Source organism: Gadus macrocephalus, chromosome 1, assembly GCF_031168955.1.
Source record: "Gadus macrocephalus chromosome 1, ASM3116895v1".
In the NCBI taxonomy this organism is placed as follows: Eukaryota; Metazoa; Chordata; class Actinopteri; order Gadiformes; family Gadidae; genus Gadus; species Gadus macrocephalus.
The window spans coordinates 3265658-3330426 of record NC_082382.1 but is presented as its reverse complement, the minus strand read 5'-3'; the positions used below and the strand labels follow the sequence as shown (position 1 = coordinate 3330426).

The 64769-nt window shown below is 43.2% G+C and overlaps 3 protein-coding genes and 2 long non-coding RNA genes across 8 annotated transcripts; all 5 read right to left on the bottom strand.

The window, feature by feature from the left end:
- Positions 1–4690: 4690 nt before the first annotated feature.
- ppil1 (peptidylprolyl isomerase (cyclophilin)-like 1) lies at positions 4691–27541 on the bottom strand. The gene is made up of 4 exons (XM_060063184.1): positions 27334–27541; positions 26827–26981; positions 5194–5262; positions 4691–4962 (listed from the first exon to the last, which is right to left on the bottom strand). The coding sequence occupies exons 1-4, from the start codon at positions 27387–27389 to the stop codon at positions 4742–4744; spliced, it is 501 nt and encodes a 166-aa protein (XP_059919167.1). The 5' UTR covers positions 27390–27541; the 3' UTR covers positions 4691–4741.
- LOC132466093 (uncharacterized) lies at positions 9433–12840 on the bottom strand. Its single transcript, XM_060063137.1, has 2 exons — positions 10698–12840; positions 9433–10202 (listed from the first exon to the last, which is right to left on the bottom strand). Exons 1-2 carry the CDS (start codon positions 11236–11238, stop codon positions 9754–9756), a joined length of 990 nt encoding a protein of 329 aa, XP_059919120.1. The 5' UTR covers positions 11239–12840; the 3' UTR covers positions 9433–9753.
- A 4525-nt stretch (positions 27542–32066) lies between the features above and the next one.
- On the bottom strand, positions 32067–33149 carry LOC132465814 (uncharacterized). The gene is made up of 2 exons (XR_009527694.1): positions 32866–33149; positions 32067–32390 (listed from the first exon to the last, which is right to left on the bottom strand). It is a non-coding gene; the product is annotated as an uncharacterized LOC132465814 (long non-coding RNA).
- A 14665-nt stretch (positions 33150–47814) lies between these two features.
- Positions 47815–49112, bottom strand: LOC132466143 (uncharacterized). Its single transcript, XR_009527755.1, has 2 exons — positions 48978–49112; positions 47815–48877 (listed from the first exon to the last, which is right to left on the bottom strand). It is a non-coding gene; the product is annotated as an uncharacterized LOC132466143 (long non-coding RNA).
- A 71-nt stretch (positions 49113–49183) lies between these two features.
- On the bottom strand, positions 49184–53063 carry LOC132466044 (uncharacterized). 4 transcript variants are annotated; one of them, XM_060063066.1, is made up of 10 exons: positions 52539–53059; positions 52004–52145; positions 51619–51838; positions 51393–51519; positions 50799–51097; positions 50552–50642; positions 50213–50329; positions 50055–50130; positions 49891–49979; positions 49185–49322 (listed from the first exon to the last, which is right to left on the bottom strand). In XM_060063066.1, exons 1-10 carry the CDS (start codon positions 52887–52889, stop codon positions 49266–49268), a joined length of 1569 nt encoding a protein of 522 aa, XP_059919049.1. In that variant the 5' UTR covers positions 52890–53059; the 3' UTR covers positions 49185–49265. The 4 variants fall into 4 exon arrangements, 3 of the variants coding, with proteins under 3 accessions (XP_059919065.1, XP_059919049.1, XP_059919056.1); XM_060063082.1 differs by having other exon boundaries at positions 49184–49322; positions 52004–53060; XM_060063073.1 differs by lacking the exon at positions 49185–49322 and having other exon boundaries at positions 49822–49979.
- Between the last annotated feature and the right edge of the window lie 11706 nt (positions 53064–64769).

Below are 64769 nucleotides of genomic sequence, written 5' to 3'. Positions count from 1 at the left end.
TAGCACTTCAAGAAAAAACATAAATAATCAATTAAACTAAATAAATAACTTCAACTACAAAAGTATAGCAAGTATTGTTAAAACTTGTATATATTTGTGAATGGGATTATTCATGTGTGGGTTTATATATGCAATAGCTCATAATTATGCAAAATATCCAATAATACAAACATTTTATTTTGAGTTACATTATTTCAATGCATTCATTGCTTAGAATTCAATGGGTTTTTATTTTCAAAATCCGATGGCACAGATTTACTTCCATAAGCGATGCACAACACTGCTTAGAGGGCTCAAAATTAACACTCGCCAAACTGGGTAAAGTAGTCTTAAGTTATTGAGTCCACCCGCCACTTTGGCTGGACGCATCTTGTCCTTCAGCTGCAGAGAGCCGAGAGCAGTCAACAGTAGCCTATAGACACATTTTGAAATAAGCCATGGAAGAACTACTCCAAAAACATTCACAACAACCTATTTAATTTATCCTAAATTGTAGAAATATGTATACTAATTAATTGAATAGGCTGTGCTCAATGTATAAAGTTTGGTGTTAATTAAAAGGAAATGTTCTAAAAATGTTTATCATTATTAGAATAATTATGTGTATAGATAAACAATATACAGATATAGATATTAATATTATTGTTCTATGGGGGGGGAAACAATTCTGAATCAGCGAAAGTTGCTATTGGCAGGTTAGGCTCTTGTCTAAATAAGTGCAGCCCTATTCATTTTTTCTACAATTATTACTGCACTCAAGGATATAATAATGATTTTGAATCTCAAATGAGACCAAGATGACATGCTCAAAGGTAATTAGAGTGAAATGCAAGGGTTAAGGTTACGCAAGTTTTCGATCACACTGTGTGCTACAAAATTTATTTTTATGCTACTGAATTTTTGTGCTTGCTGGCACCAGTGCTACCACTTAAAAAAAAATAAGCGAACAGCCCTGGATATGCATTCATAGTTCTTCCTTAATGTATTTACTGTTTTTATATTCTTGCTTTTAACAGGATGAGTTGGATGACACTGCACAGGTCTGGAACACAGACACAATCAGGCCATCGAAAAACCTTAACGTCCCCAGCGGTCGGCCGAACGTGATGTTTGCATTACCTGAACTCTATGGGACAAGAGACTTCCTTTCCCCAATTGAAGATGGTGATTTTCAACTGTGCAAAAATGAATGTATCTTTCGCCAGACCAAACCGTGTGATCCAGATCTATATGAACTATGCAACATCTTTATGGCTGATTCCAATCTCACTCTAGCAACAGATCCATATCAGGCAGTGAATTTGTACATGCATCCTCAGAGAGGCCATCAGGGCATGTGTGTAGGTCAGACGTATTTAGTTGCGTCTTGTGTTGAGCTTCGAAGTGGCAGGATTTTTTGGTCACATAAGTAATTCACCTTGCTGTCCTTTTCCTTTATAAGTTTCCTTTAAAGTCATAACTCAACATCTCCAGCTTTTGGCAAATGTTATATTCCTTTAAACGATAGTTTAGAAACACAGAAATGGGGGGGGCTTTATAGACAAAGCCTGTAAAAAGTAAATCAATTGTGTATCAATTTCAGAACTTTACTTTAACAAATGTATCACTTTTTTCAGTTAGAATTGTATTTAACAAAAAAGGTAACTGGCTTAAGTAACTAAATGTGAATACTTATTCTGAGTCTTTCATGATAGAATATCATTGGATTTCAAATGATGGGACCAAAAAAATTGATGTATCTATCGAACTCTGAACTTCTGATGGCCAATCAGTAGAAATATTGACATGTTAACGACAGAAAAGCATTTTGAAATTATCTGTGCATTTACAACCTGTAGTTTCAAATACTGAGAGAGGGGTTAAAAAACGACAACACACGCTATTCATGTTTTTATTGAGACTGGCAAAAAATGTATGACTGTAACTATATTGCTATCCCGTATGTGGAAACAAAAAATTGCCAAACAAGTTTGGTGCCGTTTCCTGATATTTTCAGGCCATATTTTTCAATGGCCACATTAGCTAGATGAAAAACTTATTGAATTAATAATTGTACTTGTTCAAGAACAATTGACTTAATTGTTCTTGTAATCAGACTAGTATTGCTTTTCATACCATGACAAGTTCCTGAAGTCTTCTTCTTATGTCACATGATGTTGCTGTAGTGTCAAGATGTCAATATGATTGTATACAGCAGGGGGTGCGGTCGTCCTGCCGGTTCAAGTAGGATGACCTGAAACCTGCATAAAATCAGCTGTCTTGACACCACAGCAACATCATGTGACATTTAGAAGAAGACTGCAGGAACATTAACAATCAAAACATGTCAGGGTATGAAAAGTAATACTAGTTGTATAATATGTACACTATCTAATATCTATCTACACTAGTAGTTTCGTCGTCTGAGACGTCTCGCTAGCCTTCGTGACACTCCTCTGGGATCGAGCTCTTTCAAAAACAACCGCACATCCTCTTTCCTCACACGCAGTCCATGCTCCCTGCATTAAGCGTGCATCCATCGGTACCCGTGAAGCTGTCCAGAGTACTGCAGTTGGTCGCCAATAAAATCCACCAGGACCGACAGGTCAGAGTAGCCTACGCCTTGCGGCGAGAGTGTCCCCTATCTCGCAGTATCCTCTTCAGATGTCTCTCACTTATGTGGAAGGCGTGCCTACTGGCAAGTATTGATTTGATGTCCGAATATTTTAAGCCAAGTTCAAAATAAACGATGATCTCCCAAGCTTCATCTTTGCGGTCGTTAGTTTTTCCTCTGACCCGGAAGATAAATTCTGACCCGGAAGTTGGTTTGCGATATCTCGCAAACCAAATTATTATTTTTCTCTCTGCTTTTATTTATTTATTTTTCAACCAAAATATTTTTTTTCCTCCATGTCCCTTAGGGGGCTCCGTACCATTACTGCTGCTGTTGCAGTTGGACATGGCTAAATCTGTTTTGCCTTCCCGCGTGAGTCAGGTATCCAACGAGAATGACGCGCCCACTCGTTTGACCGCGATCTAGCATCTAGGATCGATTGCTCTTTCTTGGGTCCCCGGATGTTAACACTGAATTTCGTACATTGAATTTTGATGGTGACTTTGGCGGACTGAATTTTGGGACGTTGAAAATATTTGAGTTGAATATTTTAACGTTGAATTTTTTGACATTGAAAAATAAAGGTGAATATGATATATTGAAAATGTAAAGAGTTAAATTCAGAGGCAAAAAATTCAGATAGGTTATTTCAATGCATAAATATTCAGTGCTTATAATTCAATGTGTTTTTATTTTCAACACCCGATGGCACAGATTTACTTCCATACACCTACCATAACCTCCAAGTGCAGCTGAGCCGAACGTGTCACATCTTCGTGCAGTGAGGCCGTGATTCCTCCGAGACTCCTCCCCTCCGTAAAATTTCTGTCCGGTATGTCCGTAATAGAGTGGCGAAGTCACGCCTCTTCCGGTAGAGCTCATGGGACCTATGAGATCGAAAAATATGAATGGGTGTCAATGGAGAGAAGAGAATTATTTTCTGGTCCCAGTCTTTATATGCCATGGATTACACATATGTTGTTTGTGGATTTAAAGGATAATTTTTCATGCAAAGAGTTCGACCGTTTATTGTGCAATTGTTCAGATAAAGGCTGTAGAGAAAACACAACGAGAAAGACTACACGGCTCGTATGTGACGTCACGCTCCCTGGGACTGGCGTGGAGAAGACCGACAATCTTCCCATCGGCCTAACTGAAACTCTGCACGTGCCCCGACATATAGTGGTTTTCACCTCTTTCGATGCTTTTATCCTCCCCATGGAAAAAGTGGTGAAGTGGAGCAGAGTGAACGCCATCTCTGTGCCGAGTTCCAAGTGCGAGTGTGGTGACGTTTATCATATGCGTCGAGAGCAGCGAAGAGCTGTAGTTCACAAAGCGGCCTCACATAAAACCTAAAATTATCAAACATCTTCACGAAAATGTTTAGTTTTCTTTGCATGAAAAATTATCATTTAAATCCACAAACAACATATGTGTAATCCAGGGCATATAAAGACTGGGACCAGAAAATAATTATTTTCTCTCCATTGACACCCATTCATATTTTTCGATCTCATAGGTCCCATGAGCTCTACCGGAAGGGGCGTGACTTCGCCACTCTATATACTGTAGCGACCCTGGGACAGTTAAATAGTTTGTGTGTTATGTGTTACATTATATTTTGTTGTCCGTTATGCCAGTTGTTCTATGTGCATGTATTGTAATGTTATTCTTGTCAATCAGCGTGGGGGGCGAATCATTAGGTCAGCTGGGGGAGGGCCTTGGAAGAACAGGAGGGTGGGGGCCTGCACGCGAGTGAGACCGTGTTGCCGGGGTAACCGGGGTTTGTTTGGGTCCGGTTTTTCAGCTGTTGGTTACAATGTTGTTACAACGTTACGGGTTCCAGTGACCTGGTTTTTGGTCCATTAAAACTACCTTCAATTAAAGGCACCCAGTGCAACTTTCGAGGCTTAAAAATAAACATTCAATTTCTAGTCTTTTTTACACGTAGTAAGTTTCAATAACTCCATACCATTACATACCGACATTTAAGCAGCAAAGATGAGACGTCGTTGTGTGGTGAGAACTGATACAAAATCGATAACAACAACAATGAGGAAATACACCCCTTTGTCTGGCCATGGATCCACTCACACGTAAACAAAAACATTTATTACAGTATTTTTAAAATGTAGAAAACGAGGTCAATCAATCGGTGACGAAGGCCCTCAGGATCTTGATGTCGTCGGCGGGCCGGTCCTGGGTGTTGGTCTCCACCATTCCGATGCGGTTCACCACGCCCATTCCTTGGCGCACTCGGCCAAAGATTGTGTGTTTTCCATCCAACCACTGAGTCTCTCCGAGTGTGAGGAAGAATTGGCTGCCGTTTGTGTTGGGGCCTGCATTCGCCATCGCCAGAATACCCGCCCCTTTAAGGTCGTGCATGATATATAGTTTAGTCAGTCTCAAACATAAACACAGAACTCATGCATTATGTGAAAACGGAACGTGCATATTGTTTTAAAACAGCAACATGCAACAGGTGGTGATGCAGAGAAACCTCGATCAATTCCCATCCACGAGAGCCACTTCCTTCAATGTATGAATATATTAAACATAACAGAATACGACGAGCGTCAGAACCAATGAGAAGTGATTACCTGAGAACTTGAGTTCCGAGTGGATCTCATCTTCAAACTGTTTCCCAAAGATAGAGGCACCCCCCCGACCTAAAGAGAGAAACAAGGTTTTGTTAACAGAGCTAGCCTCTGGAGAAAGACTCCAAGTGTTATATCACAGCAATACAGGCATGTTGAATGGATCTAGTTTCCTAATGGCCCCACAAAAAAATAAAAGCTTCATGTCTTTGACCCACTTCCAAATGATACCTTGAAAAGTTCAGAAAAACAAGCATGTGAAAAGGAATCCTATCGAATTAGTCAGTAAAATCCATTTTAACCTCATGATTATTATCCTACAATCAACCAACCAATAAGCCTTCAATTATTTACTTCACCCAGATCTGGGTGAAGTATTACTGTAGAAATAAGGGTACGGTTGTACAAACCACTGATTATACAATATTGTGACAATTCAAAATGAACAACCACTGCCCACACCGTACCAACAAAAAAAAAAAAGAATAAAGAATATAAACATCGGTTTTACAAAAATACAAATACACCTGGAAAGACTGAAAGCTTTTATTACATTTTAATTTATAAGTACTTATAAATGAAGTACAAAAGAGTACAATTCTTAGACTCGGTCCCTCAACAGCCACATAGCAGCAACAATACAAGATAAAGTAATTAAAGATAATTATTAGTGCCGTCAGTTAAACGCGTTATTAACGGCGTTAACGCAAACCAATTTTAACGGCGTTAATATCAGACCTGCAAACTCCTCAGAAGAAAAAAGGTGACAGTGTCACGGGGGGATTTTCTTTTTATTGTAATATACAAATGACACTAGTCTGAGCGTGACTTAACAAAACTCAGCATACTTTCTCAAAAATCAATGTCAAAACATCCTTGAGGCTTATAAAAAATATTTTATTTACAACTGTCATAATTTTTTTATTATTATTATTTGTACTTATTATTGAAGAGACAAAAAACAATTATTATTCTGTGAAGTTGATGAATTGTCACTTTTAGGTTTTCTACCCAGTTACCAAAAAAAGAAACACTTGGAATAGTATGCGCTGTGGCAAGCACATGGTTTGCATGTGTTACTTCGAAGGCAAAAAAAATCTAAAATACAAGAAAACACAAAAACCTACATTCAACCAGTGGGGTATGGCCCCTGACTCTCTGAGGAGGTAGGTACCTCCAGGTACCCCCTCCATGCCAGGGCGCCCTGAATTTATGTTTATTAACAGCTCCTCCACCGGGGTCAAGACAATTTGAGGGCCAGATCCAGTCTACCGACTGTCTGCCTTTTCACGATTGGCTTAAAAAAATTGCTTACTCAAATTTATACCAATACGATGGTGGGAAAAGCTTACCAGTTTGTATGTGTTTTATACTTCATTTTTATACTTGATCCGCTGAAGCCATCGGAGTACATATTTTTTTTAGAAGAAAGGGGTTATGTGGTAGGATCTTTAAGAATGCTTAACTGGGATATTTATATATTCATGGCTCAAATATTAACGATCATGCTTTTGACGTGTAACTAACGCATTTACGCGGTCAGCGATCCGCTGCCAGGCTTTGGTTCTCCGGGTTGCAGAGGCTTTAGCGTTCCCTTTTCTTGTGATAATGTCCTTCTCCTCGTCATAGCTCCCCAGGAGAACCTGAAGTTCCATTTCATTGAAATAAGCGGCCCGTTTCGCCATTTCGATCAGGGTTTCCATGATCCATACGTCTTTTTAGGTTTGGCGGTGACGCGCACAACCCTGTGTTAACCAACCCCCAGTTGGTTGAACTAATGCATAACCGCTGCTGTGGAACCGAAAACTCTGGGTTAGTCGGCACTGGGTAAATCAACCTAGAGTTCAGCGTTAACTCAGTGTTTGTTAAACCTCCGTTCGTGGAACACCCCTCTAGACGAGTGTTTCGCAAGCTCTCTTGCGTTGTTTGGCCGCATGCATGTGCATGCGCGGTAGCCAGGCGACCGCCTCATCCAATGGCGAGCTCAGTTGGCGCTGTGTGCTTCAAGATTCCGATTGGCCCAGAGAAATGTCAATTATAAGAAAGATTCTGAAGCAAGTGCTGAGATTCCGATTGGCCCAGAGAAATGTCAATTATAAGAATGATCCAATAATTGTTCGCAATTTTTTTTGTATCGTCCTGTTTTAATCAGCATATGCCAATGTTGTTATCAATAAAAAAACATTTGCACAAGGCAAGCCGATGCACTTCTCCATGTTGATAAGAGCATTAAAATGAAAAAATTAATGGGACAAAGAAATCAAGGGATATTTAGCATAGAAAAAAGAATTGCGATTAATCGTGATTAATCTTGAGTTAACTATAACATTAATGCGATTAAATATTTTAATCGCTTGACAGCACTAATAATTATGTATATATATATATATATATATATATATATATATATCTGCGAGCAGCTATACCAAATATAACGTTTTTCACATAAATAGGACGGACCTTAGCTACGACTTGGCAACGGGAGGTATTTTAGTCAGCTGAGCTATGAACCAGAGAGCTAACGTTATGGATTGTACATATTTATAATTTGAAATTCGTCCCAGCCTTTATACCACAGATACTCTAGGGCATAGCTGTCAATCTCAAGGCCCGCGGGCCTAATCCGGCCCGCGGTGTAATTTATACACCGGCGAAGTCACGCCGGTGGTAGACATTAGATAATATCTAATGTCTACCAGAACTGGCCCGCCGGTTTATCGCATTTCAGCGTTAAAACTGCAAGTCCCACAATGCACTGCCGCTGCGCTGGTATACGTCAATCGAGGCCCGCAAGCGTGAGCCCATCCCCCACTACCTGTAGCCCTCTAGTCTAGAATGTTTACTGCAGCAGCATCATACTGTTTATCACCTAGTAGCCTAGGTTTTTTAGCAAACTTGTTAGCTACCTGATGCTTCCCCCAAAAAAAAAAAAAAAATACATGTTCACCGATATGAAGGGCAAACCCATCTGTCTTGTGTGCGGGGCAGATGTGGCTGTCACGAAAGAGTACAATTTAAGACGGCACTATGCAACGAGACATCAAGACAAGTACAAGGATATGAACATTCAGCAGAAGCTACAGAAGGTAGTGGAGTTGAAACGAAGTTTGGTGTCACAGCCGACTGTTTGTTAAAGCCAAAATACAAAGTGATGCTGCTGTAAAGGCTAGTTTCATTGTGGCTGACGAGATTGCTAAATCCGCCAGGCCCTTTACCGAGGGAGAATTTCTAAAAAACTGCTTGTTAAAAGTTTGCGATGTCGTGTGCCCAGATAAAAGACAAGCATTTTTAAACGTCAGTCTGAGCAGAAACACCGTTGCTGATCGTGTATGTGAGCTCTTCACCAATTTACAACAACAGCTGACGGAAAAGGGAAAACATTTCATCGCATACTCCCTCGCTGTGGATGAGAGCACCGACACATCAGATACGGCCCAGCTGGCAATCTTCATCCGTGGAGTTGACTCGAGCCTGCGCGTTACAGAGGAACTTTTAGGACTGAAATCAATGCATGGCACAACTACCGGGAAGGATCTCTTTGATGAGGTGTGCAAATGTGTGAATGAAATGGGTCTGCCTTGGGATAAACTTGTGGGACTAACAACGGATGGGGCGCCTGCGATGTGCGGTCTAAAGAATGGATTGGTGGGCAGGATTCGGGAGAAGATGCTGGAGGTGAACGGCGCAGGTGAGCTGACAGCGTATCACTGCATCATACACCAGGAATCGTTGTGTGGCAAAGCTTTGAAAATGGATCACGTAATGAGAACTGTAACACAAGCAGTTAATTTCATTAGAGCCAAAGGTTTAAATCACCGTCAATTCAAGTCCTTTCTGGTGGAGATTGGTTCGGAATATGGTGATGTGGTCTATCACACAGAGGTGCGGTGGCTAAGCCGGGGGAGGGTGCTGAACAGATGTTTCGAGTTGCGTGAGGAAATATGTCAGTTCATGGAAAGCAAAGGGAAAGACACAACAGAGCTCCGGGACAAAGGGTTTTGGTGTGAATGGGCGTTTCTGTGTGACATTACGAGCCATCAATGCGCTCAACCTGCAGCTTCAAGGACGGGATCATGTGATCCAGTGTTTCCGCTAGAAGAAATTGGTGCCGGTCATATGACCGGGAAGGTTTCATTTTACCGGTCAAATTGGAAAAAAATCGGTCGGATATAATGTCCGTGTTTATTGCACTTAAAAAAATTGATAGGCAGGCTATATAAAGAATAAAATCATCAAGGCATGTCGATTTATAGCCTGGTGTTTTTAATTAAAAGGTTGGCAGGTGACAGAACAATTAAACATTGCATTTTAAAGTGCAGACGAACAAAAATTATTTAGGTCTATAATGCAAGGCAAGGCATAAATAATAATAGCCTAAAACAATACAAAGTAGGCTACCTACAGTAAAACAAACTGGCGCGTAACATTATAAAATGCAGACTGTAATGAAAATAATTACGCTACAGTGTAACAAGAGACCGGAGTATTTTAAAGTGGATAAGAAACAGTGAATTGCCGGCCGCGACTTGAACTAGGCAGCAAAAAATAAATAAAAAATATATTTTACTTCTTTCGATATTTGGCAGCTGTGAAGCGTGCCGCTGCTGAATTAAAGTCAAATGTATCTAGTGTGTCTCTGCTGCTTGCAATGCGCATAAGCCTTGTGACTCTTCCTTCCCCAAGGCGGCTTCGCTGAGCAGTCTTTATGCGGTTCTGCAGGGAGAAGCCTCTCTCCGCTGGCACACTGGAGACGGGGATAACACAGGCTACCTTTGCCAGTTTGACCCACTCTGGGAAGATTTCCGCGTAATCTCTTATGAGCATCTCGCAGGCCGATGAAAAATGCAAGCCCCCGTAACTGCGGAGGGCTGTCATCATTGGGATGGCATCTCGCTTCGCGCTTGCGGCATCGATGAATGTGGTGGCTGTGGCCGAATCGTCCTCGCTTGCAATTTCTTGGCCAAAATGACCCAGCATGGTTTGGATGGCTGGTTCTGCATACTCCCGAAGTGCTGAGGGAACGGAGGGACAATCAGACTGTGCTTTTTATTTTTAGCCAATAAACAACTAATTATTCCTTGGTTATTCCTCTGTGTCTCCAACGTTCATGTAACACTGTACACATCAGTTTTGTTAGGCCTACATTAGCCTACTGTCTCGCTTTTCATTATTGTCTGTCAGCAGCCTATTATGGCAACACGGACGATTTTTACCACAATTTTGACGGTTACAGCATGGCCTAAAGAACCCATTAAACTCACAACATTTGCGTATCAGACTAGAATTTAGCGGAGGCCTATAGCTCTCGAGTGCCCTTATAATTTGCATTATGGCTCTTATTAGGCTATTGTTAGGCCTGTATTATTAGTAGTAGGCCTATTGGTCCTATTATTATTATTGACCAGAATATGCGAGCATTGGTCATTTAAAAATAATATTCTATTTAACTTAGGCTATATGTTTTACATCATACGTAATCAAATAGGCTAGCCTATAGGCCTACTTACCAGCTGTCTGTGGGTATCGGGAGGGATTAAGAAGGACGTCGAAGCAGTTAAGCAGATCCAGGGAATCGTCAGGGAAACGGGCGTGTAAAGCATCGATCAGGTGTTGAATGTATCTTGTTCGGGCATTTTTGAAGGCTTGAACGGACCGGTCGCCTGCATGGGTCACTTGAATGCCTTTGTACATGCCTTCTTGGAAATCCGTTTGGTACCTCTGTTCTTCTGGACCGGGTGCATCTCGTAGATGTGTGAGGGCCGAGACGGATGCTTGAACCATTGGTCGGATTGTGGCCAGATTTACATCCTCTTTCTGGAAAACCAAATTCAGTTTGGTCATCACGGGGAGAACATCAGCCAGTGTGTGCATCAAGGCGATGAAGCTGTATGGCTGGATTTGTCCCAGGAGGCCTTGGGCTTGGGCATTTCCTCCCACAGCTTCTTCATTTAGCTCCATCACCAAAGCAGGCCAGTTCTTTTTAATACTCTCCACTGCCCTATGCAATGACAGCCAGCGGACCGCGCATGGCTGCTTCAGACTCGTCATGTCCTCTTCGCTCAGAGTTGCTGTTAATTGACGGAGGCGATTGGTCCTGCTAGCTGAGTGTTTGTAGAATGAGTACACAGTGGAAATTGTGCGCTTGTAGGCTCCTACTCGGTCCACAGCTTTAGCGGCATCTATCGCGGCCAGCGCAGTACGATGGGCAACACAGTGCACCTGGATGGAAAACGCACTATTTTTTCAGGAGAGCGCCAACTCCAGCATGCCTCCCCATCATTACGCTGGCTCCATCCGAGCCCAGTCCGATTACGCGGGACAGCTCCACATTCCTGCCGCGGAGAATCTCCGCTACTTTATCAAAAATACACTGTGCCGTCCCGGAGTGTACGTCGTAGTTTCCCACAAAGCACGTCTCCACTCTTCCACTCACTTGCAATTTTACATACAGTATCAACTTTTTGTCAACCGTTATGTTGACGGTCTCGTCAATTATGATCCCGATGTAATCACTGGCTCGTATTTTCTCATCCAATCCCTTCAACACCACATCCTCGAGAGCCATTTCCATGTCACAGATGGATTCGCTGTGCCGGTAAAGCCCCTCAGATGTGGTGAAATCCGGGGCCTGAACTGCTCTCAGAAGTTCTGTCATCCCCACATACTGATGACCCGGGATGTCGTGTTTGGCCATGTGAAACACAACTTTCATCTGCGAGCACAACTTTTTTTTGGAGGAGTCGGTGGCTTTCTCACATTGGCCTTTCATGGCCATTTGTAGCTGTTTTAGGTTGGCAGCCGAAATGTGATCATTGCACTGACTGTGCTCTGTTAAACTTGAGAATCGCATATTTGCGGACCCCCGAGTGAAGCCATTCTTCCTCCCTGATTTTTCGCACTGAGCGCAAAACAGCCTCTCCTCATCCTCTACAATATCGCACCTCACCCAGGGGAACTTCTCTTTCCAGTCCGGCCTGAACGCCCGCGTTTTCCCTCCTCTTTTCTGCTGGAGCCACGGGCACAGCAGCCGCCTCTTCTGACACAGGTGGAGGTGTGTGTGTGACGTCAGACCCGCCGCTGCTGCTACTTGATTTGAAGAAGTGGGTGATCATATTTTGATTCGCCATGTTTAATAGATACCGGTAGCCTACTCCGCAACAAAGCTTGCCAACGGCTTTCGCTAGATTGCCGCCGTTTAGTTCATAAACCTACGGTATTCTATAGCGATCAATTTGAGCGTGTGCACGAAATGTAACAACTTAGGCCTATTTATTTTATCACACAGGCTACGCTACAATCAAAACCCTCATTGTTTTACATGAATTGGCTAAACAAATGACCACTGTAGCATATTTAAACACAATTCAAATTAACACATTCAAAAGTATTTCGGCTCAATTTAAAAGGTTGAATCTCCTCGTGACTGAATGCGCTTTTTTCTGATGTTACGGCTCTCAGCTGTGCCAGAGCGTTCACAGTTGCTATGGAAACCACCTAGCGTCGCAGCGCGTTGCAGCCAGTGTGAACGGCCCAGTTTTAGAACGTCGCAGCCCGTCTCGTCGCAAGGAGTTGCAAGCCGTTGCAAGGTGAATCTTTGGTCTGAACTGGGCTTTATTTCCAATCGGTCATTCTGACCGGAGACATTTGGAATTTTCGGTCCTCCTCATTTTTTTCTGGTCAAAGACCGGTAATTACCGGTCAACGGGAACTCAGATGTGATCACTGACATGCACGCTGCGGTGAAGGTGTTTCAAACCAAGCTGCGCCTGTGGGAGATACAAATACTGCGAGAAAACCTGGGCCATTTCCCGTGCTGCCAAACTATGAAAGAGCAGGTCTCTGTGTTCCCAAGTGCACAATTTGCTGAAAAGCTCGGCCTACTTAGTGCCGACTTCACACGCCGATTTGCCGACTTTGAAGCCCAAAAGAGTAGGTTTGAACTGCTCAGTTCACGTGGAAAGCGCACTAATCAACCTCCAAATGGAGCTGATCGAACTCCAATGTAGCAACACACTCAGGTCGAAGTATGACTGTTGGTGCTGCACAGTTTCCACGTTTCATCCCTGACACAATGCCCCAGCTGCGTGCTCAAGTTGCTCAAATGCTCTCTATGTTTGGTAGCACATACCTATGTGAACAAATTTTCTCTGTAATGAAGTTGAACAAAACATCACACAGGAGTTGTCTCACTGATGAACACCTTCACTCAATCCTGAGGATTTCCTCAGCTCAGAGCCTGACCCCAAACATTGAGGAATTTGCGTCGAAGAGGAGATGTCAAGTATCTGGTTCAGGCACCAGGGCAAATCACAGTGTAGTAAACTGAGCTTTAATGTAGCATAGGTTTCATTTTTGCACTATTGTATATGTTTGGATTTTAACTGGAGGCATGTGAAATTAGTCTTCTTTATTGTATTTTGAAATTTGATTTGAGTTAGATTCCTTGTTTCAGATTACACATCTATTTATATGTGTAAAACTAAGGCTGAGTTCATGTTTAGGCCTACAAATAAATAAATCTTAATGATTGGATTTTCAATGAGAGCGGCATGAGAATTAGTGTCTTCTTTATTTTATTTTGAAAATCGATCTGAGACTCCTTGTTTCAGATAACATGTGTAAAACTAAGGCTGAGTTCATGTTTAGGCCAACAAATAAATAAATCTTATTGTTTGGATTTTCAATTTGAGAGGCATGAGTAGTGTCTTTATTTTATTTTGAAATTTGATCTGAGTTAGACTCCTTGTTTCAGATTATATATGTGTAAAACTAAGGCTGAGTTCATGTTTAGGCCTACACATGAATAGATCTTATTGCAATAGCTAATAAGCCTAAGCTTTAGGACACTTTCAGATTCAATATGGGTAAAACTTAAGTTCATAATAAATATTGAACATGTCCGGCCCTCGACCCATTTTTTTATTTCGGCCCACTGGGTATTTGAGTTTGACACGCCTGCTCTAGGGTCTATTCATAATTTGCAGTCACGCAACTACCGTGGCTGCCTGAGGGGGAACGGACGCCGACAAAATGGCGATGAACAGCAGCCAGCCAGGGGAATTGGAGCCTTGCAGATATCCAATACTACAATCAATCAACTATTAAGACCATAAATGTTCAAATTAGATAACAATAAAAGATAAACATACTCGTAACTTAAGATCCATACACAGCACCCACTGATGTGTTAATTGCTTTGAAGTTGGCAACGTCTCGACCAGACGTGGAGTTGAGATATTTACATTTATCTTATTGCGAATCCCTCACCTTATACCGCACAAAAAGTGAAAGCCTACAAAAGTACGGATGGCTAACTTTTTTTCAAGAGTGGGTTGATTAACAACGTTGTCGTATGGGAGGTGAAAAACAGGAATATCTTCATAATCAATGCAAAGTTCAGTGAGCTACCATCTAGCTACCCGCAAAACGATCAACAAATAGCTTTTTTCTGAATCAAATAACTTTTAAGTAGCTCTTTTATTGACCAAGTAATGCGGTAGCGTCCACACAAGTTACATTTTCTCAAGCATTTCTGAAGTTCCTGTGCAGCGGAGCTTTTTGCTGCACTCTGAAATAAAACTGCTTAGGATCGTTTAGTGACGCCTCCGCTAGTGTTGCCAGATTGGGCCAGATTTCCCGCCCAACCTGGTAACACGGGCTATCCCCAAATATTAAGGATCATGCTTTTGACGTGTAACTAACGCATTTACGCGGTCAACGATCCGCTGCCAGGCTTTGGTTCTCCGGGTTGCAGAGGCTTTAGCATTCCCTTTTCTTGTGATAATGTCCTTCTCCTCGTCATAGCTCTCCAGGAGAACCTGAAGTTCCATTTCATTAGAATATTTCGATCAGGGTTTCCATGATCCATACATCACGTCTTCTTAGGTTTGGCGTGGACGCGCACAACCCTGTGTTAACCAACCCCAAGTTGATTGAACTAATGCATAACCGCTGCTGTGGAACCGAAAACTCTGGGTTAGTCGGCACAGGGTAAATCAACCTAGCGTTCAGCGTTAACTCAGTGTTTGTTAAACCTCCGTTCGTGGAACACCCCTCTGGACAAGTGTTTCGCAAGCTCTCTTGCGTTGTTTGGCCGGATGCGCGGTAGCCAGGCGACCGTCTCATCCAATGGCGAGCTCAGTTGGCGCTGTGTGCTTCAAGATTCCGATTGGCCCAGAGAAATGTCAATTATAAGAATGATCCAATAATTTTTTCGCAATTCTGGACCCCCCCCCCCCCCCCCCCCCCCCCCCAAAAAACAAAACTCTCCGGTTCTACACGATTCACGTGAATGACCAAATTGACCAAGAAAACGGCGATTGTCGCCGAAAAGCGACAAGTTTGCAGCTTTGCATTGTACTTCAGTTTTATCAACAGCCTGTTAGCTTAGCTTCAGACGCTGTGGATGTTAGTTTCTGCTGGTGAAGTCCTACCCACTGGCACTGCTCTGATAGGTCTGTAGCGTCAGTGGGTCCCACCCCCTATAGGGGGGTGGGACTAGTGCTTGTAGTCTTACGAGAATCCTCCCCTCTTACACTTCCTATTTACTTCTACGCAAAAATCGTCATATTGCGTCATCTTAAACAGGAAGTGTTGGAGATCGATACGGATCAGCGATACGTGCTCAGCCCAATCCTCTACACCCTGTTCACTCATGACTGTCGCCTCCCACATAGACAACACCATCCTGAAGTTTGCGGACGACACCGCAGTGATAGGACGCATCACGGGCGGGGACGAAGCCGCCTACAGGAGGGAGGTGGCCAGTCTGGTGTCATGGTGTGAGGACAATAACCTCACCCTCAACAAGGACAAGACCAAAGAGATGATAGTGGACTTGAGGAAGAAAAGGAGTCCTCATCGGCCACTGTTCATCGGGGAGCTTGAAGTAGAGAGGGTGAGCAGCTTCAAGTACCTCGGCGTCCACATCAGCGACGACCTCACTTGGACACTCAACACCACACAGCTGGTTAAGAAATCCCAACAGCGGCTGTACTTCCTGAGGAGGCTGAGGAAGTTTGGCATGTCGCCTGAGATCCTCAGAAACTTCTATAGCTGCATTGTTGAGAGCATCTTGACCGGCTGTATCACCGTCTGGTACAGCAGCACTTCCGCTTTGGACCGCAGACGACTGCAGAGAGTGGTAAAGACTGCAGAGAGGATCATCAGAACCCCACTGCCCTCTCTGCAGAGCATCTACCACTGCAGAGTCCACAGGAGAGCTGCCACCATACTCAAGGACCCCACCCACCCCCAGCATGGACTGTTTACACTTCTACCCTCAGGACGGAGGTATAGAAGTATGAAGTCCAAAACTTCAAGACTAAAGAACTCTTTCTTCCCCACTGCCCTCAGACTCCTTAACAACAGATAGGAGTCTGTTGTTAAGGAGTATTCTACCTCAGGACTGCCGCAGCTGTTTACATTTTGCTCACGCACTTTGGCTTTCTTGGATTTGCACCATTCCGTTTTATTTATTTATTTATTTATTTATTTTTAGTTATTTATTTATTTATTTATTTATTTATTCATTTATTTTAACTTAAATATATTATTTGTTCCATCTATCTTGTAAAACAAATCTTGGCATTCAGTCTGTGGAAACAAAGGAAGAATTTCATTGCACAACTGAGAACGTCTCATTTATGCATATGACAATCAACACTTTGAATTGAATTGAATCACTCCAGTCTCTCCAGAAAATAAGGTAATGATGCACAACCATTCAAAAATATGAGTGGGTTTCTAACGATACAAAGCTTAATGGAAATGGGTGAAGTTTCCCTTTAAAGGAAGCAGGATTATTACCTAATTGTTCACTTTATTTTGTTTTTACACATTTGAAGATTTTATTTAAAGTCACATTTGTCTTGTTATCTTTATTGTTGTTGTTGGTCCGAAAATGATCCGACCCGTGACTCAAAAACCGTGACACGATCCGAACCATGAGTTTTGTGATCCGGTTGGACCCCTACTTTATACCACAGATACTATAGGGTCTATAGCAGCCGTTCTCAATCTGTGGTATGTGTACCACTGGTGGTACGCGAGCGCCCTCTAGTGGTACGCAGAGTAGGGCTGGGCGATATGGGCGAAAATGAATATCTTGATATTTTTTTACTATATCTCGATACACGATATATATCTCGATATATTTTGAATCTCCTCTAGAGCACATCATAAATGCTAGATTCAACCATGTCTGGCATAATGTTACGCCAGTAATAATTCTAGTATTCCTGAAATATAAGTCTGCATGTAGATTACATGAAACATATTGTTTAAACTCATTAGTGCTTTGTATTGGAACAATTTAGAACTTGCACATAAGAAAAGGAGAATCACAGCAAGTTAGAATTACCAACACAGCATTTATTCAAACCGTTAATTATTTATTAACTGTTTGCATAATAATTATTATATATACACTGCCAGACGACGGATCCAATGCTATTCTTTTTCAAAACCAAATCCTCAGTTTCCATACTTTTTTCTCTCTCTCGCTGTTCTCACTCACCGGTCGGAGGTACACACACCTACAGCAGCGCGCCGTCCAGACTACGTCACACACGCGCGTCCATGAGAATCTCGCGGACTCGCAACCGGCGGGGGGAGTGAGTGTGTTTGTGCCATTGCATGTCTTTACCTTTTGTGGAAGAGGGAGAGACGTCGGAGGCGCACAGAGCTTTTGGCCGTGATATTATACAATTAAATTATATTAAATACTATTATATATAGAGCTCCGGGAGTCGCAAACGGCAACAATCACTTTCTCCTCCATGCTGCAGTTCAACCCGGACTGCACTGCACTGAGTTTGACGGTTGAACGCTGATTGGCTGTCATCACGAGAAATTAAAATACATTTCAACGCGAGCGAATTTGTCGCGCCACAAATCCACGTGAACGCGCTCGCCTGTGCACGGCGATAGTGTGGCGCGACAAATCAAAACTTGTTGCCGCTTTTCTCTCGCGAAGAATTCGCCCGATACGCGTCTACATTCACTTTATATGGGATTTTGTCGCCCCGTCGCGTTTGGTGTGAACGCACAATGAGTATGCCGGCGGCGGCAAAAATAAACAGATTACGTGCCAATTTGTATTCGATGTTCGCGACAGGGGCATTTTATACATCTCGCGATACATCGCATATATTCGATATATCGCCCAGCCCTGACGCAGAGTATGAAAGATTTTTTGAAGGCAAGGCAACTTTATTTATAAAGCACTTTTCATACACAAGGCAGACTCAAAGTGCTTCATCTATAAACATTGTCATACAATTAAATAAAATAATAGATAAGTAGAAGAAAAACATATGCAAAGAAATGGGTAAAATAGAAAGTTAAAAAGGCATTTTAGTATTAAAATAGAAAATAAAGGCAAAGTTAAAAAAAGGTTTTTAGAAAGTGCAATGTATTTAAGATTTAGCAGAAAGCTATAGCAAACATAAAAAGTCTTCAGTCTTGTTTTAAAGGTGCTCAGAGTTGGGGCAAGTCTTAAATCCTCTGGGAGTTTATTCCAGCTATTTGTTGCATAGTAACTAAATCCTGCTTTCCCATGTTTTGTGTTTACTCTGGGGATAATTAACAGATTGGTCTCAGAGCTTCTTAGTGGTCTAGAAGGCTAATGTAGTGGAAGCATATCAGTTAAATAATTTGGGCCTAAACCATGTAGGGATTTATAGGTTAGCAACATGATTTTAAAATCAATTCTGACCTACAGGAAGCCAATGTAACAATTTCAGAATTGGTGTAATATGATCAAATTTTTTGGTCTTTGTTAGAACTCTAGCAGCAGCATTCTGAACAAGCTGAAGCTTCCTCAGAGTTTGTTTTGGGAGACCTGTAAGGAGACCATTGCAGTAATCAAGCTTACTATTGATAAAGGCATGTACAAGTTTTTGTAAGTCTTCGGTGGACATGAGCCCTCCAAGTCTTGCTACATTTTTAAGGTGATAATATGCCGATTTTGTAACTGATTTGATGTGACTGTCGAAATGTAAATCTGAATCCATGATAACCCCTAGATTTCTAGCTTTGATTGAGGTTTTCAGGGACAGAGAGTGAAGGTGTTGGGTTACTTTCCGCCTTTCCGTTTTAGAACCAAATACAATTATCTCTGTTTTGTCCTCATTTAGTTGAACGAAATTTCGGCACATCCATTCTTTCACTTGCTCAATGCACTGGCACAGCAGATCTATGGGCCGATAGACATTTGGTGATAGCGATACATAGATTTGCGTGTCATCAGCATAGCAATGATGGTCCATATTGTTATTTTGCATGATTTGCCCTAGTGGGAGCATGTAGATGTTGAATAAAGAGGGTCCTAAGATCGAACCTTGTGGGACTCCACATGTCACGTTGGTTGATTCTGATACAAAGTCGCCAATGGAAACAAAGTAGTTCCTATTTTGTAGGTAGGACCTGAACCAATTTAAGACGGTGCCTGAAAGCCCCACCCAGTTTTCTAACCTGCCCAGAAGTAATGTATGGTCTACAGTAGGGCTGGGCGATATGGGCCAAAATGAATATCTCGATATTTTTTTTACTATATCTCGATACACGATATATATCTCGATATATTTTGAATCTCCTCTAGAGCACATCATAAATGCTCGATTCAAACATGTCTGGCATACGTCAGTAATAATTCTAGTATTCCTGAAATATAAGTCTGCATGTAGATTACATGAAACAACATATTGTTTAAACTCATTAGTGCTTCCTATTGGAACAATTTAGAACTTGCACATATGACAAGGAAAATCACAGCAAGTTAGATTTACCAACACAGCATTTATTCAAACCGTTAATTATTTATTAACTGTTTGCATAATAATTATTATATATATACACTGCCAGACGACGGATCCAATGCTATTCTTTTTCAAAACCAAATCCTCAGTTTCCATCCTTTTTTCTCTCTCTCGCTGTTCTCACTCACCCGTCGGAGGTACACACACCTACAGCAGCGCGCCGTCCAGACTACGTCACACACGCGCGTCCATGAGAATCTCGCGGACTCGCAACGGGCGGGGGGAGTGAGTGTGTTTGTGCCATTGCATGTCTTTACCTTTTGTGGAAGAGGGAGAGACGTCGGAGGACCCAACGCAGTCTATTCATAATATTGCAATGACCACGGAAGAGGCAGTAAATGAAGTATTGATTAGACAGAGATTTATTAGATGGGCCTAACTAATAAACCGTTGGATCACACAAGACCGGAAACCATAGCAGCGCCGTTAAACAAACCCCGAGAAGCCCAATCCCTATGAGCTCCCCACACTACGGTCATCCGGAGGCGCACAGAGCTTTTGGCCGTGATATTATACAATTATATTGTATCATATACTATTATATATAGAGCTCCGGGAGTCGCAAACGGCAACAATCACTTTCTCCTCCATGCTCGAGCGAATCCAATGGACTTCACTGCACTGAGTTTGACGGTTGAACGCTGATTGGCTGTTTACGTTACACATGTCACTCAGTGGCCACGCTGTTGAACGCTGATTGGCTGTCATCACGAGAAATTAAAATACATTTCAACTCGAGTGAATTTGTCGCGCCACAAATCCTCGTGAACGCGCTCGCCTGTGCACGGCGAAAGTGTGGGGAGACAAATCAAAACTTGTTGCCGGTTTTCTCTCACGAAGAATTCGCCCGATTCGCGTCTACGTTCACTTTATATGGGATTTTGTCGCACCGTTGCGTTTGTTGTGAACACACAACAAGTATGCCGGCGGCGGCAAAAATAAACAGATTACGTGCCAATTTGTATTCGATGTTTGCGACAGGGGCATTTTATACATCCCCTGGAGAACATCTCGCCATCCATCGCATATATTCGATATATCGCCCAGCCCTAGTCTACAGTGTCGAATGCAGCACTGAGGTCAAGTAGCATTAGTATTGAGGTTTTGCCAGAGTCTGTGTTAAGACGGATGTCGTTTACAACTTTAATAAGGGCGGTCTCAGTGCTGTGCAGGGGTCGAAATCCTGATTGGAAGGTGTCATAGCAACCAGTTGATGCCAGGAAGTGATTAAGTTGCTGGAGGACAACTTTCTCAATGATTTTACTTATGAAGGGTAGATTTGATATTGGTCTGTAGTTGTTAATAATAGAGGCATCTAGGCTCCGCTTTTTTAAAAGGGGTTTAATAACTGCAGTTTTCAAAGCTTTTGGGAAATTGCCTGACTGGAGAGAGTTGTTAACTATCTGCAATATGTCTACTGCTAGGCAGTCGAAAACATTCTTAAAGAGGTTGGTAGTAGGGATGGGCGTGAGGAATCGATTACTCGAGTACTACTCGTTACAAATGAACTCGGTTTGATGGACACAAACTCGAGTTAAAGTTTTCTGAAGCAAATGTATACATTTTCTGTTTGGCGCCACTGGCGCGCACCTTGCCGTGTGAACCACGAATAATTTTAATTCAACAAGTTAAGAGATGGTGGTTAGAACAAAACAAAGCAATGTCTGGAAAAAAAATCTGAAATAGGAGATCATAAGGTTTAATGTAAATTATGTCATGCCAAATTGAGCTATCAAAGTACTACAAGTACTATGCGGCAACATATGCTCCTAAAACACAGCGGTGAGTTCGGGAAAGCAGACCCGCAGCAACCAAGTGTGTCGGCTATTTTCACCGTCGCAAAACGCAGCTGTAATCCCGGCCGTGGAGAGAAAATCACAACGCTGATTACATCAATGATCATGAGATGCTGCCTCTGAGTTTTGTGGATCAGAAGGGGTTCCGTGATCTCATGGCCTTTATAGAGCCTGAATACACGGTGCCATCGCGGCGCACCATCACTGCTCGAGTGGAGAAAATGTACGCGGAGAAAAGGGAGCAGTTAAAGGCCGACCTGGTGACAGCCAGACGCGTGGACTTCCCTCACAACTGAGTCCTGTGTTACAGTTACCTGTCACTGTGTGGGAGATGACCGGGACCTGAAGACAGCGGTGCTGGAGACTCCTAGCTCGGATGAGAGACACACAGCAGAGAACATCGCTGCTCATCTCCGAGCTAAATACTAGCGATGCCAACGAGCTAGAAGCGTATTTCAATGAGCCATGCATCCGTCCACATCAAAACCCCATGGACTGGTGGAAGTCAAACGGGGATCGGTACAAAAAACTGAGCGTTCTGGCAAAGCAGCAGCTGCTTATCCCCGCCACCTCCGTGCCAGCGGAGCGAGTGCTCTCCGCCGCGGGACTGATAGTTAACAGAATGCGCTCTCGTCTGTCTCCAGAGCACGTCGATATGCTGTTTTTTCTCACAAAGAATTGATTTCGGTTTTCGCATAATGTTTCATTCTTTTTTTTAAACCGTTACAGGCCTTTGTTCGACGATAAATTGTTCGACGAAAATGTATTTGTTTTTGGTAAGGATGTGTTTTGAACGTTAATAATAAGTAATGAAATAATTAATAATAGGTTATTAATAAATAATGAATAGACTGATGACTGACTGATTGAGAATAAGCATTAGGCTACATGTTTGGTTGGTAATATTGCCGTTAGGGTTAGGGTTAGCGTTAGGGTTAACCAAAAAAATAAAATAGATAAACGAGTACTCGATTGATCCTCGAGGAATTCCTTCGATCACTCGAGTTTGGAATTTATTACTCGTGCCCATCCCTAGTTGGTAGGTATAGTATCAAGGCAACAGGTGGATGTCTTTAGTTGTGACAGTTTCCACAAGATTTTGAGAGTCTATAACATTAAAGCATGCCATCCGTGCCACGTTATTTTTGCCAGAACAGGGTGGTAGTCCAATATTTTTGTTTGAAGTGGAGATATTGATGGCGCGTCTGATACCTTCAATTTTATCAATATAAAAAGCTGCAAACTCATTGCATTTCTGCGTGCAATGGAGATCAGGTGGAATTTCTGTTTGGGGGTTGGTCAGTCTGTCAACAGTTGCAAATAGGGTTTTTGCATTATTAGTTTTGGTTTTAATGATATTGGAGAAAAATGTTTCTCTAGCATTTTTTAAGTCTAAATTGTAGGCACGGAGGCTCTCTTTATAGATATCATGGTGAATATGAAGTTTTGTTTTACGCCAGATGCGTTCAACCTTCCTGCATTCTTTTTTCTGTGCTGTTACAGAAGCAGCTTTTCTCCAGGGTGCCTTTTGCTTTCCAGAAATCGTTTTAACCTTATAAGGTGCAATGACATCTATCTATCTAGTTTTCTACAAGATCATCAGCAGAACAAAAAAAAGTACATTAGAATCTTCATTGATATACCGTTTTTTGACTGTTTGATTTTGTCTGTATGTCGGGAATAAAAGATATGTTAAAGAAAACACAAAAGTGGTCAGACAAGGAAGGATTAGTCACAGAGAGATCAGAAACATTGAGGCCCTTTGTGATAACCAGGTCTAGAGTGTGCCCCTTACAATGAGTAGCCTCTTTCACATGTTGAGACAGTTCAAATGTTTCCAAAATGGTAAAAAGTTTTTTTGCACACTTGTCATTCAAATCATCAGTATGAAAATTGAAGTCACCAGTTATAACTAGACTGTCGAATTCTGTGGAGATGCTAGACAATAATTCTGTGAAGTCATCGAAAAAATTTGCAGAATATGTGGGTGACCTGTAAATAATTAATAGGAGAACTCTGGGGGAGCATTTCAATACAGCACTAAGGTATTCGAACGATGGAAAATCACCAAATAACATCTGTTTCCCCTGAAATACATTTTTAAATATAGCAGCAACCCCTCCACCTCTTTTTCCAGATCTACATGCATCAAAAAAGTTATAGTTGGGAGGAGCTGTCTCTATCAGAACGGTTGCACTGTTAATTTGTTCCAGCCATGTTTCAGTTAAAAAAATAAAATCCAGTTTAGAAGTGGTAATAAAATCATTAACTAAAAATGATTTGTTATTAAGAGACCTCACATTAAGTAGAGCCATCCTGATGGTGTTGTTGATAGGCTTTAAGGTTGTTTTTGGTTTGGAGGCAATAGATATGAGATTTGTGAGGTTAGCAGTGTGTCTAAGTCTCCCTTTGTTTACTCTCTTAGTGGTTACAGCATGAATGTGAAAGTTGCCCTGCTTTGACGTAGGGAACCTTGGGTTCAGCAGATTATGTGAAACTTTCTTTATACTGTGTCTACGGCTGAACCCTTTTTTGTCTCAGTAATACTCAGGACAACTATCAGTACAGGGGGGGGGGGGGCTGGGGCGCCATCCTCTTGGGTGTTATCAGCCTGTGGCCAAAGCAATTTTTTGAAGTTGAAGCAACCGTTAAAAAAAAAGATTGCATGTACCCATCATATGCAATGATCTTAAACCTGCATTGACTAACTGCTGTGACGATGAGTAGGGGAAGCAACAATTTTGCAAAATCGTCCTGTGACGAGACGTTGAAGTCTGCCTTCAGAGGCCAGACATTTCTGGAGTTTTAGATGCAGCGACGCAGCGAATATCCTGCGCTTTCAGACAAGGCTGTGCGCTTTCTCATTCCATTTGCGACCAGGCTTCTCTTGGTCGCAAATAAGAGCGATGACTACTGTCATCGCTCTTATTTTATCCCCAAAAACGCAGCTGATCGGACGCATCACACGATTCGGAGGCATGCATCACATTTAAGGATTTTAAAAACTGATTCTTATTCTTTTTTTTCAAAAATGCATGCGGCAGAGAAGGGAGACTAGCGTTGCTCACGGGTTGGAATGAAAGGGAGAAAAGGGGACAGAGTTGCCTGCGGAAGCGATGTCTGAGATGCAGAGACTGCTTCACGCTACCAGTGTCTGTTTCGTACGGTGTGGAATTAGAGCTCGTGGAGGCACTATTCCGCAAGTACGCCTGCGTGCTTGCGCAATAGCATGCTGCCCGAGAATGCAGTATCGCTGTCAAATCTGTCCCTGGGAAAAGTAACGTTGCTTGCGCCGAATTGAAAAAGGAAACCGCTATAATGAAATAGCGGTAATATTTCCACATTAATTGATAAAATAACAGGGGATGGGAAGGGGGGATGGCTGTTTCAGAAGGGGGATGATTTTGATCATTTTAATTCCAAAGGGGGATGCCATCCCCCCTCAACTTGTGTGCTGGAAGCAGGTTGGATACTGAACCAAGTCTGAGGCTAAAGCTAACCTCAATCGACCCAGACATCACACCCCTCTCACTAAGCATGATAGGCCTAATTTTCAATGTGTGCCTGAGTACATTCTCCTTCAAACCTAAACATAGTTTATATTCTGACCTTATGGCACTTACTGCAGTATTTTTTAATACTGAATACGTTGTTTTTCTATGATACACTTGTTCTTACTCATGATAGTTTGATTAGTGTTTTCGCAGTACACATGATTTCTCTCTTTGCTGTGCATGATTGTTTATAACAGGATTGTTTGACTCCAGTATTTAAATATTCATGTTCAATTCTTTGAATGTTTTGATGCAGTACAATTTACCTCACATGATTGGTTGACTGCAGTTGTTAAAATTAATATTCAGTGCTGTGAATGCTTTAATGCAGTATACTTGTTAATAACCTCACTAGATTGACTGGTATGTTATATGCCAGATGATATCCCCATTTGCTGGGTAGCCCTATTGAAGCAGTTGTTCAATTGTTATTATTATCCTGTTGCAAGTGTTTAAATACAATACATGAGTTATAGACAGTTGGTTGCTTCAGTCAAGTAAAGTTATGTGAATAATAAATCGTATTATTAATATTAATGCCTTCTGTGTAAACTCTATGTAGGTATAGGCCTACGCACTTTATTTTAATTCCGGTGGTACTTGGAGAGCCAAATCATTTCTAAGGTGGTACTCATGGTAAAAAGTTTGAGAACCATTGGTCTATAGCATATAAACGCGTTTTCTGATTACAGTTTAATGTAACAGTAAGCTGACAACATCGCTAATTAACACCGCAACTGCAAATTAACCACACGGATATAACCAAGGCAACCAGTCAGACAAATGTTCTTTTTGCGATCATTCTTTAAACATCGATTCCTCCAGCCAGAGGTCCGAAGATTTGCATTTCCCCATTATTGTCTTTCAAATGACATTGAAATAACAGAAGCGAACTCGCAAAATGGTTTGGCCGCAAGCCAGCCGGGTATATCCAGTTTGTTTCAGCGCACGCACCACCTAACATCATTGATATCGCTCAGGTCCAGGTCTCAGCGGATTTGAGTTCAAGGAGGAACTTTTTTTTAATTCCATGGAAATGCATGTTAAACTCCAATAATTGTTCTTACACAACTTGTTTATTCCGAGCTATCGACAGCATAACAATCCAGCATCACCACAAACGGCTGGCAATGACGAATGCCCCATGCAAATGCAATGTAAGCCATTTGGGCTGTTAGCGTTGCTCCGGGCAAGTTCTAATACTGGATGATCAACAAAAAAAAGAAGATCTGTTTTCATGCCGGAAAAGACCCTGGGCTCCATTTTCGCCAGAATTACACTTTAAGTGTAGTGTAAAGTAAATCATTTGATCCGCTTAATTTACCTGTAGGTATTGGTTAGTGCATGGTAAGCTCACCTGTCCCGGTGGGGTCTGCCCCCTGTAGGTATTAATTAGTGCATGGTAAGCTCACCTGTCCCAGTGGGGTCTCCCCCCTGTAGGTATTAGTTAGTGCATGGTAAGCTCACCTGTCCCGGTGGGATCTCCCCCCTGCACCATGAAGTCCTTGATGATCCGGTGGAAACGGGTGTTGCTGTAGTACCCCCTCTTGGCCAGCTCGGCGAAGTTCTTGCAGGTTTTCGGAGCATGCTTCCAATACAGCTCCAGCACTATGGCGCCCATTCTGAAAGACAAGAAAAGAAAAAAAAAAAACCTTACCTCACCGGAGAGCCAACATAATAACGCACGGCAAACTGGGGAACCAAAAACGGCATCCTTTCTTAAACTGTATCCCGGGCTTGCTATTTCAAATAAAGCAAGACTCGCAGGAAGGAACCAATGGGGTACAGATCCCATTTAATCACAAACCTTAAGACGAGCATCACAGTGGCTGAGTGATTGGTAGAGCTATCCTCCCACCAAACCAAGGAGGGTTTAATTCTTATTTAGAAGTAAGTTATTAATAAATATGAACACTGCGTCGCTATGACTATAATGCTAATAAGGTAAGCATCCATCGGACCAACAGGACGTACGTGGTCTCTATGGTGACGGTGGGGGGCCGCCATGTGTCTGATGGGATCCCGGACATCTCAGCCTCCAGCTTGTCCGAAGGGACTTCTGATTAAACTTTTTTCGGAAAGAGGGCTTCTGACGAACACGTTTATTCCAGAAGCTATCCCAGCCGGCCAGCAGTAGCTTGATGTTTTGCTTCTTCTGTTAGTTCAACAACGGAAACTAGTCCTCATGACTGCCATCTGGTGGACAAACAATGTAAAACCATGACATGACTGCCATCTAGTGGACAAACAATGTTAAACCATTACATGACTGTAGACAAATAATATATAACCAGTACGATTGGCTGCCATCAAGTGGATAAACAATGTAAAGCCATCACAAGACGGATATCTAGTGGACAAAACATATAAAACCATAACATGCGTTACAGGGTTGATTCCAGGGTCACACCTTTCGGGTGCTTGCTTGCAGTGCTTTGCAAAAGTGTTCAATCCTCCTGCTAAAATCTCCACCAGATGATAGACACCATCTACACAAAAATACTAAATAAAAAAAGGAAAAACAAAATCTGCTATTTGATCCCTTCGACTTTGCCAAGGACAATGTTCCTTTCAAAGGCAAGCTATTGGTTGGGTCGTCTATTGAAGTGTTTCTCGACTGGTGGGTTAAGACAAAAAAGTGGGTTGTGGATTTGCTCGGAAAATGTTGCGGAGTGTGTGGTGCAAAAACAAACTATGCTACTACTTTTTATCGCTAGAGTAATGTGCTTTGAATGCAGTTAAGAAAATATTTGTTTATTTAGGTTTATAAAAGCTCATGATGACGTGTGTGTGTTTGTGTGTACGAGCCCATTTTGAGAAATAAATGTGCTTGGTTTGAATTGTATAAAATTGGGTTGTGACATCCAGACCCTGGGAAAATGTGGGTCCCAAGGCCAGTGGTCTATTGCAATGTGTTCAGAAAGAACGATCATAGATACGCCTGTTTTAGAGAGGACCCTCCGCTCCTGAAACCTGAGTCAAGGAATCAAATGTAACGACCTGAACAGAAGTAAAAGATCAGGTTATAGCATAGCAGACATGAGGAAAAATGGAGAAAAATATTGATTGAGTCTCCAAATGGGGACAGTCCACCATTTCATCAGAGCGGTGGAGCTCAGCTCAGCTCGGGAGTACAATCCCTTTCTCCGCCGTGTCGCGGTTCAATCTGGAATTCAAAGTCAAAGACAATGTTCCTTTTCCACCAATTCGTCTCAACCATGGCTGAGATAACCCCCACTACGAGTCTTTACTTGTTGTTGAAGTACCAGAGACGTCAGACGCAATCTTTATGATTCATAATATCATCCGAGGCGCACAGCTTTTGCCCGTGATATTAGATATTATTATATTATATTAATATATATCATATTATTATCATCATCATTATTATTATTATATTATATGATATCATATAGAAAAAGAGCGGGAGTCCGCAAACGGCAACAATCATTTCTCCTCCATGCTGTGGTTCACTCTGACAGCTCATGTGTATGCAATGTACAGCAGCTCATTTGCATTAAAGCTACAAGGGAATAAAGGTAGGTGGGATTTTTTCCCTAAAAGCTATTTCCAGCAACAGCTTCAAAAACATGTTTTCTTGAATTCATATACTATGTTCACTTGTTGGGAAAATACCATAATATGTCTTAGAAACTTATCAAAGCTCTGAGTGGCAAATGGCCCATGGTGCAGTGGAGAGAAGTTATGTTTTTTACTTCAATCAAACCCCTTTTGAATGTGCAGACTCAACACAGGGCATCACCCATGTACAGAAATTCCAAAAGTGATGACTTTGGATAGTCAATGACCAGTTCAAGACGTATTTAAAATGGTAGAGGCTGTGATGAGACTTGATGCTTTCTACAAATGAGTGCATGCAGCTTGATTGGCATACAAGTGTGTGTGTGTCTTCCACTGTAATAACAAGTTGTCAAATTGTTCAGCCACTCTGCTGAACATACATCAGACTTTTCATTTATGTCACTAGAAGGACACCAACCAATCTGAGAAACTAACTTTAATGTAGAGCCACAAATACATTAGTTTCTTTACAAGGTAATGAAATTATGTAAAATATTGAATAGATGAAAAAAATGAAGAATGTCCCTTCTTCACTACCAGCATCAAATGAAAAAATATACAAAAATAAATAATAGTAACAATACATTTATAGAACATAGTTTTAACAATTGCCAAACTTACTCCAAAACCCAACCCATCAATGTCCCATAATAAACATAATACTGGACTGTACAAGTTAAAATAATGAAAAAAAAACATCTGCAGCTCATTCCTTCTCCTTTGGTAGCGTTAAGCTCTGTCGCTCCACATAACAGGGAACCAGACTTTCTAGTTCCAGTAATAACGTCCACTGTCAGCCAACCTTCCGTCAGAACATTTAGCTATTATATTTTCTCACATTTCAATGATCTTGTGTTGTCCGTCTGCACCATGGACTCCACTATACCTATTCTTCTCCTTTAGATTTAGTGGCCAGGCAGTTATCAAAGGTAAAGGTGCCTGCTGCCTCCTGCTGAGTGTGTATCATGACTCCACAAAGAACCTGCGATGATCTGGGGCCGTATTCACAAAGCATTTTATCTTACCGCTAGGAGTGCTCCTAACTCGCGCTAAAACATTTTACGTAGGAGTTTTTTCTTAAAAGTTATTCACAAAGCCGCTGAGACCTACTCTTACTAAGGATGAATCACTAAGAATGAACTAAGAGTGACGCGCCGTTGCTATGGATTACGTCAATTCTCGTGCACAAGTTTAGAAGCGGTCAGTTCGGTGATTGGTTGTTCAGACGAGCCCACTAAATCACCGAAAAACAAGGAAATAGCCTAGGCTAGAAATGAATTCCTATTAAGTAGTAACTTATAGGGCAGTTAGCAGAATACACGCATGATGACAATTTTGTGCAGACCACGATAATGACGTTGTAGCCTGCACGTTCAAGAGAGAGAGAAAGCAAACAATAAAAATACGTACAATTTAAAAGAAAATAAATGTTATGAACTACACAAGTGTTGACAAATTCATTGTCATGTTGATCGCCATCATCATCATCATCATCATCATCATCATCATCATCATCATCGTCTGGCTGTGGAATGTTCCTCCGCTTGCAGAGGTTGTGTAGAATGGCACATACAGTGATTACTGTGCTTGCCCTCTCTGGGGTGAGGCGTATTTCGCCGTGGAGGACATGAAACCGACGTTTCATCTGCACAATTCCTCTCTCCACAACATTTCGTGCATGTTTGTGTGCTCTAGCATATATGGAGGAAATCAGTAAACAATAATAAATATGGATTCAACAAATAAAAGGCGTCAAAGAGCCAATACGATGTGTTTTACGCATAGGACTAAGCGTAATCTGCGTAATCACTTACATGTTATACTTTAACTGTGCTCCCGGTTGTGGATTGAGGTAGGGTGTCTAGAGCCACGTCTTGCATGGATAGTCACTGTCACCCAGCAAGTGACACCCAACTGGTAGGCCTACATCTCAAAAAGCTGCCTCAGACCGCTCACCATTAAAATGCTCGAATCATGGGTAGCTGAAGCTCCAGGGGCCGTATTCACAAAGCATTTCATCTTACCGCTAGGAGTGCTCCTAACTCGCGCTAAAACATTTTACGTAGGAGTTTTTTCTTAAAAGTTATTCACAAAGCCGCTGAGACCTACTCTTACTAAGGATAAATCACAAAGAGTGAACTTAGGCCCAATCCCGTTTCTTTGCTCATTGTCTCAACCCTACATCTCAACCCTAACCCTCATTGCTCATGCTCATTGCTACCCCTCATTGCTACCCCTAACCGATCCCCTACCAAATGGGACAACCCTACCCTGTGACGTCATCATGGCCTCCCCGTGCCCCCTAGCAGATAACCAGACCCCTGGTAATGTTACAAGAGACAGACTGGCTGCCATTGTCTCGGGCAACGAGCAAGACCCATTGTAAAGATGTTTAACCTGAAATGGTATTTATATTTTGTAATTGGCATGTTTAAATTAAGTGTTAAAAAAATAATAATACTATTTGTCCCTCGTAATATACCTTTATTTTGAATGTCACTTAGCTACATGTTAAAGGTGGTATTAGGGTGCACTCACACTAGGCCATCTGGCTGTGGCCGTTGGCCGTTTTCACACCTAACCGTGCTCAAATGGCCCCATTGTTCTCTGGCCTGCACTCACACTAGGCCATCTGGCCGTGGCCGTTGGGCGTCACAGCTGTGGCCTGGCCACGGAAGGCTCTTGTACATACGTCATCATGTCGTAACACGTCATCACCAAGCGTCCGCTGCATGGACTATAATAAAGTCTGCCGCCAGTCAGAGTTTTAACAACAATGGACAACAACACAGAGAACAAGCCAACAGTTGAACCGCTTGACGCGATGTTTACCGTTTAATGGGAAAGAAGGCTCGTCGCCTTTATTATGTCCGTGGTCGTCGCATTGACTATACGTCATCCAGCTCAGGTTGCGTAGCGCGTGTTGGCTCATTAGCATCTGTACCGTAGCGGCCCGTGCCGTAGCAGCACACCTCTCCCAAGTGGCCAAATTGGCCCGGCCTGGCCAGACTGGCCACACTCACACTGGCAGATTTGAGCACGGTTAGGTGCTAAAACGGCCACGGCCACGGCCAGATGGCCTAGTGTGAGTGCACCCTTAGATAATAATCGGTTATGAACAAGAACACTTTAGAAGAAACACTTTATTTAAATAAGAAACACTGAACCACACATCTAAAAATACACACACACGCATCTAAAAATACACACACACGCACACCTAAAAATACACACACACACACACACACTCTCTCTCAGCTTTTGAGAGAATGGTGGAGAATCACATCTTCTCCACCATTCCGCCAACTTTGCCTCGCTCTCCTCATGCCTCGCCTGCCCCCTGGCACTCTCCTCTTGGAAGAGGTGCCTGGGGTGGTGGAAGAGGTGCCTGGGGTGGAGGAGCATGAGGGAGAGGTGGGGGGGCTGGTGGCAGTGGACTCAACGAAGTCCTGAAAGAAAACGAATAAGAAGGAAATAGGAATTATATGCCAGAACTGGTTGATATGGCCATATGTTATGTACAATATATAATAGCTATGTACACAATATAGTACTGCCAAAAAATACATTGATTAACCATGTAATATTACTAATATAATATAATATATTAGTATATATAATATTACTTATAGAATATTACTAATATAATATAATATATTAGTATAAAGCTTATTTTTAACATGGAGTCACTAGAACATGGAAGATCTGGATATCATACGACATGATATCCAGCCCGGTCGTATGCAGCCCGGCCGAGAACCGGGGTTGGGCGGCCCGCGAAAGTCGGCCGCGGACTTTCGCGATCTTCCGCGATCTTCCGCGAAAGTCGGCCACAGACTTTCGCGATCTTCCGAGAGTCCGCGGCCGGGCTGCAGAGTATAATTAATAAAATAATTACTAGTTAATTACAGAGAAAACACTTACATTTGTGTTTTTCCAATCCTGTCGCATCTTTTCGCCCTCCATCTTGTCTAGGATATTTCTTGATTTTCCGTTTTCTCGCAAGGTATTGTGGGAGCAAGTCAGAACTGAAGCGCATTGAGGGTGCCCATCGAAAATCTCAATTTTGAGGGGATGTTAGCCCTCCCCCTAGCCCTTAAGCTACCTTTAAACTGGTATTGGGACATGGCTCCACGGCGCGTGAACGCGCAACAGCGAGGGTTAGGGCTGAGATTTTGAAGCGAGCCAAGTAATGGGATTCAACCTAAGAGTGACGCGCCGTTGCTATGGATTACGTCAATTCTCGTGCACGAGTTTAGAAGCAGTCAGTTCGGTGATTGGTTGTTCAGACGAGCCCACTGAATCACCGAAAAACAAGGAAATAGCCTAGGCTAGAAATGAATTCCTATTAAGTAGTTATAGTGCAGTTAGCAGAATACACGCATGATGACAATTTTGTGAAGACCACGATAATGACGTTGTAGCCTGCACGTTCAAGAGAGAGAGAAAGCAAACAATAAAAATACGTAAAATTTAAAAGAAAATAAATGTTATGAACTACACAAGTGTTGACTGATTTGTGCCAAGGTGTTTACCTAAAATGTGTTTTCAAAGTGATCCCTAAATGCCGGTCCACTCGGTTCCACACGGCCAAATTCATTGTCATGTTGATCGCCATCATCATCATCATCATCATCATCGTCTGGCTGTGGAATGTTCCTCCGCTTGCAGAGGTTGTGTAGAATGGCACATACAGTAATGAATGACTGTGCTTGCCCTCTCTGGGGTGAGGCGTATTTCGCCGTGGAGGACATGAACCGACGTTTCATCTGCCCAATTCCTCTCTCCACAACATTTCGTGTATGTTTGTGTGCTCTAGCATACATGGAAGAAATCAGTAAACAATAATAAATATGGATTCAACAAATAAAAGGCGTCAAAGAGCCAATACGATGTGTTTTACACGTAGGACTAAGCGTAATATGCGTAATCACTTACATGTTTTACTTTAACTGTGCTCCCGGTTGTGGATTGAGGTAGGGTGTCTAGAGCCACGTCTTGCATGGATAGTCACTGTCTCCCAGCAAGTGACACCCAACTGGTACATCTCAAAAAGCTGCCTCAGACCGCTCTCCATTAAAATGCGCGAATCATGGGTAGCTGAAGATCCAGGCCACTTTGCAACAACATCCAGTAGGCTATGTTAAAATTTGCATCAAAAACAACCTGCGTGTTGATTGAACCTATTGATGAACACGTCCTCGTCTTTTGATGGCGCAATTATTTGTATGTGCGTCCCGTCAATAGTACCGACCACACCGGGCATACCTGCAATTGCCATGAAGTTGGCTTTGATCCTGTGTAATTGTTGAATGTCCAAAGGAAAGTTTATGGCACGGCTGACTGATGGTTGCGATATTTTTAAATCGTCGGCATTGCAAAGTTGCATTTTCCCTGTTGCTAAATCCAAACATTTTATTTCGGGACTAATCGGATTATTCCTGTTGGTCGGGGATGTTAATGCATCGCTAACTCCACAACAAGTTTAATACCCTAACATTTCGTCTCGCAGGCATTTTACGATTCTTTGTGAATAGGTCTTACTGAGTTAGGAGTCCTCTTGAGGACTTTTAAGCTCTCCTAGACTTAGGTGCTACTTTTAGGCCTTTTACTTTGTGAATTGCTCTTAGTGAAAAAATTTAGGAGTCCTAAATTTAAGAGTGACAAGCCCATTATTTTTAGGAGTTACTCCTAAATTCGCCAGTTAGGACCTACTTTTAGCCCTAAGATCCTTTGTGAATACGGCCCCTGACCTTTTCTCTAACACACATGTTCACAAAATCGTCTAAATGATTTCAAAAATTACATAATTAAATATAGTTGCAAGCAACCATGACCTACTGTATGACGGTAGGCTCGACTGCATGACTGTGGTGGTGGCCTAATGAACACAAGATGGTAAACATCTTTTGATGTAATGCCTTGTTTCACAGAATGGTTCGTCTGACTTGAACCAGCGACCCCATGGTCAAGACTCTAACGCATTACCACTACACTACATTAACATGTAGACTGTGAAGAGCAGATTAGAGTATATTTTGAGGAATAAAAGTCTTCTGTTGAGCATGTTGAGCAGGTTCGGGATGGCATTGGTACGCCTTAAAAACTGGTTTACCGGAAGTTAATATATCAAAACATCACCAACCATGTTTCTAATACTGTGTCAAAATCCACAGCCAAACCGACGATTGCGAAATTACTTATGCACCGTTTTAAGGCCTTAGCCTGCATTGTAGAGAGGCCACGGTTCAGAGATGAGAACTTCAAACAATGTTTTATTTAATTTTTTTCTGATATAGTCTTCAAATTTGGTGTTGCCACAGTTACCTTGAAAAAGTAATCCGATTACTGATTACTAGTTAGTTACTCCTTAAAATAGTAACTTGGTTACTTTACTGGTTACTTGATTTTAAAAGTAACTAAATTAGATTACAAGTTACTTTATTAGTTACATTTAGCTGCGAAAACACCCCCTGCCGCCTCAAAATAAAAAACACCCGGGAATTCGGGGGGGGGGGGCATCAGTACCTCTTGTATACAGGGCCTAGAGTTTGGTGCTACGGCCCTGGGGTGAACACACTGACACACGGCTTTCAACCGCTTTCGCCGGCTTTTAATGCGTAGACAAAATATCAACTAGCGCTTTACGGGGCGATCACCGGACGCATCTCCACGTGCGTGACTTAAACAGCGCGTTGTATCGCTCGAGCTGCTCGGACCTCCCTGTGGGTTTAGTTCTCTGCCGATAAGTAGAGGCTCCCACGTGCTCTCTCTGCTGCCGTCGCTCCAGCGCAACACACACACACACACAAAAAATGAACTAGTTCATAGTTCTTTTTTTCAATATGTTGCTGTGAGCTATTCGTTTTTTCCGGTATTTTGAACATTGAGCCCGCTTTGTGGTTTGTCTAGGATGAAATAGAGTGGTTGAATCAAGTATCGTAGCGAAATACAGTTTCTATTGTGTTTTATTGCACATTTAGCGCATTTTGTAAATCCCATTGATTTCTGTTGGAAGGCTCATTGCTTGTTGGCCGGAAACGTAAAGGCGGGGGGGTTCACGTTTGGTTGTAGTCTTTTTGCTCGGTTCTATCCCTACTGTTGACACGGAGAACCGAGTGAAAAGACTACAACCAAACGTAAACAGCCCCCTTTTCCGTTTCCGGCCAACAAGCAATGAGGCATTCTAGTCCGCCGAGCTATGAGCCAGAGAATTAACGTTATGGATTGTACATATTCATAATTCGAAATTCGTCGCAGCCTTTACACCACAGATACTATAGGGTCTAAAGCATATAACCGCGTTGTCTGATTACAGTTGAATTCATTTTTCCACAATTTAACAGCGATCGTTTTGAAAAATAATCACCCCGCCATTCGTTTCAATGGGAATCGGCGTTGCAATACTTTCAACATAAAGTGTACATATTTATAATTGGAAATTCGTCCCAGCCTTTATACGACAGATACTATAGGGTCTTATAATCGCACTTTCTGATTACAGTTTAATGTAACAGTAAACTGAACTCACTGCAACTTCAAATTAACCACACAGAGATTAGCATGGCAACCGGTCAAACAACACGGCGTTCTGCGTGCGCATCCGCCGTGTTGATAAACAAATAACCCCCATATTGAACGAATTTAAACTAAGCTAGCGTCCCGTTCACAGGCACCAGAATGAACGAGTTCACAGTAACGTTCATCAGGCAGTAATACAGTACGTTCAGTTCACGTTCGCCCAAAATATGAACGAGTTAATGAACTACCGTTCAATGAACGCGTTCGGGCACAACACTGGCAGCACCGTGCGACTAAGGCCCCGTCCACACGAAGCCGAAACAGTTACGGTTTCGATCTATCCAGTTTCGGAGTATCTCCATAAAGACGGAGTCAAGCGAAACCGGGTAGATCTGTAGAAACGCTGTAGTATACAATTCCAGGCCCATAAGGGGCGCTGCTTCTGCTACAGCAATCCAGAAGGAAAATAAATAATAAGAAGAGGCGAGCATGCGCATGAAGGGTGAGACTCCGCGGGCTTAACAGTCGCTAACACTCCGCGGGCTTAACAGAATTGGCTAGAGGGTCGAGGGGTGGGGCGATGCCGTCATCGTTTACGGTTTCAGCCGGTTTCAGGCGTCCACATGAATCCAAAACGAAACCGGGTAGATTTGAAACCACCTCCGAGGGTGGTTTCCGAAGTTTGCGGTTTCGGTCAGCGGATTCGCCGGCTTCGTGTGGACGGAAGGCCGAACCGTACAAGACCTTTGCGGTTTCGCCATGAAATCGGCTTCGTGTGGACGGGGCCTAATTCCGCTGCTAATAACAACTGGTGGCACGGACTCTGGAGAGTCAAGGTCGACACTCGCCTCTGATAGATTGAAGTCTTTGGAGACTGTTACGTCCCCCGCTAGGGGAAGGGGTGGCAACATATAACCAGATGTCGTTGGTTAACTTATAGTTGTTTATTTAACCCGGAGCTTGGGGTAATCAGTTAAATCCTAACAGAGGAGGCAAAACTACAAAAGGAAAAGGACCATTGGGTGCTGTCCAAATCAAAGAAATGAACATAACCAAAGAGAAGCTCCCAAAAAATACGAGTGGAGCAGCACCCCTGCCTAACAAAGGTGCAAACTGCGTGTTGGTTTTCGATAACCACTAACAACCTTACCATGGCCCAGTTCCCTGGTAGCTAATAAGAGCCTCAATCAAGTAACAAACTAAGCATTTGAAGACCTAAATGGCAAGCTGCAAATCCGAGACAAGCTGCCGCGCATATTCCAAGTGCCCCTGACTGCAGCCCGCAGATCGAGGAGGAGCTAAATGTGGGCAGGTCTAAACGTTTAACCCATGGTTTTACCCTCTCGGGCGCCATCTGGTGGCGGAGATCCGGCAGCACATTCTCAAACATCAATACAGCACAACACAGCACAATACCGTGGTGAAGTTAGTTTGAAGTTGGATATTCGACAGATATTCGGCCATTCATTTCCTATGGAAAATTACTTTTTGCTCAATAGCTCCCGAGTTATAGGACCCAGAGGCCCCAGACCAATGTTGACCTGTCCTACTATGTGGTACTAACAACACACACCTCACTAAAAAATAATATTTTGCTCCTCCTATTTTATTAAAATATTTTAAGAATCCCATTCATTTCCTATGGGAAATTGCTTTTTGCTCAATAGCTTCCGAGTTATAGGACCCAGAGGCCCCAGACCAATGTAGACCTGTTCTACTATATGGTACTAACAACACACACCTCACTAAAAATTAATATTTTGCACCTCCTATATTATTTTAATATTTAAGAATCCCATTCATTTCCTATGGAAAACGGCTTTTTGCTCAATAGCTTCCGAGTTATGGGACCCAGAGGCCCCAGACCAATGTGGACCTGTCCTACAATGTGGGAATAACAACACACACCTCACTGAAAATTAATATTTTGCACCTATTTTATTTGAATTTTTTAAAAATCCCATTCATTTCCTATGGAAACCAGCTTTTTGCTCAATAGCTTCCGAGTTATGGGACCCAGAGGCCTCAGACCAATGTAGACCTGTCCTACTATGTGGTACTAACAACACACACCTCACTAAAAATTAATATTTTGCACCTCCTATATTATTTAAAGCCCATGGTGCAGGTTAACCGGAAGTTTTGATTAATGGGTACATAAAGCACTCAAAATATGTATATAAAGTTAGAAATGTCTCCAAAATGGTGTTAAAGTCCAGTTTTTGTAGTTTTGTTAGTAACGGTTATTTTTTACGCAATTTGGCGATGACGTCACGTAAGGTAGACGCATACTAGAACTAGCATTATGGCGGACGGGGATGAGGAAGAGGTAGCAAGACCCACTGTCAACATTTATGATGGCCCACAGCCATATAATTTCGAACCGGTTAGGCGTATGAGGGGAAATGAGGAAATACCGAGAGCCGATGGCCGTCAAAGACAAATAAATGCATGGTCAGAGGAGAATGAGTGGAGAGTTGGTGAAGTGTCCTGGTGAGTTGCTACCATTTAGAAACGCAGCAAGGAGCGCTGGAGCTAGTAGTCTATGAACAGCAGTGCATACAATAACTTATTTCTTTTTACTGTCAGTGAATAGCATCGAATGAAAGTCAATGTTTTCTTTATATCTAGTGACAGATTATGTCATTGGCTCAGATAAGTACCCTAAACTTAGTCAGAAGATCCAGAAATAGAAGGCATATTATGCCTTCTATTTCTTCTAAATATGGGCTAGCTTGACAGTCCCACCTGTGAACCCCTAGTGTTTATTCTAAGCTTTTACCTTTCTCCGGTGAAAATGTTGTTTGCAAACGTAGCCGACGCCGAGTAGGCTGGTTATGTCTTCAGTGTGATTATTTTTGATAGTGCTAACTCGTTTTCCTCGTGATTGATTGTCATTGAAACTGTCAGGGTACTGCTTACCGGGAGAGAGCAGTAAGCGTGTCTGTGTCGCTGTGTTTGGCAGGTGTCTGTGTGGGCGGTGTCGTCCCATGGAAACTGTGGTGGAGAGCTTGTGTTGTAGGGAGGTGAGCGCGTTTTGGTCGCTGGTCGAGGAGCTCACCCCGCGGCCAGCAGATATAACGTGCCTAACGCAGCATCCTGGATTTGAGGCATGCTGCCTGAATCCGTTTGTGCTAATGTGGCAGCACGAGCTATGGAGTGATGCCCCTTTTCTTAAGGCAGTATCGGTAGCATTAATTATTGCCAGACAACGCCACCCTGGGAATTTCACCTAGAGATTTATTTTAAGTGGGCTAGCACAAATGAAGGAAAGGCACTGAGGTCCGTTATGCAATGAGGCAGAGACGGCAGTTCGATCATACAAAAATACGTTTATTTATACAAAATGTCTGTTCTTAAAACTAGAGAATTACTCACTAAGGAGGGAAATTGGGTGCTGAGATCCAATCAGTGCTGAGACCTACTGTGAACACCTGCATCCAAAGGAAAGGGGGTCCCAGGAACACCACACGTAAAACAAATGAAAAATAAACCAAATGCAAACACAATACAAAAGGGACACCGTGACCAGGACACCAGTCCACCACCGTAGGCTCAGCACCTGAATTGAGGGGGATCGCAGAGCAACCAGTTAGAAAACATAATGGAAACAAAATAATAATAAGAGAAATTAATTAAATAAACAAAATCTATAATAAGTAAACACAAGGAGAAATCAGCAAAAACTCTTACATAACATAACATACACACTTTAGAATGTAGTTGTACCAACTAAACAAAAGAGATAGCGACACAACAGGAACAGGAACAAACTATCGCTAGCCGAATGAACGGCAAAGCGATCGGGTCCGAGCTGGCCCTGGCAAGGCGGTAATAACGTGGAGGCAAAGCAGCAGTGGTTTTTATAGGTGGATTGGCCGCCGCTGCGCCGCTACTGTCGGCCACCCAATCGGGCAGTCCCGGCCAACGTGGTGTGGAGCAGGGAACGGGACGCTATCCAAAAGCGACAGTTCAGTAGGCGGCATCGGCTATGTATCGATGAGCAGCGCGCAGCCAGCAGCAACATCCAAGTGAGCCCTTTACAACACAATAACTAAAATTAGCACTGGAAAGGCAACGTATAAGAGAGATGCAGCCGTGACCGGCAGCTCACCTATCACTGCACAGAAGCGGAAATAGACGCACAGGAGCTACGTGACCCAGCCTCCGGCAAGCAAGAGCCTTTACAAAACAATAACTAAAATTAGCACTGGATGGGCAACATGCGAGAGAGATGCAGCCGTGACCGGCAGCTCACCTGTCACCGCACGGAAGCGGAAATGGACACCCAGGCGCAACGTGACCCAGCCTACGGCAAGCAAGAGGCCGACAGGTGCTCTACGCCCGCCTTTATAGATAGTCTCCCACCGTGATTGGCTGGGACTGCCGCACAGCTGACAGTCACCATGACAACAAACCACATATTGCCACATCTGCCCCCATCAATTGAATCGTCGTCCCGACGATGGAATAACCAACAGCAAATTGAAATCATCTCCAAGGCCTAAATAGCGCCGCAACTGCATTAGAAATGGACACAGAAGGATTAACACTTCCCTGTCCAGCATCCCCTGCAGACCGAGGGAGGTGGTGGACATTGGTGTGGTGACCTGCCGTTAACCTTACTGTGCGCCGGACAGCATTTCGAGCAACAGGGAGGGAAGAAGTACTTGCCACTACAGGAGCAGGAACTACTAGGGAAGATGGCACAGAGGGGGCTGGGTCAGATGGTGGAACCAGCAATCTAGGGGTGGTTTGGGTCACAGCTTCGGCCTGGAAGGAAGCGGGCAACGGGTTCTCAGGCCTCTCGACTAGCCAATCACCATCACCTGTCACCTCATCCTCTGACTGAGATCGCTCAGGAGGAGGTGCAGACGAAACAGCAGCGCCACCAGGAGACTCTACCCCTACCACAGCCTTCAACAAAGAACGATGGACCTGCCTGGCTCGAGTTGGATCATCCCTAGGGGCAATGGTGTAGACTGATCCCCCTTCCCTCGGTGCCCTCATGACACAATACTTAACCGAGGCCCACTGATCCTGGATCTTGTGGCGCCCCCGTACACCAAGATCTCGCAACCACACCAACTGGCCCTCTTCGAGGGGAACATCTCGGACATGCTGGTCGTGGTTTTTCTTACGGCGCTCGGCAGCAGCCTTCAACCGGTCACAAGCTCCCTCAAAGGCCATCTGTAGGCGGGCTTGATGTTCCTGAACCCACTCGTGGACGTAGCCCCCAACAGGATTCTGAACCCTGCCTAAAAGGAAATCAACCGGGAGTCTTGGCTCCTGGCCAAACATCAACAGGAAAGGGGACTCACCAGTTGCCTGATGCGGGGTGGTGTTATAGGCATACAGGACCTGGGGAAGACAGGAACTCCAGTCGTGCTTACGGGACACGGGCAGTGTGCGCAGCAAATTGTGAAGTGTTCTATTAAAACGCTCACATTGCCCATTCCCTGAAGGATGATATGGCGTGGTTCGGGATTTCTCTATCCCGTACAACACACATAACTGACGAATAAGAGAACCCTCAAAACTCCGTCCCTGATCGGAATGTATCCGGGCAGGGACACCAAATTTTGAGAACCACTCAGTGACCAGGACACGAGCTACAGTAGTAGCTCGCTGATCACGGGTAGGTACAGCCCACGTGTACTTGCTGAAGACATCAGTCATGACGAGGACGTCTTCAATCCCATGACTGGGCTCCAGAACAGTAAAATCAATAGCCAGGATCTCATTAGGTCGAGAAGCCAACAGGTGTCCCATGAAGCTGCGAGCAGCAGGTTGACTCACCTTGGCCACCTGGCACCGCTCACATGCCTGGCACCACTGTACCACCTCAGCAGACATGCCTGGCCAGTAACAACGCTGCCGCAGGAGCTCTAGAGTCCTCTCAATCCCCTGATGACCATGCCCTTGGTGAACCTCCGTCAGCACATCCGTTCTTAAAACTGCAGGCAACAACAACTGAAACACACCCTCGGCCCCATCCGGCCGGAAAACCTGGCGATACATCACCCCATTCCTTTCAATCAACCGGTCCCACTGCCGAAGCAGCACCAGGGCTGACTGAGACACTGGTCTCCGCTCCTCTTTATTAGGACGCTGTTTACGTGTCCAGAAAGCCAAGACTTCCTGGATGACTGGGTCAGCGCGCTGGAGTGCAGCGATGTCAGATGGGGGGTGATGGGGCAAGGCGGCAACAGTGGCTTGTGTCGCATCTATGGTGTCTACTTGCAAGGCCTGCTGTAAGGGTTTGGGGAGCAACGTGCCACGGACCATGACCTGCAGGTCTTGTGCCTCGGGGGAATGCTGACGAGAAAGGGCATCTGCGTTTCCGTTGCTACGACCCGAACGATATTTGAGTTCAAAATCAAACGACGCGAGTTGGGCTACCCAACGCTGTTCAGTGGCCCCAAGCTTGGCGGATGACAGGTGACTCAAGGGATTGTTGTCGGTGTAAACAACACATTTATGACCCAACAGGTATTCCCTAAACTTCTCAGTCATGGCCCACTTGAGCGCCAAAAACTCCAACTTCATGGAGCTGTAGTTACTCATATTGCGCTCAGTGGGCCTCAAACCACGGCTAGCATAAGCTATGGGCCGAACCTTACCATCCTGTTCTTGGGATAATACGGCCCCAAGACCACCATGGCTGGCGTCCACCTCCAAGATGAATGGTAGGGTGAAGTCGGCATACGCCAGCACAGGTGCAGTGGTGAATCGAGTTTTCAAAGCCTCAAAGCTATGGCGACACTCCTCTGTCCAACGACCAGACACTGCTTGGTTAACCCGCTTGGGTTTGAGGCCTGCCAGCTCTGCTACCAGCTTATGCAGGGGTGCCGCCAGCTTCGCAAAACCCTCAACAAAGCGACGGTAGTAGCTGGCGAATCCAAGGAAGGAACGCAGCTCTGAGAGAGTGGCAGGAGGAGGCCAGCTAGAGACAGCTCTGACCTTGCCGGGGTCAGTGGAGACACCCTTGTCTGAAATAACATGGCCCAGGTAACTCACTTCCTGCTGGAAGAAAGCACACTTGCTGAGTTTCACCTTTAACCCTTCGTGGTGTAAACGCTCCAGCACCACACCCAACCTCTCCAGATGTTGCTCGATGGTAGAGGAGAAAACCACTATGTCATCGAGATACAGCAGCAGGGATTGGCACTGCTGGTCGCCAAAAATCCGCTGCATCAGACGCTGGAATGTACCGGGAGCATTGCAAAGCCCAAATGGCATGCGGTTCCACTCAAAAAGGCCAAAGGGGGTACAAAAAGCCGTCTTAGAACGGTCAGCCTCTGCCACAGGGACCTGATTGTAGCCACTAGCCAGGTCTAGGGTGGAAAACCAACGAGCACCAGTGAGGGAATCCAAAGACTCATCAATGCGGGGCAGTGGAAAGGCATCCTTCCTGGTTTTACCATTCAGGAGCCTATAGTCCACACACATGCGAAGGCTACCGTCCTTCTTCTTGGCCAGCACAATTGGAGACGCATATGGGCTGCTGCTTTCCCTAATGACCTGAGTCGCCAGCAGCTGGTTAATGTGGTCTTTAACAACCTCATACTCAGATGGAGGAATTCGGCGATAACGTTGTCGTACAGGAGCATCATCTAAGAGAGGGATCTCGTGAGAAATCAGGTCAGTACACCCTAGGTCCCCATCATTAACTGAAAAAATGGAACGGTACTGGCCAAGAAGAGCCCTCGCCTTATCCCGTGCTCCCGCAGGCAAATTACCCAACTGCAAAGTTGCTATAGGGTCCTGTGCTGGTGGGGAAACTGACTGCGAAGTCATTGTCGCCACCACAGGTGGCACCTCAGTGACACCGGCAGGCAAACTCACGACCCGCACCTCCTCCAAGGTCCCCACCACAACACGGGGGTAAAGCACCACATCTGAAGACCCTACGTTCACAATGGGAATGTAGGCTGTGCCCCGTACCACCGATACCAGAGCAGGAGGTGCAAGCAGCCCAGCGGGCAGGCCAGAGTCTAAGGACTCAAAGAGCATAGTAGTGCCAGAGTACTGCTCCGAGCATGTGGCCGTGACAATCTTCATCACACCACCCGGGATACGACAAGCCTTTTTACCACGTAGTTTGGCTTTCCCTGCTCCCCGACCAGCTGTAACACTGGCTTCATGGCACTTTTGGAAGGCCTGCATGACAGGCTTAGGGACCTCAGATACCACTGGCAGGTCAAACAAAGCCAAGCCATGCTGCCCAAAGAGCTCTGCATAGCACCTTCGGATAACATTCATCCCTAAAATACCAGGAACCTGAGAAGATACACCACCAGGTGGGTCCTTGACCAACAGAATCCCACAGGCTGGCAGCCGCTTCCCACAAAGCTCTACGTCCAGTTCTAAGTAGCCGATGTAAGGGATGGCCAGGCCATTGGCTGCTCTGAGCTGCAGCCAGTGGCAAGGTTTAAGCCGCTCTTGGCCCCAAGGCGCAAAATGTTGCTCGAAAAGAGACTCTGTAATAGTTGACACCATAGACCCTGTATCTACTAAACAAGAGACAGCAACCCCTCCCATCCTCACACCTACATGAGGACAAGATGACATGAGCTTGGACACTTCCACGTCACCTGGACCTAAATCTGAGCCAGTAACTCCCCTCTCCGAACTGTGACTCTGCAGTTTGGCGGGTGCTAGTATTCCGACACCTGGGCGGAATGGAATGGCCCACTTGGCCGAGGGACCGGTAAAGAAGGTTGAGCGCAGGCAGGAACACGAGCTCCACACTCCCTAGCAATGTGACCTGGTTGCTGACACCTCCTACAGATGATGGGACCACGAAAAGGCGCTCGGCTTTGCTGCTGAGAGGCCTGCAGACGGGAAATGCTCTGAGTCAGCTGGTTCAACTGTTCCTGTTGCAACTTCAGCATTTCCCTCATCTCACACAGCTCCGAGGCTTGAGGCGAACCGACACCTGCCTGATGGCTGCCCTGGACCACACACTGAGCACTGAAGACAGAAGGAACAGAATGACTACGACCTCTAACACCTCCAGGTAAGCCCTCTCGTTCCCACCTGATCGCCTCACTCCTAGCCTCCAGTAAGGTAGCAGTAGGCTGCCTGCGCACAAACTGCTTCAGCTCACGACGAAGTGGCCCATCCAGCACATGCTCCACAAACTGATCCCGCAACAAAACCTCTGCATTGGGTATGCCACTGGGTGCACGCTGCTTCACAGAGGTCATGAGACCCATCAATGCGAGGGAAAACTCTAGTAGAGTCTCTCCCTCATGCTGTCGTCGGGAGAAAAATGCCTCTTGTAAAGCTACATATGACTCTGCACACCCATAAAGCTCCTCTAATACCGCAATTATCTTAGATGGGTCTGAACGCTCTTCACTGGAGCGGTACTTAATTTCCTCACGCGCCTCCCCCTCTAGGTGGTCAAATAAGAAGAATGCCCGATCGGATGCAGACAAGTGGCGTGCTCTCATACAGGCTTGCACCTCCTCCAACCATTCAGCTAACCCTATGCCTGACCTTGCCCTAAATGTGGGACATTTTCTGTCTCTAGGGACAAAAATCAGTCTCTCCGTTGAAGGAGCACTGGCACTGGAGGATGCAGCAGGCGCAAGAAGAACTGGGGGCGCTGTACTAGGGCCAGGCATGGCTGCAACCTGTTCCTGTCTCAGCCCCTCGTTGTCTGCCCTTAGCTGTGCGACTAAATCCCTCAGTTCCTGCAACTCTGCCTCCATAACTAAGCCTATACAAGCTACAACCTTCTCTACCGTGGAGAAGAGTCCAGGGCAAGGGGAGCTGGGCTTGTTGCAGGTCCACAAAACCAGCTGCTGCTTTGCCTCGAAAAGAGAAAGAAATGAAAAATGAAAAACAAAACAAAACACAAGTCAGACACAGACACTTACGTTAGCACAGACACGATCTTTCTTTAAAGAAACTAATGAAAAATAAAAAAATAAACAGAACGCACGTCTCTGCCCTCAAATTGCAAATCCTGCCGACAACGCCAGATTGTGGCAGCACGAGCTATGGAGTGATGCCCCTTTTCTTAAGGCAGTATCGGTAGCATTAATTATTGCCAGACAACGCCACCCTGGGAATTTCACCTAGAGATTTATTTTAAGTGGGCTAGCACAAATGAAGGAAAGGCACTGAGGTCCGTTATGCAATGAGGCAGAGAGGGCAGTTCGATCATACAAAAATAAGTTTATTTATACAAAATGTCTGTTCTTAAAACTAGAGAATTACTCACTAAGGAGGGAAATTGGGTGCTGAGATCCAATCAGTGCTGAGACCTACTGTGAACACCTGCATCCAAAGGAAAGGGGGTCCCAGGAACACCACACGTAAAACAAATGAAAAAATAAACCAAATGCAAACACAATACAAAAGGGACACCGTGACCAGGACACCAGTCCACCACCGTAGGCTCAGCACCTGAATTGAGGGGGATCGCAGAGCAACCAGTTAGAAAACATAATGGAAACAAAATAATAAGAGAAATTAATTAAATAAACAAAATCTATAATAAGTAAACACAAGGAGAAATCAGCAAAAACTCTTACATAACATAACATACACACTTTAGAATGTAGTTGTACCAACTAAACAAAAGAGATAGCGACACAACAGGAACAGGAACAAACTATCGCTAGCCGAATGAACGGCAAAGCGATCGGGTCCGAGCTGGCCCTGGCAAGGCGGTAATAACGTGGAGGCAAAGCAGCAGTGGTTTTTATAGGTGGATTGGCCGCCGCTGCGCCGCTACTGTCGGCCACCCAATCGGGCAGTCCCGGCCAACGTGGCGTGGAGCAGGGAACGGGACGCTATCCAAAAGCGACAGTTCAGTAGGCGGCATCGGCTATGTATCGATGAGCAGCGCGCAGCCAGCAGCAACATCCAAGTGAGCCCTTTACAACACAATAACTAAAATTAGCACTGGAAAGGCAACGTATAAGAGAGATGCAGCCGTGACCGGCAGCTCACCTATCACTGCACAGAAGCGGAAATAGACGCACAGGAGCTACGTGACCCAGCCTCCGGCAAGCAAGAGCCTTTACAAAACAATAACTAAAATTAGTACTGGATGGGCAACATGCGAGAGAGATGCAGCCGTGACCGGCAGCTCACCTGTCACCGCACGGAAGCGGAAATGGACGCCCAGGCGCAACGTGACCCAGCCTACGGCAAGCAAGAGGCCGACAGGTGCTCTACGCCCGCCTTTATAGATAGTCTCCCACCGTGATTGGCTGGGACTGCCGCACAGCTGACAGTCACCATGACAACAAACCACATATTGCCACACTAAAAATAGCATACACACACTTCAGGCAGGATCATGGTCCCCTTCAAGCCAGCACGCACGAGTATGTTCATGGTTTATGTTTACTTTACAAATCTTTTTACACTGAGTCATTTGAACCAACAGTTATAGGTGACAGGAGATGTGTTGCATACACAATAAACATGCATAAGAAACAGGCTTAAAATGACGTTTCCAACCTACTTACAGAGTTTTAAACTTAAGAATCTTTCCTACTTATCCCTAGGCAATACCGGTACACTGCGTACAGGCAAGCTATACGCTGGGCTTATGGCGTTTTAGGGAGGAGTATAAGGAAGCCTCTACCCTCTTGTGTGGTTTCAACCATCAGACAGCAATTCCAGAATGATGACCAGACGTATCAGGGCTTTCAATGGCCTTGTTTGGATGAAAATGAATAAAAATAATAGTTATGCTTATTCTGTTGTGATCATTCAATTGCCCTTAAAATGTTATAAAGTACACAGAACACATGCATTTTGGATAAAAAAAAAGTTGATTGGCATTGCTTGTAATGGTTACTGAACAAAGACACAGGTTGGAATTAAATCTATATAAAAAAATGGTTAGGCACAAAACATACAAGGAACACTGATGAAGGGCTAGACCCGCAATGTTTACTTCTAATTCTAATTAATTCTGCAATAGTGTAGTCATACCCGAGGGTCAGTTGATGGTTCTCTTTCTCTCACACACACACACACACACGCACACTATTTCATGCATGCATACATGCAGTGATACATGCAAAAGCACATCAAGCAGACACAGTGAGCCCAGACAACACCGCACACAGAGGTTGACAAGGCACAGGTAAAATGATTACCAAATTATTTTGAATTATATACAAAGAAATTTCATGCAAATAATAACAACTAAATCATTGGACATGTCCGTGGAAAAAAATAATAATGTGAAATTTGGTTTTCTTGAAGCGTGACTGCCGGGCTAGGTAGAGGCTGATGGCCTCCTCCTTAGGAATCTGTTCGAAGGATTTGGCGATGGGGGCGGGTGCATCGGAGGACAAATTGGCGCCAACTTCTCGAAGAACCGCGGGTGAATTGGCGTAGCTCTCCCGAAGGGCCTTCATTAATGATGTTGCATAACCTGCAGACATAATAATAATAATATTACTTTATAAAGATCATTGTCACTGATCACTCGTGCGCCATCTCAAAATATGATAGAACTGCCTGACACTGCTTACCGTATGAGGCTGCCTCTTTGATGGGACGCACCACATGGGCACCTTTTCTGAAGCGCGGATACCGCACGCAGTACTTCTCCGTCCCGTCACTTCTCCGTGCTGTCTCGCGATTGGCATTGTGATTATAATGCAGCGCCGCCAAGAGAAGCCTACAAAATAACACATTTGAGAAAACCTTTGAAACTTGGTGTATGACAAAATACTACAATAGGCACGTTAATAGGTACTATTATTACTATAAAAGGCATAATAATTGGCAGTGTTATTCCATTGGATAGCACTGACCTGCTATACATCCCAAGGTATGAAAACCCTGTGTGCTTGGGCGCGAAGTGCAAGATGAGGGAGTGGTAAGCCTCAAGGGAGAAGGTCTGGTGCTGTGGAGACAGCTGACGGACATCTTTCAGCAAGGCAGCCCTCATCATTATGTTCTCCAACTTGACTGCTGCCAATGAGCCTGAAAAGACAGGTAGGCAGGGAGGCAGACAGACACACAGATGGAAAACGTACAAATAGACATTAGACAGGAAGATGGATACAGACAGAATTCCTTTTTGAAATGGAAACACATGAAATTGTCCTGCATATGAATTATAGCAAACATAAACAGCAAACAGAATGTTATGAGATTGCCAGGGAATGAAAAAACAATTTCATCACAAAGGTCACATGTCAAAGCATCCAGACAATTACTCAAAGACAGCAAATAAAACAAAACTATGTAGAGCGTGCATAATACCAGTACTGTACCTGGGTCCAGCCATTCTTTGTTGCGCTGATCTCCGTCTAGAGGGCCATGGGCACAACTGGAGAAGGCAGGGGTGTCATGGTCATGGATGTCCTGGATGTGGTTCACTAAACTTCTCTATTTGGCCTCCATGACCGCTGGGTTGCCATCTGGGGTTGAGGCTGCAGTCCAATAGAGGTGATTCACTATAGCTGGCCTCCACAACTGTAGTTGGTCACACTCTTTGGATGCTGCATCCAATGCCTTCCCCAGACCTGTTTTAGAACAAATGGTATTCATTGATATGCACTAACAAAAACTGCTTCAAGGTTCCAACAATGGATACATACTTTTGGCAATGTGCCACACGTCAAAATAATGCTGTGTCCCTTCAGGGATCAGCTCCTCTCTCACCCATTTGGCAACCTAAGGAGAAAAAAACCACTAACATCCAGCTTCAGTGCAATTCAGATATTTACATTCTATACTGCATTTTTATTGTAAATACCTGGCGATGTCGGTCCGTGATCAGCGTTGCCAAATGCAGGTCGTTTCCCCTCAGCAGGCCAACACTGCGCTTGAGCCCTTCAAGCTCACACCATGAGCTGTTGGGGACCTCTGAGCTCTGCAACATGACATAACAGTGTAAGTGTAGAATGCTGGTGGTGTTGAAGGAGGCGTTAATGAACCGAAGCGTTGCTGGTCCAGGCATTATGATACACTACTCTAGTTAGGCAATACACAATAAAGCTCTATGCATGGTTGTAGTGGAAAGATGTTATATTAAGATACAATCCTTTTACCAAATTGCAGAGTTCATTTCTTTGTCTAATAACATCAGGTTTACCTGAACAAGCTGAACATCCACCACCTTGTTCACTCTGTCCTCTATCAGAGAGTATGACCCATACTTTGCGCAGTGCCCAGGAGAATCTGACCTGGAATTAATTACAATTTATGTTTCAAGTTTTTAAAACCATGGTCTGTAAAGACAATCCACCATGTCAACTGCAAATGCCAACTAAAGCCACCCTACATGATAACAAATAACAAAATCAAAACGTGGAACTGGTCTAGCTCTCACACTGGTTTACCTGCAGTCACCAGCAAGAACTAGCCCGCCATCCATTGCCCGTAGGTCACTAAAATTCTTGGCTTGATCATTCTGCCAGGCCTGAACGATTACAGGGATGGTGTAGTGGCACTGATGGCGAAAGAAACTGCTGGCACTGATGCACTGCAGGCCAAACAGGGTCAACATTCTTAGTGTCTGTGTGGCCAAACATCCAGTAAAATGAATGGCCCCACTTAACAGGAGGTTGCAGGTTGGCATGTTCCTGTGGAGCATTGGCTGGTTTTGCCAGAAACGGTGGTAGCCACATGATGCACAGACCTAGATATGTAATAAAATAAAATAAAACATTGTAATCAACAGTATATCAGGATTCAATATAGAGTAAGTACTGTACATTACTGGTCAAAGGTTTCATATTTTCAATGAAACACACATGACCAATACAGTATAACACTCAAATATGATGGCATCACAAACCAGCAGACTTAAGCCAGCCTGGTACATACATTGTAAATTAACTGGCAAGACAGTCAGAGCTATCAGATTGTAATTAGATATTCAGATTTTCTAATCAGATGGCCACGTAAACAAAACTGCATAAACAAAACTGTACCTGCTTGATCTTAACAAAAGTTCCTTCCTGCTGCACGATGCTACTATCCGACCTCTCACAACAGGCCGGACAGATGGCAAAAAGGCCCATCAGCTCCTCTTGGCAAACAATGAATTTGTCAATGCAACTACAACAACAAAAAATGAGGGGGAGGGGGGCGGTGTCATTCAAACTAACAAAGCATTGAGCATTCAATATGGTCTATGTTGGTTTTCGATTATCTCACTTGTGGTGGGGGTCACACGTGTAAGGTGGCTCCTCATCAAACAATTCCTCCTCATCCATCGGCTCTTCGGGCACCCACGACAAGTCACTGATGACAGTGGCATTATCATCATCATCGTCGTCAACTGGACTAGGACTAGCGAGGGGAGTGGAGGTTTGTGGGCTGATTGAAGTCTGTGTGCCCACGCTAACCATCTTGGGCTTCAGGTTAACCTGCACAGCTGTGGCAGAGGCAGTAAACATACCCAAACATATGACAATCATGGCAAATCTAAGCGGCTATGTTTTGGTGTAGGCTATGTATTCATTTCATCAATGTGTATGGAAATGTCCTACTTGCAATGTTTTAGACATAATATCTACCCCTTAAAATACCAAAGATTTACCGTGAGACCATCGGGGGGGCTTCAAATAACATTGTGTCCCAGCGTCAGAAGTGGAGGAGGGCAAGGGCTGATCCCCAGTATCGACACTCTCCACAGTGTCTACACTGGCCACGGTCTCCTGCTGTGAGGCGTCTGTCAACATCTTGCGAAAACAAATATAAAAAAGTATATTAGTATAAAGTATAGTATATATAAGTATATAAAAAAGAAATCACGGTCACGGTCAAATACAGTATATGTGAAAGAGAACCGTAGCAGTCTAGCACTAACACAAAACGCAAACACACTTGTGAAAGCCGCTTGATGATGACGATCACTGATCCAAACACTAGCCATGAAGCTTTCATGACGATATGGACATTTACTTCAGGGCAATTTTGTTTTGGCTCATATTCGTGAATCACGAAATATGCTCTTCTAATGTCAGACTGATCATGCTTGTAGAGGAGGCTGTGTCAAAGGGAACACGGTATGCAAAATACACAGAGCTAGCTAACGCGCAGCTTGTAATTAGCAGCTATAGCATGATGCTTACCGTGGCAATCTCTCGCTTGCGGCAGACGGTGTCTCTCGACCTCGGGACAGGGCAGGCAGAGTGGTTTGCATGCACAGACGGCACGGCGGTAGGAATTAACTTCGCCGTCCTCTTACTCTTTAAACCAAGTGAGACCATCTTGGCATCCCCTGAGTGGTAATCCCCCTCCTTGAAATGCGCGCTGCATATTCTGGAGTACGCGGTAACAGAGCTAGCTGAAAAATCTGCCCGCCTAAACTTGACAAATTGCACCCAGCTTCGGAGAATCCCTTTGTCCTTGGGGAAGCAATGGACCCTATGTCCACTTTTGCTGGAGTTGTTGCACCCGCCACAAATACAGTAGAAAACCATGTTATCTACTTATATATCTACTCTCTCTCTCTCTCTATCTATATATATGTTATGCTATGCTATGCTATCCCTCACTATCTATCTATGTTATGTTATGCTATGCTATCCCTCACTATCTATCGATGTTATGCTATTCTATCTATCTATCGATGTTATGCTATTCTATCTATCTATCTATATATATCTAGGCTACTCTATTTATGTATTTACTTATATAATCTGACACTGTCACTCTCTCACTAGCGGCTTCGGCTGTCGTCCAAAAGCGGAGTACCTTACGTGACGTCATGCAATGCATTGTGGGAGAAATAAGAATCATCGCTAACCTGTGGCTAATAACCACTAATATATCACCTACTTTTCCTAATATTTATATTTTGTGATACCCTACAACATCAAATACAATGGATAATTGTTTAAATGTTTATTACCAACTAGAAAATTGCCAGAAAATAAGAAAATAGAAACCTGCACCATGCCCTTTAAATATTTTAAGAATCCCATTCATTTCCTATGGAAAACTGCTTTTTGCTCAATAGCTTCTGAGTTATGGGACCCAGAGGCCCCAGACCAATGTGGACCTGTCCTACAATGTGGTAATAACAACACACACCTCACTAAAAATAAATATTTTGTACCTCCTATTTTATATGAATTTTCAACACAGTCTCACTCCGAGAACGTCAAATACCGACTGTTGGCAAAGGCCCTTTAGCGTCGGTGACTGACGGGAAAGGTACCCTTTTTATTCGCTCGGTGACGGTAAAGGTACCCTTCGGCGTCTTCTGCATACGGAATGGGGGGTGCCTCACTACGTCTCTAATAGACGCTGTGAGCATCTTTCCTATTGGATAGTTTTTAGGATATTCTTCTGTGAAAATGGCGGACATACTTTTTATCCTGGGTGGAAAATATGATATTTTAGCATAGTTAAACCATTAAAAGTGTTTATGTAAACATTTTTAGCGAGAAATGTGCATTTTACTTTCATAATCGTCGTTCGGCGAATGTGAAGGATGTTTGGTTTGATAGATATGACGAAGAATATTTCATCGGGCGATAATGGCCGGCGTACAGGCATCCCGGGCTCACGAAAATAGGTGACACTGTCACGTTATTTAATCTATTGAAACGTGATCAGGTACACGTATTTCTAAATGTTCGTGTCAAAAAGCACAATTTTCAAACTCATGCATATCAATTGGAAGTATTTGTCGTGATTTGTCACTAAGCACGACTTCCATCTAAGGTTCTGTCCGGGAGCTTTCTCCCTATTGTCCCTTAAGGAGCTCCGTACAGAACATTTATTGTTAAAAATTGTCTGTGATAACTAAGAATATGACAGCTTTTCCAGTCTCACCAATATGCGCACAGATCGCACGGTTTGACACTTTCAAAATGCGTGCAGTAGCCTACATACGCCCAATGACCATTTCGTGTGCATACGATACGCAAAACCCAGCATTAACTACTGTGGAGGGCGGATACGTCCATTTCGCGTGCATATGTGCATATGATACGAAAAACCCAGCATTAACTGAATGGGAGATGCAATATTTTAGGACATATTCACCATTTAACGTGTTTCTAATGACATTTCTAGCGAGAAATGTACTTTTCCCTTGAATAATCCTCAGTCAGTGAATGTGTATGATCTTTATTAATCTTTATTATCTGAATGGGAAATGCAGCTCACGTGTTTCCTGCTTCTGTGTTATTAAACCGTTACTTTATGTAACTTTTAATGATATCATCTTGTTAGAAACAAGTACGTTTTCGTGAACACTGGATTACGTCGCATTTCAACATAAAATAGCGTGTTATACACACACACACACACACACACACACACACACACACTGCATTTCGCTGCCAAATAAATAAATACTAAGGCAGAATAAAGAATAAATTAATTCATTATCATTCAACTTCAACATGCGTTATTACAGTATAGTGGTGGAGGGATGACGTGTGTTGGCCAACCCGGAAGTGAGCGTCGCCCTGGGTTCCCTTGACAAAAAGCCAACGGGTTTTTCCATTTGATTTTGGATTATTGCAGAAAAATTAGCATCTTTGAAGCACCTCCTCAAAAACTGAAAATAAATAAAAATAACTGTGCTCCAAAGAAAGAAATGTAAACCAATGCATTCCGAATGGGAGTGTTTCTCCGATTTTTCCATGCTACACAGAACGAAATGTAAACCCATGCAAATAAAGACTTCATGGTCATAATCATTTAAATATCATTAATCTCCTGAGGGTGGTATTCTATTTTTTTCAACGGGGCTGAATCCAGTCACTTGACCGTCATGGTTGCTATGGTGGTTGCTATCCACCAGCCCCTCTAATCCGTACATGGCTCTAAAAACCACGCGGCAAATGAGCTGCCGTAAATTGTGTTGTTTTTGTCGTAAACTAGTGTCCGATGGTTAAAAAATAGACGGATATTCCAAGGTATCCTTAAAAGGCAGCTTGGATGTTTTTATTTTCTGCAGTTTAGACTTCTTCTATAACCTATTTTTGAAAGCAAAACACCAAGCTCATTGATTTAACGAGGCAGGGTTATTTGAAACAATTTATTAAATAAATATTTATGAGAGGTCATTCCTTCTCCTGAGTTTTCTTCCTATTTATGTCTAGTGTACAACCCTACTGTCCACAAGCATCACCCCCCCCTCCCCATATGGATTTGGAGAATTGTTGCCACGTCCCAGTGGTGGAGGTATCATATATATGAAAGAGGGCATTCAATTATACTACAATGATCAATTAGGAGGCCGAAGCCCTAAAGGAAGTGATGCAATAGGTGACTGGGTCGACGACATTTAAGTAAGCTTTACTTTGAGGTCTCTTATATATCAAAGGGGGTCTCATAGGACGCATACGCTTCAACCTGTGGCTCCGGCCCTACAGGAAATGACTCAGCAAGTGCTCCATCTCGTTGCACCTGCACCCAGCGGCTCGCTTGCAAGATTTTGGCCTGAAGTTATTCCCAGACCTACACCGTAGCCATCCAACCTGCATATCTGAGAATCAGGCCTCTCTTTAATAATGACAAAATGTATGAGAGAAATACACATTAACTTTTGACTCATAAGCGGCGTGGTGCCGGCTCCTTTTGACCTTTTGACCCCAGACTTCTGGGGGAATAGCTGAATCAATTCATTAGTCAATCAAAAGCATGTAAATATCTTCCCGGTGGCGTAAGAGGGAGAACAAGGTGTCCTTCAACATCTACGCTTCCAGGCGATTGCAACGGTGCCACACATGAGCATATTCGAACATGTTTAATGGTAGTAATTAGCTGTCGAAATTGGAGGCCTTAATCAATAATGAGCAGCTATTGATTTGCTTCCCGATAGAAATTTGTGACAAATTACATGTTATTTAGCCTCTACACGTTGAGTTGAGGTAACACTTCTGAGGGGCTTTGTCCAAATGACAGTCCATTTGGGAAAACTTTTTTTCTCTAAGGGCTAGAACTCCAAATCTCGGATATGTCGTTCTCGGGGCCCGGGGAAATGTGTGCAAACATTTTAGCATCCCTAGCTATCTCGAAAAGGCCGGAAAAGGGGCATGACCTCCCACAGTACGGTAAATGTACATAAGACAGAGGTTAGTTTCTAGTCCCCATTTTTTGTGGGATGGAGGTGTACATTTGTGGCTTAAGGTGTGTAGTCACAGCTGGCCTGTGGCCACGTTTTTGAAGTCTGGGGTCAAAAGGTCAAAAGGAGCCGGCACCACGCCGCTTATGAGATAACAAAAAGTGAATGTGTATTTCTCTAATAGCTTTTTGTCATTATTAAAGAGAAGCCTGATTCTAAGATATGCGTGTTGGATGGCTAGGGTGTAGGTCTGGGAAGAACTTCAGGCCAAAATCTTGCAAGCGAGCCGCTGGGTGCAGGTGCAACGAGATGGAGCACTTGCTGAGTCATTTCCTGTAGGGCTGGAGCCACAGGTTGAAGCGTATGCGTCCTTTGAGACCCCCTTTGATTTATATAAGAGACCTCAAAGTAAAGCATACTTAAATGTTGTCGACCCAGTCACCTATTGCATCACTTCCTTTAGGGCTTCGGCCTAAAGGACAAAGCCCCTCAGAAGTGTTACCTGCAAGACCTAATGGTTCAGAATGTGGTGGAAAAACAGTTTTTGAGATAGGAAGGTCCTACCGCCCTGAAATTTGAATACCTTATTCTAAGGCCTAACTGGGACCCCCGCACCGAAACTTGGCCCGGTCGGACCCCGAGGGCCGGAATGGGGGGCCCTTCCTGCCCTAAACTTGGCCCAGTCGGACCCCGAGTGCCGGAAGGGGGGGCCTGGACTTTCATAATCCTCGCTTGGTGACTGTAAAGGATGTTTGGTCGGATGTTATGACGAAGAATCATAATGTGAATGGGAATATTCTATAAATGTCTTGATATCATCTTTCGTCTCAACACTTCTGCTGCAGCCAGGTCTCACTCCGAGAACCTTAAAATATGAATCAATTCATTAGAAGTATGAAAATATCTTCCCGGTTGCGTAACGGGGCAAACAAGGTGTCCTTTGACATCTACGTTTCGAGGCGATTGCAACAGTGCCACACATGATCATATTTGAATATGTTTCGGGGTAGTAATTAGCTTTCGATTTTGGAGGCCTTTATCAATAATGACCAGCTATAGATTTGCTTCCCGATGGAGATTTTTGACAAATTACATGTTATTTAGCATCTACACGTTAAGCTGAGTCCAATGAGATCAAGCTTGCCCTCTTGCTACACCGAGATCATGTCCTAGACCTAGGTGTACCATGTAAAATACATGTTACCATTTTCTAGAGTGTCATGCTTGGTGTCATTGGACTCAACTCAACGTGTAGAGGCTAAATAACATGTCATTTGTCACAAATTTCTATCGGGAAGCAAATCAATAGCTGCTCATTATTGATTAAGGCCTCCAATTTCGACAGCAAATTACTACCATTAAGCATGTTCGAATATGCTCATGTGTGGCACCGTTGCAATCGCCTGGAAGCGTAGATGTTGAAGGACACCTTGTTCTCCCTCTTACGCCACCGGGAAGATATTTACATGCTTTTGATTTACTAATGAATTGATTCAGCTATTCCCCCAGAAGTCTGGGGTCAAAAGGTCAAAAGGAGCCGGCACCACGCCGCTTATGAGTCAAAAGTTAATGTGTATTTCTCTCATACATTTTGTCATTATTAAAGAGAGGCCTGATTCTCAGATATGCAGGTTGGATGGCTACGGTGTAGGTCTGGGAATAACTTCAGGCCAAAATCTTGCAAGCGAGCCGCTGGGTGCAGGTGCAACGAGATGGAGCACTTGCTGAGTCATTTCCTGTAGGGCCGGAGCCACAGGTTGAAGCGTATGCGTCCTATGAGACCCCCTTTGATATATAAGAGACCTCAAAGTAAAGCTTACTTAAATGTCGTCGACCCAGTCACCTATTGCATCACTTCCTTTAGGGCTTCCTTTTTAAGGATACCTTGGAATATCCGTCTATTTTTTAACTAGTTTACGACAAAAACAACACAATTTACGGCAGCTCATTTGCCGCGTGGTTTTTAGAGCCATGTAAGGATTAGAGGGGCTGGTGGATAGCAACCACCATAGCAACCATGACGGTCAAGTGACTGGATTCAGCCCCGTTGAAAAAAATAGAATACCACCCTCAGGAGATTAATGATATTTAAATGATTATGACCATGAAGTCTTTATTTGCATGGGTTTACATTTCGTTCTGTGTAGCATGGAAAAATTGGAGAAACACTCCCATTCGGAATGCATTGGTTTACATTTCTTTCTTTGGAGCACAGTTATTTTTATTTATTTTCAGTTTTTGAGGAGGTGCTTCAAAGATGCTAATTTTTCTGCAATAATCCAAAATCAAAAGGAAAAACCCGTTGGCTTTTTGTCAAGGGAACCCAGGGCGACGCTCACTTCCGGGTTGGCCAACACACGTCATCCCTCCACCACTATACTGTAATAACGCATGTTGAAGTTCAATGATAATGAATTAATTTATTCTTTATTCTGCCTTAGTATTTATTTATTTGGCAGCGAAATGCAGTGTGTGTGTGTGTGTGTGTGTGTGTGTGTGTGTGTGTGTGTGTGTGTGTGTATAACACGCTATTTTATGTTGAAATGCGACGTAATCCAGTGTTCACGAAAACGTACGTGTTTCTAACAAGATGATATCATTAAAAGTTACATAAAGTAACGGTTTAATAACACAAAAGCAGGAAACACGTGAGCTGCATTTCCCATTCAGATAATAAAGATTAATAAAGATCATACACATTCACTGACTGAGGATTATTCAAGGGAAAAGTACATTTCTCGCTAGAAATGTCATTAGAAACACGTTAAATGGTGAATATGTCCTAAAATATTGCATCTCCCATTCAGTTAATGCTGGGTTTTTCGTATCATATGCACATATGCACGCGAAATGGACGTGTCCGCCCTCCACAGTAGTTAATGCTGGGTTTTGCATATCGTATGCACACGAAATGGTCATTGGGCGTATGTAGGCTACTGCACGCATCTTGAAAGTGTCAAACCGTGCGATCTGTGCGCATATTGGTGAGACTGGAAAAGCTGTCATATTCTTAGTTATCACAGACAATTTTTAACAATAAATGTTCTGTACGGAGCTCCTTAAGGGACAATAGGGAGAAAGCTCCCGGACAGAACCTTAGATGGAAGTCGTGCTTAGTGACAAATCACGACAAATACTTCCAATTGATATGCATGAGTTTGAAAATTGTGCTTTTTGACACGAACATTTAGAAATACGTGTACCTGATCACGTTTCAATAGATTAAATAACGTGACAGTGTCACCTATTTTCGTGAGCCCGGGATGCCTGTACGCCGGCCATTATCGCCCGATTAAATATTCTTCGTCATATCTATCAAACCAAACATCCTTCACATTCGCCGAACGACGATTATGAAAGTAAAATGCACATTTCTCGCTAAAAATGTTTACATAAACACTTTTAATGGTTTAACTATGCTAAAATATCATATTTTCCACCCAGGATAAAAAGTACGTCCGCCATTTTCACAGAAGAATATCCTAAAAACTATCCAATAGGAAAGATGCTCACAGCGTCTATTAGAGACGTAGTGAGGCACCCCCATTCCGTATGCAGAAGACGCCGAAGGGTACCTTTACCGTCACCGAGCGAATAAAAAGGGTACCTTTCCCGACAGTCACCGACGCTAAAGGGCCTTTGCCAACAGTCGGTATTTGACGTTCTCGGAGTGAGACTGTGTTGATTTGGAAGTTGTTTTGAGCAAAATCAACCATGTAAAGTCAAAAACACATTGTCTGTCAAAAAGTGATTCTGGCGCTCTGAAAAGCATTTTGCAGGCATAAAAACAATAGAAGTTGATATCTGTCAATTTCAGTTCAAACGTGTTACTAAGCTTACTAAAGGGTTATCGGGCCATACTAAACCATTTGGAAGTGGTATACTTTAGTTTTGAGCGAAATCAACAATGTAAGGTCAATAACACATTGTTGGTCGAAAAGTGATTCTGGCGCTCTGAAAAGCATTTTGCAGGCATAAAAACAAGAGATGTTGATATCTGTCAATTTCAGTTCAAACGTGTTACTAAGCTTACTAAAGGGTTTTCGGGCCATACTAAACCATTTGGAATTGGAATACATTCGTTTTGAGAGAAATCAACAATGTGAGGTCAAAAACACGTTGTTGGTCGAAAAGTGATTCTGGCGCTCTGAAAAGCATTTTGCAGGCATAAAAACAGGAAATGTTGATATCTGTCAATTTCAGTTCAAACGTGTTACTAAGCTTACTAAAGGGTTATCGGGCCATACTAAACCATTTGGAAGTGGTATACTTTAGTTTTGAGCGAAATCAACAATGTAAGGTCAATAACACATTGTTGGTCGAAAAGTGATTCTAGCGCTCTGAAAAGCATTTTGCAGGCATAAAAACAAGAAATGTTGATATCTGTCAATTTCAATGCAAACGTGTTACTAAGCTTACCAAAGGGTTATTGGGCCATACTAAACCATTTGGAAGTGGAATACATTCGTTTTGAGCAAAATCAACAATGTAAGGTCAAAAACACATTGTTGGTCGATAAGTGATTCTGGCGCTCTGAAAAGAATTTTGCAGGCATAAAAACAAGAAATGTTGATATCTGTCAATTTCAGTTCAAACGTGTTACTAAGCTTACTAAAGGGTTATCGGGCCATACTAAACCATTTGGAAGTGGTATACTTTAGTTTTGAGCGAAATCAACAATGTAAGGTCAATAACACGTTGTTGGTCGATAAGTGATTCTGGCGCTCTGAAAAGCATTTTGCAGGCATAAAAACAAGAAATGTTGATATCTCTGTCAATTTCAATGCAAACGTGTTACTAAGCTCAGCAAAGAGTTATAGGGCCATACTCCACCATTTGGAAGTAGTTTTGAGCAAAATCAACCATGTAAAGTCAAAAACACATTGTCTGTCAAAAAGTGATTCTGGCGCTCTGAAAAGCATTTTGCAGGCATAAAAACAAGAGATGTTGATATCTGTCAATTTCAGTTCAAACGTGTTACTAAGCTTACTAAAGGGTTATCGGGCCATACTAAACCATTTGGAAGTGGTATACTTTAGTTTTGAGCGAAATCAACAATGTAAGGTCAATAACACATTGTTGGTCGAAAAGTGATTCTAGCGCTCTGAAAAGCATTTTGCAGGCATAAAAAGAAGAAATGTTGATATCTGTCAATTTCAATGCAAACGTGTTACTAAGCTTACCAAAGGGTTATTGGGCCATACTAAACCATTTGGAAGTGGAATACATTCGTTTTGAGAGAAATCAACAATGTGAGGTCAAAAACACGTTGTTGGTCGAAAAGTGATTCTGGCGCTCTGAAAAGCTTTTTGCAGGCATAAAAACAAGAAATGTTGATATCTCTGTCAATTTCAATGCAAACGTGTTACTAAGCTCAGCAAAGGGTTATAGGGCCATACTCCACCATTTGGAAGTAGTTTTGAGCAAAATCAACCATGTAAAGTCAAAAACACATTGTCTGTCAAAAAGTGATTCTGGCGCTCTGAAAAGCATTTTGCAGGCATAAAAACAAGAGATGTTGATATCTGTCAATTTCAGTTCAAACGTGTTACTAAGCTTACTAAAGGGTTATCAGGCCATACTAAACCATTTGGAAGTGGAATACATTCGTTTTGAGAGAAATCAACAATGTGAGGTCAAAAACACGTTGTTGGTCGAAAAGTGATTCTGGAGCTCTGAAAAGCATTTTGCAGGCATAAAAACAAGAGATGTTGATATCTGTCAATTTCAGTTCAAACGTGTTACTAAGCTTACCAAAGGGTTATTGGGTCATACTAAACCATTTGGAAGTGGAATACATTCGTTTTGAGCAAAATCAACAATGTAAGGTCAAAAACACATTGTTGGTCGATAAGTGATTCTGGTGCTCTGAAAAGCATTTTGCAGGCATAAAAACAAGAAATGTTGATATCCGTCAATTTCAATGCAAACGTGTTACTAGGCTTACCAAAGGGTTATTGGGCCATACTAAACCATTTGGAAGTGGAATACATTCGTTTTGAGAGAAATCAACAATGTGAGGTCAAAAACACGTTGTTGGTCGAAAAGTGATTCTGGCGCTCTGAAAAGCATTTTGCAGGCATAAAAACAAGAAATGTTGATATTTGTCAATTTCAATGCAAACGTGTTACTAAGCTTACCAAAGGGTTATTGGGCCATACTAAACCATTTGGAAGTGGAATACATTCGTTTTGAGCAAAATCAACAATGTAAGGTCAAAAACACATTGTTGGTCGATAAGTGATTCTGGCGCTCTGAAAAGCATTTTGCAGGCATAAAAACAAGAAATGTTGATATCTGTCAATTTCAGTTCAAACGTGTTACTAAGCTTACTAAAGGGTTATCGGGCCATACTAAACCATTTGGAAGTGGAATACATTCGTTTTGAGAGAAATCAACAATGTGAGGTCAAAAACACGTTGTTGGTCGAAAAGTGATTCTGGCGCTCTGAAAAGCATTTTGCAGGCATAAAAACAAGAAACGTTGATATCTCTGTCAATTTCAATGCAAACGTGTTACTAAGCTCAGCAAAGGGTTATAGGGCCATACTCCACCATTTGGAAGTAGTTTTGAGCAAAATCAACCATGTAAAGTCAAAAACACGTTGTTGGTCGAAAAGTGATTCTGGCGCTCTGAAAAGCATTTTGCAGGCATAAAAACAAGAAACGTTGATATCTCAGTCAATTTCAATGCAAACGTGTTACTAAGCTCAGCAATGGGTTATAGGGCCATACTCCACCATTTGGAAGTAGTTTTGAGTAAAATCAACCATGTAAAGTCAAAAACACATTGTCTGTCAAAAAGTGATTCTGGCGCTCTGAAAAGCATTTTGCAGGCATAAAAACAAGAAACGTTGATATCTCTGTCAATTTCAGTTCAAACGTGTTACTAAGCTTACTAAAGGGTTATTGGGCCATACTAAACCATTTGGAAGTGGAATACATTCGTTTTGAGTGAAATCAACAATGTGAGGTCAAAAACACGTTGTTGGTCGAAAAGTGATTCTGGCGCTCTGAAAAGCATTTTGCAGGCATAAAAACAAGAAACGTTGATATCTCAGTCAATTTCAATGCAAACGTGTTACTAAGCTCAGCAATGGGTTATAGGGCCATACTCCACCATTTGGAAGTAGTTTTGAGTAAAATCAACCATGTAAAGTCAAAAACACATTGTCTGTCAAAAAGTGATTCTGGCGCTCTGAAAAGCATTTTGCAGGCATAAAAACAAGAAACGTTGATATCTCTGTCAATTTCAGTTCAAACGTGTTACTAAGCTTACTAAAGGGTTATTGGGCCATACTAAACCATTTGGAAGTGGAATACATTCGTTTTGAGTGAAATCAACAATGTGAGGTCAAAAACACGTTGTTGGTCGAAAAGTGATTCTGGCGCTCTGAAAAGCATTTTGCAGGCATAAAAACAAGAAACGTTGATATCTCTGTCAATTTCAATGCAAACGTGTTACTAAGCTCAGCAATGGGTTATAGGGCCATACTCCACCATTTGGAAGTAGTTTTGAGCAAAATCAACCATGTAAAGTCAAAAACACGTTGTTGGTCGAAAAGTGATTCTGGCGCTCTGAAAAGCATTTTGCAGGCATAAAAACAAGAAACGTTGATATCTCTGTCAATTTCAGTTCAAACGTGTTACTAAGCTTACTAAAGGGTTATTGGGCCATACTAAACCATTTGGAAGTGGAATACATTCGTTTTGAGTGAAATCAACAATGTGAGGTCAAAAACACGTTGTTGGTCGAAAAGTGATTCTGGCGCTCTGAAAAGCATTTTGCAGGCATAAAAACAAGAAACGTTGATATCTCTGTCAATTTCAATGCAAACGTGTTACTAAGCTCAGCAATGGGTTATAGGGCCATACTCCACCATTTGGAAGTAGTTTTGAGCAAAATCAACCATGTAAAGTCAAAAACACATTGTCTGTCAAAAAGTGATTCTGGCGCTCTGAAAAGCATTTTGCAGGCATAAAAACAAGAAACGTTGATATCTCTGTCAATTTCCAACCCAGTCTCACCAATATGCGTACAGATCGCACGGTTTGACACTTTCAAAATGCGTGCAGTACATACGCCAAATGACCATTTCGCGTGCATATGATACGCAAAACCCAGCATTAACTACTGTGGAGGGCGGATGCGTCCATTTCGCGTGCATATGATACGCAAATCCCAGCATTAACTGAATGGGAAATGCAATATTTTAGGACAGATTCACCATTAAACGTGTTTCTAATGACATTTCTAGCGAGAAATGTACTTTTTC

Excerpts from the sequence above, each read along its gene's own strand:
- LOC132466093 (XM_060063137.1), bottom strand. The coding sequence starts at position 11,238 with ATGACGAGTCTGAAGCAGCCATGCGCGGTCCGCTGGCTGTCATTGCAT. Across the intron at positions 10,203-10,697 it reads CCGATACCCACAGACAGCTG|CACTTCGGGAGTATGCAGAA; the intron begins GTAAGTAGGCCT and ends CCGTTCCCTCAG.
- ppil1 (XM_060063184.1), bottom strand. The coding sequence starts at position 27,389 with ATGTCCGGGATCCCATCAGACACATGGCGGCCCCCCACCGTCACCATA. Across the intron at positions 26,982-27,333 it reads ACCGTCACCATAGAGACCAC|AATGGGCGCCATAGTGCTGG; the intron begins GTACGTCCTGTT and ends CTTGTCTTTCAG. Across the intron at positions 5,263-26,826 it reads GGGAGATCCCACCGGGACAG|GTCGGGGGGGTGCCTCTATC; the intron begins GTGAGCTTACCA and ends TTCTCTCTTTAG.
- LOC132466044 (XM_060063066.1), bottom strand. The coding sequence starts at position 52,889 with ATGGTTTTCTACTGTATTTGTGGCGGGTGCAACAACTCCAGCAAAAGT. Across the intron at positions 50,330-50,551 it reads TGGATGTTCAGCTTGTTCAG|AGCTCAGAGGTCCCCAACAG; the intron begins GTAAACCTGATG and ends GTCATGTTGCAG. Across the intron at positions 49,980-50,054 it reads CGTGTGGCACATTGCCAAAA|GTCTGGGGAAGGCATTGGAT; the intron begins GTATGTATCCAT and ends GTTCTAAAACAG.